General features: G+C 42.0%; 1 protein-coding gene and 1 long non-coding RNA gene across 7 annotated transcripts in view; one reads left to right on the top strand and one right to left on the bottom strand.

Moving 5' to 3' along the window:
* NFIB (nuclear factor I B) overlaps positions 1-11,325 on the bottom strand; it is a 234,680-nt gene extending 223,355 nt beyond the window's left edge. For all 6 annotated transcript variants that reach the window (XM_053572425.1, XM_053572446.1, XM_053572436.1 and 3 more), the window contains exons 1-2: positions 10,664-11,325; positions 4,125-4,656 (exon numbers count right to left, since the gene is read on the bottom strand). In XM_053572425.1, the coding sequence (XP_053428400.1) occupies positions 4,125-4,656; positions 10,664-10,693 (562 nt within the window). In that variant the 5' untranslated portion in view covers positions 10,694-11,325. The remainder of the gene's footprint in view (positions 1-4,124; positions 4,657-10,663) is intronic.
* A 2,617-nt stretch (positions 11,326-13,942) lies between these two features.
* On the top strand, positions 13,943-54,743 carry LOC128572435 (uncharacterized). Its single transcript, XR_008376211.1, has 3 exons — positions 13,943-14,499; positions 52,678-53,032; positions 53,522-54,743. It is a non-coding gene; the product is annotated as an uncharacterized LOC128572435 (long non-coding RNA).
* The last annotated feature ends 17,346 nt before the right edge of the window (positions 54,744-72,089 follow it).

Below are 72,089 nucleotides of genomic sequence, written 5' to 3'. Positions count from 1 at the left end.
TCCTTCTTATTAATTAACGAGATAACGGTGGTTAACTGGAAAGCAATCTTAATGCTAACTATCTAGGAAAACTTCAACCAAAATTATTTTAGCCTTTTGGTTGGTTTTCCCAGTGCACACCATTGTGTGCTGAGAATTTGGCAACATTTCCAGAATTGAGAAATTCTGAAATGACTGATTTATATCACACCTCAGCACATAGGTTTCCTCTTTAAGGGTTTCTCTCTCTCTTTAACATTTACCCTGTTACACATTACTAACGAGAGAGAAAAGTGAGGTCCCCTCAACTTGTTACTATAAAATGTGGAAGTGTGGAAACTGAAGAAACTAGAAATTGCATGAGAAATCAGCAGTGACATACTGAATGCAACAGTCATAATGAACGCTGACATAGCACTGTATTCCGTTTGTCTCCTACACAGTTGTCACAGTACACCCTGCAGCCTATAGGACACTTGAGTCTCAGGAAGGTGTGTTGTGCAAAGCTTGCCTGGTTGTTGTTTTGCTTTGTTTTGTTTTGCTTTCATAAATGCAATAACAAAGACAATATGGGGAATAGGTACCACCTGCCCAAGAATCACTGGGCATCTTTAATATCTTTGGGGAAATGGAGACCACTTTGGAGCTAATTTTTTCCTTATCTGTCACAATCTTTTCGTTTAAAACAACCCTAAAAAAAAAGAAAAGGTTTTATATTAACTAAGGTTTGCTGCAGCAAACAAGCAAGCAGCTTTCATTCAGGGCTTGTCAAAAACTTTCCAGTGTGCCCACTGCAATGCGGATGCCAACCAACGAATCAAAGGCATTCAGCAACTAGACAAAGAGGGTCTGATGCCAACCTCGGTGCCACTGGCAACCATTATTGGCATCAAACAGTGTCTGCCTTTTTTTTCCCCCTCGCCTGGCACTTCACAAACAAAATGGCGGTTCTTGTAGCAACGAAACAGCCGAAGCGCAGCCCTCTGAATCAATAACGTCAAATGATTTTATGGATTTAAACTCAGTCACAAATGATGTGTACATTTTAGGAAGAGTGGAGGAGAGCAGATAATTTTATAAACAACTGTGTTGAACATGACCTTTTGCTAATGTAAAGAAATATTAAAATACATTAAATTGCGGTCAACCAGACTATATGCATAAAAGGAGCTGACTAACAAAGAGATTTACCTTTAAAGAAAATACTGCCTGGTGGCCATGGGATACAAAAGTCTCATGAACTATATATCAAAAATGATTTCAAAATGCATAAATGTTTCCCAAAACCATATCGGATGCATGTGTGGCACTACAGTTTGTGTCAAAGCTCTAGCAACTCTTCCCACATTTCAGAAAAGATGAGGCTGCTTGGCATGAGAAGGAAAAAAAAAAAAGTGTGGGTTGAACCAAAAGAGAAAGAGGGAAAAAGAAAAGCATAGAAAGTTGGTCAACAATGGACCTTTATTATTTGTTGGTCTTTATTGCATCCTCCAGAAGAGATGCAGTCTGTGATCTTGTATAAATAACCAAGAGGACTATTGACATTTCTAGATCTGGAAATTGTCAATATATTGTAACATCACTCCACACTGCAATGCGGATGCCAACTAACAAATCACAGGCATCCTGAGCTAAACAAAGAGGGTCTGATGCCAATCCTGATGCCAGTGGCAACCATCTTTGGCATTCTCCCTGTTCTTTTTCATGTTTTTTTCTCCTTGTCATTTAGAAGTGGAGAGAAAGGGAAGAAAAGGGAGAAAAGGTAAATTTGTTGCTCGTTCTGTTGCAAATATTACATTTCTTTTTTCTGATTTTTCTTTCATGTCTTTCTTTACCTGAGAAATAAAATAGACTTCCGTGGATTATCATGTACTTAGAGGAGAAATGAAAGTCGTGATGTGAGATAGGCAGCCCTCATTGACCACAGACTTATCTTTTAAAACTGCCTTCTTTGATCAATCGCACTGCAAAATGTCATAATGAACCTACACTAGACAAAGAAAACTATATAAATTTCAAAAAAGAGAAAACACAAAAGTATCTTGATTTGACTTTTTAAAAGAAAGAATCAACAGATGTTAGGAGAAGATGAAACACTGGCAGGTATCAAAGGATACAAATTAGACGGGCGGGTTAAAATGATGATAGGTGCTTACAATAGAAACTGTACAAACAACAACAAAGTCAATGTTTTATCTGAAAATACGGTCTCTGAGAGTTGCCTAAAACTTTATAATTATCATGACCGATAGGGCAACGCAGAAGGCATTTAAGCTTTTCACAATCTATCTTCACAAATCCAAAGGACACATTCTGTTTTTTATTGTCAGTTCACCAAAACTAAGCGACTTGGCGGCCTGCCGCAGGAGTGAATGTGTCTGCATGCACACCTCAAAAACTAGCCTTCAAGGGAGTTAAAATGTGAGCGGCAGAAAGGTGGCTGCAAATCTTCCCTCTCTGCACTTGAAAAGTTACATGACTCACTCTTAAAAACTTTACTTCCAGCCTTGACTTTCACAACACAGTTACAACACATTTACAGTCAACGCTACACATGTATAGAGCCCACCTTAAAATGTCACCTCCTGGACAGCTGTCGATCAAATTAAGTGTCATGTGTTAATGAGCTTTCATTTTAGGACACACAGGATGAAAATATATTTTTCTTAAACTCTCATTATTTGGATACTAATTCTTAAATGTGTGGAAATAGTAAATGCAATGTCTCATTTTTTAAAAGAAAATGTAATATTTCCAAGCATGTGATGTCCAACATCATTATTTAAAATCAGGCTGGAAATTATAAAATGACATTTAAGCATATCTCTAAAACTACATCCAAAAGATACCAAGACAAAAAAAGCACATGATAAGTACCCAGATTTCTGAGTTGAAAGACTAATTTTGATTTTTTCTTTGAATGGTAAAGTTCATTACAATTTATTAAATCCTACATTTATATAACGAACATCAAATAACCGTCTGCCACCTGGCTATCTGCAGGACATTTTCCCTCCTACCAGGCCAAGTCCGGAAATGACCCACCATCTGCGGCAGCTCAAACTTCAGCCCAGTTTTGGTATGTTGCTTTTTGAAATGATGTTTTACTATGGACTGTTGCTAATATAAGGACATCTATATCCTGACACATTTATTTGAAGAAAAGAAATTCTCACCTACTTAAGGAAAATACATTAAGAAAAATAAAAATAATAAACACATTTCATTTACTCAAATACTCAGCAATATTGCCTATTTTCAATTATTCATACAACATTTATACCACTCTATTTATCACCTTTTTAAAATAATAGGCATAGTATGTGGTTTCTGCATTCTTTTTGAGATTTATTTTAAACCAGTATAACCAGTCTACTTTCTGTTTTTGTTCTGTAAGGAGAGCTGCAACTTTCCTCCTCGGTAAGTTTTATGAATTTACATTCAAGCAAACTAACAATATTAAGTGTTCCCGAGTCACTCGGGAAAATATTATAAATAATTAAACAAGAACTAAATTCCATTTAATCTGCATGTAATATTGCACAATCAAAAGGAGGTACCAGTAGAAATATCAAAATTAAATAAATCTAAGTCTATGTAAGAGATACTTTTTGACCTTGGCTATCTCCAGCATTTTGTAGTAGCAAATGTTAATTCTATGTTCAGGGCACCAGCACCAGAGTCATGAGCAAAGTCCTTCTACCTCATCAGTTCAGAGGCTAATACAAACATTATTAAAGAGCGATTTGACTGCTCATAAATAAAGTTACACCTTCAAATCTGAAAGAGGTGACTAAATGCAAGAATTGTAGCCTAGGACAGAAAGTGAAGTGTAATAAACTATAGTTTTAGACTCTACTCTGTCTTTGAACAAGTATATTATTTCAAAGACACTGGAAAACGCAGCTCTTCGTGGTTTTCCTATAAATACCCAAGCCTATTCAGGTATAAAAGCTGTATCTATTTACATGGCTCACACATGGCAGCGGACATGTGAGTGAAAATGGGCACAGCACTGCTCAGAGAGGGTGAAGAGGATCTAGGGGCCTCCAGGACCATCTAACCCAAGTCAAGCCAGATATCCCCCACACAGAGGTTTGTGGGCAGTGTTTGCCGTGCTAGAAGAAAGAACAATCTGCTCCTACCTTGCTCCTGCACGTAGTATGCCAAAAACAAATCAAGCTCCTTAACTGATACTGTGATATGATGTGGCTGGACACAAAGTGCTGGGTTTGTGCAATGTGGGGATTTCATGAGCCGCTCTCCATCGGTACTTTCCAAGGGGATGCCTTTGAACAGGATCACCATGACTAGATCCAGACGCCAGACTTTGTCTGCCTGTCGCAGGCAGTCGATTCTCCTAATCTTACCCTTCTGGTCGGGATTGGATAAGACACAGCACGGGTGCTTCTTGCCAGTCACGGTGAGCACAAAGTCCTCTCGATACTCCTGGCGAATATCTTTGCGTAGTTTGGCCAGGAGCCTGGATGCCCATTTCTGTTTGATTTCAGGCTTTTCGCTGAGAAGCTCATCTTTGACTGCTCTTTCTTCGTCCTTTGACATTCGCTTCTCGTGCTTTTTAAAGTACTTGCGTTTTCGAGCTTGCAGGTTGAACCAAGTGTAGGCGATTGCACGGACATGTGGAAGAAGTGCCTCGATGAATGGGTGAAATTCATCCTGCGGAAGATAGGGGGGAGGGAGAAGATGTGCATAGTCAGTTTAATTTTTAAAAGCTCAAAAAATAAGACCATGATCCATTTCCAATTCACAACAACAACAAAAAAGTTATATATAGAAACAGCATTCTTATTTAAAATTATCAAAAGAGCAGGACAAGAAAATAAAGTATGCCAAGCTGCCCCCTTTCCACCAAAATTGACAGGTCAATTCTCTCTCCTGCAAAGAAAATAAGGTTTATGTTCTGTATGTATACTCCGGCCCCATCCGCCCTCAGTGCCGCCCCAACCCCTTGCATTCTACATTCTTTAAAACATATGCAACCAAGGTGCTTGGCACCTAATACTTAAATATTTAATTGACCAACTAACACTATGCAGTACCATTTTACAAAGAACACAGTGAGGTTTTTTTTTTTGTTTTTTTTTTTTTTTAACCGAAGCAGAGCTGTTCAGAAGGCAGGAGCGATGCCACAGTTCATTTCTCTTCTCTGTGGCACAGAAACACAAAGCATATAGATGCTCAGTGCAATGCCACACAGTTCCCGCTTTTGGAGCATGCTCTCAGCAAGAGGCTGCTGGTGGCACAAAGAGCATGCGCCACTAAACTTGATCCATTTTCTTATCAAACGCCTAACATTCCAACACTGAGACAGCACCATTCCAAGAGTGGTAACTAGAGAAACCGGTGTACAGTGAGGGAAAGTGGGCAAAGGACACAGCTTGTTGTATCAGTGTCCTGAGCAGAAGGTTTACAGACTTTGAACGCCGCGCTCTCCCTCTGCACCACCAACACCAGCTCCCAGTTCTCTCTCTCTCTTGCTCTCTCACAAACAGACACTCTTGCATTTTTAAATAAAAGTTTTCAAAGTTGAAAATTAAAAATTATGTGAACGTTCTTTCAGCAGCTTCCCTACAGAATATGAAGCCCCACGGAGTCAGTTAATTTATTAACTGATCACATGAGTGTGGCAATTATTCTAAACCCCTTAAAAATCAATCTGAGGTGAACAATGAAAAATGGCAACTTGGCACCAACTTTACATTCTTTGTGTCTCTGCTTGCTGTGGCAGGGTGACACCAGGAGTGTACTGGTGGTCAGTTACTGCTTTTGTGGAATCCCATACAATTGGTTTCCCATGTAGATGAGTTCTCGGACAGAGGTGTGAGTGCACACTTGCATGTGCTTACGAATCCACACATGTGAGGATTATACAGTGCCCGTCTTTTGAATTAAGTGGTTTACCGTTAGGCTTCTGTATTTTTCCTGCCTGTTTCATCCCAAGCCTCTTTTAAAGGGAGGGGCAATGAGAAAGGGCAGATAATCTTTACCTACAGACATTTCAAGTCACTTCCAAATGCAGTCAATGTTTCATTACTTCCTGACTTAGGTAAATGCTGCCTTACAAGCTTAGGCCTATTACCGTTCAGAGACGGGACTAAAGTCCTGGGCACGCATACTGTGTGTATGCAATAAACCAAGTTCTCAGTCGAATGAAAACTTCTGCTGGACCGCTTTAATAACCACATCAACTATACTGTCATCCCAACCACAAAATAACTTTCTCTAACAGATTGTATCACAAGTTAGTATTTACATACTCAGTGTTAGTTACCCTGAACTATGTGGAATAAATTCTATTTAAGTACCAGACTGATTAATTCCATTAGGTAGAGATGATGAAAGTACAACTAATGACTCTCTGCAAAGTGTTCAAAATATTCCATAGAGCTCTGAATGCATTTTTAAGATGAAATTCCAAGTTTTCATGCTAAAAGCTATGACATGTTAGCAGTATGCATTTCAGATACAGAAAAGGTGCATGTCCCATCCAATCAATAACATAGTTATCAAGTGTTCTAATATATCACTATAAAATGTTCCTGCAGCAGAATAAGTATGAATCAAAATTTTATAACAAACCAGAATGCAGATGATTACATCACAGCATGAGGCATAACCAAATGCCATAGAGGAAATCATTAAACCGATCAGTAGTTTCCAGCAGAGATTTGAACAATTCAGTTACTATGCGAGCACATTAAACTAGGCCATGGAAAGAGTTAAACCACAATCTGTTCTTTGTGTGGGAAGGCAGCCCTGCTCACAGCAACCACAGCCCATGATAAGACCTCCCTATCTCCATACACTTTCTGATGCCATGCTTTTAGCTTCCACTGTAACTACAAAAACTTTGGTTACCCCCTTTAGAAATATATGCAAAAGGAAAGCCTACTCAAGGAAATGTGGACTTAAATGTGCTTGAGGAACTCACTTCCTATAATCTGACTTTTGCTATGATTTATTGATGACATTCACATATGCAGTCATAAACTAAAAACTTGAGAATGTAAAGAGTACATAGGGTGAGGATGGGATGGACTCCGTCTCATTTTACCCTTGCCATCCTCTTAAAAATACAGTATTATTTTAACAGATATTGAGCAATGGGGAAACACTTAAGTATTTATGTCCTTAAGTACTATGTTCAGTGACATTTCATTTTCTTATAAAGACATCAAACATCAAACATTTGTTTGACTCCTAATATTTGAACATAAACATCATCTATTGTGCAAAAAAATCCCAAAATTGTAAAAAATAATTTTAAACAATTGAAATGCAAATTTGAAGGATGGATTTGGAAATTTTTAGCAAATGCACACAAAACACAGATTTCAAAGGTTGCCTTGAGGTCACTGGCAATGCTGCCAAATATTGTCTTAAAACATATATTTTTTAAATTGATAAATAAAAGTATCAAACTTTCCCAGGCACCAATTTGTCTTATTACTATCTTTTAGGTCCCCACTATTATGTAAATTCCTTTAAGTGAAAAATTTGCTTGACCAGGAGACATATGCCCCCAATATAATTATAAGTTGCGATCTGCTGTAAGTCACACACATTTCTGCATTAACATGCCTAAATGCCATTTATTTCCCAAGTATGACTGTTTTCGAATGCTATGGAATAATACATTCTTAAAGACTATGGGTAACATGAATATGGAGGACAAGTGTCCTCATCCAAACGAACAAAAAAGTATTCAAATGTTCTAACTAGTGGATTACCGTGATCACAGTAAACAACTGTGAGAACTATGTTTTTTTTAAGAAAGCAAAATAGATAAGTGATTTAAAATCGAACAGATCTATACTACAGTAATATGCAAACTTGCTCTTTCACAATTTTTATTAAAATGCTCTGCTGTTCAGTAATTCTTTCTCTTTTTAAACTTCCTTAGTTGAACTAAATTGACAAAGTACATAGCCAACTTACAAATATATTTGAATATACTTATATATTTCAAATATAAAAGTAATGAATCTTAATTCCACTAGGCATATTTATTTTTTCTTCATGAAACAATGGTTTCCATTAAAGGGATAGATAAGCAGACCAACATAGAGATGGAAGAGTAAATACCAGGTGTTCTTGGAGCATTGCTATATAATAATAAACTAAGGGAGGAATGTACCTAAAGAACTTAAAAGACAACATAAGAAAAAAAAATTCCATGCCATCACGCCAGTTGAAAGTTCTGTTACTAAGAATTTACATTATTTTTAAATAAATTTAAAACCATATAGGATAGTTTTTAACTTACTTTTTACATTTGTTATATACTGATGTATAAATACTGATTTATGTAATTTTGTACTGATATCGTAGCATACCATTTTGGTAAATATCAACCTTAAGGGTAGCTTCCTTCTACAACATAGGTACCTTATTACAACAACTGACATACTTCTATTAAGTTTTCAACCAATTAAAAATGTTACTCTGTTTTGTATTTACCAGTCCCGAAGATGTTTTGCTATAGCTATTTGTTTCTTATGATACAAAACTTAACAACTGATCTGATACAAAAGTAACACTGTGAGTGTGTCTTTACTGGCTCAACACCCACAATACCTATAAAGTCACACAGAGATTAGTGAAGTGAAAATTCTTTTCTAGCATAGGCCTTAAAGCCCCAAACAGTTTTAATGCATGAACCTAGATTTATATTATTAACATAGTGGAGAAGGCTAGTCATCATGAATTAGCGTTGCTAAATATGCACCCTAGAACATTAATGTGATAACTGAATGATTATGCTGTGTATGCGCCTAACATTCCATATGTCTCAATGCTGCAATATTATTTCTAATTTATACAAATTAAGATAAAACTAGTTACTTTTAAGTCCACATGTAGAGGAGACTAAAAATGCAATGTAATCGATCACTAGCAATGTTTCTGAAAAGTTGAAGCTAGAAATATCAATACTGAAAAATGCACAATGCTTCAGTTCTTTACAGGTAAAAATAAGTACTTTGTAAGTGAAAATCTCACTTCAATTTGTTTTATTTGATCCCAGTGTAAAAACAATATCAAATAGATATGGTTTACCAGAAAGAGAGAAAAATATATCTAGCTGATTAATAACATTAAAGTTAACTTTTACAACTAAAGGCAATTCTTTATACCTGAAACAGTGTCACCATGTTTATTGGATATTACCAGTCATGGCTTTTAAAATACAAATAGCTCAGCAACTCATTTTCCCAGTTTTGTTAAATTAAAGTGCATGTTTACTTGCTGAAAATAGCCATATCTAAGTTAATCATACTCAGATGCCAAACAAAATATAAACAATAAAAAATGTGTCAGCCAAAAAGCTACAGGACTGTATCCAATCACTGAATAAGCCTTATCATTGTTTTCATCTTCATTCACAATTTATGAATGCCTGAGTCCTTTTGAATCACAATGGCTTCTAATTGTCATACAATTGAAATCTTAATTATTTGTCTATTAGAAAAATGCATCATCGTGATATTAGATTTAAAAATCTTTTTAACACGCCCAAGAGTAGCGGACACTTCTTTAAATGATTAGTTTTTATGTCAATGTCACAGAAAATGGTTATCAATTACCAATCATGACACCACCTCTTAAAAGCCCGAAGTAAACTGTTCCACACCTTTAGAGGTTTAAAATACTGCTTCACATAACAATTGTGAGCTAAGATATTTAGTTAGTTCCTAAATTGGTTCGTTAGCTAGCAAGAGATGAAAACTGACCACAGGTAAGTCCGCTCGATCTCACCACTTTTCCATTTAATTGTTTGGTATAAATGATACAGACTTTTTTTTTTAAAAAAAAAAGTATAAAGCCAGTGTTTTATTTCATAACATTGTTCCTGTGATCTTAGGGCAATTTTTAAAGTGTAAAAAAAAAACGACCTTACTTTTCCAGCATTGCTTAACGCCTTACGAGCTACGCCCAAATATCGTCAAATGAACAGGTCTCCACAAAATGAACATGTCCTGAAACTCCTTAACATTCACCGCGACCAACTAACTCGCGTCAACGTAAAGACCGCCTTTGTGGTACCAGTCACTGGGAACCCCAAAGTGCGGCAGGTTGCTGTGGACCAGGGTTTCAGATCCCCAAATAATGCAAAGGAATGGGCTCCGGACCACAACCTCCGACTCACTCTGTCGCCCGCCCACAGCCTGCAGCGGAGTCCAGAGGCGCCCACACAGACCCCTGCTGCAGTCCTCTAGTCCAAGTTCGCCGGCTGTTTTTAAGAGCTCAATCCCCCTAAAGTCCAGAAAAGCCCCAGTCCGCCTCAGCACACGAGCTGCGGAGACGGGTGGCAGGCACCCCGGATAGGGGTGCCACACCGCAGCGGCAACTAGGGGGCCGCACAGGGTCTCGCACTTTTGGGCCCCAGCCCTGCCCACCCCCAGCGGCCTTGCCAGGCCAGGCGCCCGCTCTCAGTGCCCAGGGCACGGGGCCGGGCGCGCGCGGTGTCTGTGGGCGAAGGGCTGCGCTCTGGCTCCCGGGCCGCCCAGAAAAGCCCGCCGCAACTTCGGGCCACTTTTCCGAGGGACTGGGGTGTGCAGAGGTTAACTAAAGCCGTTAATTGTCCGCAAGATGAGAGAAACAAAACAAAACAAAGGCACTTGGAGCCAGAGAGAAAGCTCGCGAAAGTGACCGAGACATGTACCTGAGTGAGACAGATGGGAGAATACATCATGACTTCTCCTTAAAACGCACTTTCCCGGAGATGCCCAAGAAAATCTTCAAGAAGCAAGAATTTCATCTATTCATTTTACAGTCATCTGAGCCCCGCGATGCGATCAATCAGGTCGGGGCTCTGGGCTGGATCACCGCAACTTCACAACAAACCCGGTCCTCCTTAAATAGCCAAAGATTCAAGTTCACTCGGCGTGCTAGATTTCCCGGGGTGAAATCCAATCTACACTTTTAACCCTCTTGCAGTCCGAGCGCGCTGGCCGTGCTTGCCGAGGCCGCCGCCGCCGCCGCCGCTGCCGCCGGTGTTGGCTGCTTTTCGCCTAGGTTTGGGGATTTGTTTTCTGTTTTGCAGTTGTTGTTGTTGTTGTTAGGGGATAGGGGGTGCGCAAAGGTTCGGTGTGGGTTGGATTGGGGTGGTGGTTGGTGGTGAAATGCTTTTTTAAAAAAGGCGGGGAGGGGGGCGCAGGAGGGCGGGCGGGCGGGAGAGAGAGCGAGGAGAATGTGTCACCGTGCTGGGAAAGTTCAAGGTTACAGCCCCAAGCACTGCGGCAGGATCCTGGAGTGGCGATCGCAGGCGAAACTTTGCTGCGAGCCGACCATGTGTGTGAGCTAGGGGGAGCGTGAGCGAGTGCGCGCGGGTGGCGGGGCGCGCGCGGGAGAGGGCCGGGTGGGGGCGGGGTGGGGTGGGGGAGAAGGGAGAGGCCGGGGTGAGGGAGGGGGCGCGAGCGCTGATCTCCCGGGCGGAAGAGGCTCGCGGCGCGCGGTCCCTGGCTGCAGCAGCCGCCTCCCGCGCCGGCTCCTCCGCGCCCGGCCGCCCGCCCGCCTCGCCCCGCGTCTGACCCGGCCAAGCGAGGAGGCTGGTCTTGCTCCCGCTGCTCAGAGCACAGGGGGATCGAAACGATCTCCTGAAAAATTCCAAACGATAAATCCCGCTCTCCTGCTCTGCTCCAAACTCCTCTCTTTTCTGCTCTGGGCCCTTTTTTTCCCCCTCCCTCTCTCGCTTTCTTTCGTTGCAAAACTTGGAAGTTGAAAAATTCACCGGTTCCACCCTCTAGACCCCGCTGGAGCTCTCTCCAAATCAGACTTAAGGATTGTTTTATTATTTAATTACACAATCATCGCTTTACTCCTCCTCCTGCAAACGCGCATTCCTTTTGCACCAGCCTTTCCACACACCCCGCCCCCCACCTTCCTCCTCCTCCTCCTCCTCTCTCCTCGCTCGCCCTCCCTCCCCTCCCTTCTCTTCTCTCCCTCTCTCTGTCTCTCTCTCCCACCCCTCATTTGTTGAATTTGTTAAAGGTATCCTACCGGTGCAACAGAATCATGACTTTTTTTCTTTTCCAAAATAGCTCTTCTTTCCGCCACCCTCCCCACACCACCACACACACATACACACCCCCGAAAACCCGCCCTGGAAGAGGTATTTCGGTGCTCGCTGCGACTCTTTAAGCCGCGTGAACATCCGAGTGGGAAAGCACTGAACTGGTCTGGGCCCGAGAAAAGAACGAATGGAAAATTCCCTCACACCCAGGCCGCCCCCGGGCCGGGGCTGGGGCGCCGACACTCGCACCCGAGGCGGGCGCGGTCTGCCCAGTCTGAGGCTGAAAGGAGGAGGGGGAGGCGGAGGAGGCGGGGGCCTCAGCGAACTTGGGCTCAAGTAGTTGGGGCGTGCCGGCGCGGACGAGGTGGGCGCCGCGCCCCGCTCGCGGCTGCCCCTCCCGGAGCCCTAACACGCGGGCTGGGAGGGGGCGTCGAGTCCCCCCCACCGCGGCCGGGCGTCCAGGGCACTTGCGGCACTAGGCGCTTCGCCGCGGTTTGCCGCCCTCCCTGGGGGGTGCCCCTTGCACGTGGCCTTGCTCGGAGCTGGAGGACCCGGCGGAGCCGCCACAGCCGCCTCCCGCTCCCTCCTTCTTCTCCTCCTCCTCCTCCTGCGGCCCGGCTGGCTAGCTCCCAATCCCCACCCCCGGGGCCCCGGACGCCGACTGAAAGCGGCTCCCTCCCCGCCGGGGTGCGGACGGGCGGGGCCGCGGCGCGCTCGGGGCTGCGGGGCGGGCGGCCTCGCGCGCGGGGTGCGTGTGCCGTTAGGCCCTCGGAGGCGGCGGCCCGCAGCGGCTCCCGCCTCGCTCCCGCGACGCGCCCCGCCCCCACCCGGGCTGCGAGGGGAGGCCCCAAGTGAATGAACTTGATTCCAGGCAGTTTGAGGGAGGTGGTTTGCCTCGCACCCTTTCTACACACGCACACCCCGCCCCCCAAATCCGGTTTTTTTCTGCTCCGGGTGGGTGGGGAAGAGGTGGAAGCCGAGGCCGCCCAGACAATGGAGAGAGGAGAAGTGAGTGCCTGGGGCTCCGCGGCTCCCTGGCTGGGGGCTGCGGGAGGTGGCTGAAGCCCGGACCCTGCCCGACTGGCTGGTCCCCAGGGCGGGGCAGCCCCGGCTTCCCACGGTGCTGTGTAGTGTCTCCAGGCTGGCCACTGAGTCCTTAGTCTTTCTGCTTCCTCTTAATTTTTCCCCTCAACTTTCTTCTGCCTCTCCCGCTTCTGCCCACTGTCCCCCCTTCCTCCCTGCGGACCTGAAGGAACCAGTGACTTTTTCCTTCCCCAAGTGGGAGTTATCCACATCAAGCATTTCACAACGACACATCAAGAAAAGTAGGCAGGTTCAAGTCAACCATGAAATGGTCACTTTTTAACCCCGTCCTGTCCTCATTAGGGAAATGCTCAAACACAGTCCGTTTTCAAAGAGCGCTCTTAATGAGGAGAGCTTGCCAAGTCTACCAGCTGCAGCCCCCGTAAACCAAGGGCCCAAGGAAAAAAGGCGCTGGGGGGCGGGGAGTTAGGAGGGCCGGGAAGTGGGGGACCGTGGGTCTGGAGAGACAGGTAAAGTCGGGGAAATTGCAGAAACCCCCGCGAGTTAACTAACCCTTTCGGGCACGCGCCGCCAGCAGCAGCCTCTCAGCTCCCCTGTACCCCGCCCAGCAAATCCTCTAGTCAGCGTTCTGACAGCGTTAATTTCCTTTGTGCGGGTCATTTCTTCTTTTTGAAAAGCTGGGATAAAGTTGACAGTCTTTAAAGATGAAAGAAATGAGGTGACAGTAGGGTAAATGCAAATAAATACTCATTCCTCTGTCAGAAATTTTAGGCAATCTCATCTTAGATTTTAAACAAACCAACAACCAAAGCATCACTTTGTATCGCACTTTACACTACATCCCTTTTCTCACCCTCACCAGATCCTGAAGGGAGGGGGGCGGGGAAGCTCTACTGATAATACCAGCTTTAACTACTGGAGTTTCCCTTTGAACAAATATTCAATTTAACTGGAGTTAATTTACCATAAAAGACATTCCCCTTGGCAGGAATGCACTCACGTCCTTGAACACACCTCTTTGAATGCCTGGACTCTTACAGAAGCCATTATTTCAGGTCTCTTTAAAAATCCAATGCCCATCTCTCTTGCTCTCCCTCCCTCCCTTCTTCCCTCCCTCCTCACCACACCACCCCCAGTGAAATCCTGGCACCCAGAGAGCTCTCCTTTCAGCCAGAGAGCCCAGAACCAGCCCCGTTGTTGTCCCCTGGCAAAAGAGGCCCAGTGCTGAGCCCTGGGCAGGCCTCTCCAGACATCGCCACCCCTCCTCCCCTTATTGGTTTCCCTTCCCAACAGAAACCATTCCCTTTTGCCACAAAAACTAGGTTGCATCCAAAAGTTTCTCACAAGCTTAAAAAAGAAAAAATGAAAAGTTGACAACCATTATACAGAAGAGCCCACAAAAGCTGCAGCAGCAGGAGGTGAAGAAGCAGCGTCAGACCCAGGTAAGACCTCGGAGAAGTGGACATGGCTGGGGCCTCCCAGGCCCATCACTTAGAGGTTCACGTCTCTTCCAGGTGCCCTATGTTTGCAGGGTGCTTATGGCTGGGTGCACTTTGATGACCACTGAGAATGCTTGATAGTTTGGGGGTTTGATTTGTTTCCAAGAAAAAGGAAAATGAGAAAAGAGTAATGGTGAGGCCAGGAGTACCAGAAAGGAATGGAGAATTAGCAGCAGAGACATCCTGTAAGGGAAGGCTCAAAGGGGTGCTCAGTTTACGTGGCTTTGATGGTCCTCTCGGGCCTGGGAGCCACTGTGGGGAATAGCTGACATCCCCCAGAATACTGTTTCTTGTCCAGCCAAAGCCATTCTTTCAGGCCTTCGCAGAAAGAATGCTAGGGAGTCTTGTAATGCAGGACTGGTTGGATTTGGGTGCATGGGAAGTCAGGCTTCTCTCAACACAACACTCTCAAACCACCACCTTTGGTTTTAGGAAAGTAGATCTTTTAAATCCTGGGTAACAGAATAGAAAGGAAGAACTAAGAAAGTACATGCATTTTATTCACTTTCCCTTTTTCCCAGCACTGTATCCTGGTATTAAGAGCAGTTTTAAAATATCCCTGAAAAGCTTCTGACCCTACCAAAATGGGCCAGGCACTTCTCAGACTTTCGTACTTAACTTCTCCTACACTCTCTTTCATCTCTTCCTCCCATGCTGAAAGAGGTAAAGCAAGGGTAAGACTGGCCACTTTCATTCACCCCCAAACCTGGCTGAGGAGCTGGAAAGAAGTAAATGACTCTCAGCAACAGGAAAAATCTGATATTTCAGTATTCCCAAGGATCTCTCACCTACATCAACTATTCTCTGCCACCTTACAAGGAAAAAAAAGCTTCTTTTCTAACTGCCAGAAAATTTATTGATTTCTAAAATGAGTGTCAGTGCTTCAGGTGACTGGATTTTTCAAAACCCAATCGTATATGTGGAAATAAGCAATGTTACCCAATTTGAGTCTTTCACTATTGACTTGGATAAAGAAGCCTGACATCTCAAATACCTAATCTTGTTTTGCTTTTAACCTTTTCCTTTCTAAAGAAACTGCAGCACCAGGTTACAAATCCTGGGCAGTTTCATGAAAGGTTTCTTGGAGCTTAACAAAGCTGTCATTTTCAGTACACCCAATGACTTTTTTTTTCTTTTTTAGCTCTTGCATGTGATTTGCAAGAAGGGTCAACAATTCCATATACCTAGGCTGCATCACCAATATCGATATTTAAAAACTAAATACAAAAGAGACAGATGACCTCCTGACCTTAGAAAACAGGCCTGCAAAACTGCAAGTATGACCAGGGACCTTTCTTTCTTCCAGATGATCCACAAAAATCATACATGCATAGCCTGGAAAAAACAAATTTATATATGCAAGCAGGAACACCAAAAATCCACTCATAAATGCATATGTAAACAACCAACAAGTACTGAAATTGCCTGCACTTGAAGGGAATTGCAAAATCATGCCCAGCTCTCTTGGCCCTTTAAATACTACTGTAAAATTGGGGAAGCAATTTTTCCATACTAGAATATACACAAGCAGTTAGCCGCCACCACCACCACCCCAACTGCCGGCCCTTTGCCTTTCACTGAAATGAATAAATAACCTTGGACTTTTTTCTCCTCCTCTGGGAGCTGTTTGGTGTCCCCGGAGGAAAAAACTAAATGAGAAAAATGACACTCTTAATAATGTTGCTGCTGAAAAGCCTGTACTCAACTCCTGAACTGTTAAAAAGTATATGCTGTCCCACTAAGTGTGTCTTACATTTGAGGCACATTTACAAGCTACAACTCTGAATCTGAACACTGAGTGGGCCAGATTCCTCATTAAGGTTAGCTAGTTTCCACTTCTCTCATTCATCAACAAAGAGTCCCAACTTCAGAAGACATTTGCTCCCTGCATTACCAAGTCAGCTGTTGCCCTGTAATTTTTGCATGAATTATTGTAAACTTGAAAATTGAGGTAATAGTTTATTCACAATACTGCAAAGGTTCTATGTACTCACACACAGTCTTTGCCGACATTGTAAGAATCATAGTTATTACTCCTTTTCAAAATAGCTGACCTATAAAGTAAAACTATACTATCACTTTATTGTATGTGTAAATTGGCTTTTGTTACCCATCTACACATGCCTTTGTGACATATGAAAACAGATGGGTTTTAAAGAAATACATAGAAAGCTCTGTCCAAAATGGCTAAGTAATTTTTACATTCTGTATGAAGTGTAAAGTGCCCTGAAAACCAAATCAAACTTTCTGCACTCCTTTGTCTAATTCTTCTTTTAAAAACTGTTATTTTGCTTCAAAATCAAAACAATGCATGACAACAGAATTGTACATTATGACTTTCAAATTAAAATTTATGAAATAATTACAAAAAGAAAACAATTGTTCCTATACAAAATATGTTCAGCAAACTTTATCTCTAAATACATCTGAAATATTTTAACAGCACAAGATAATAAATTTCAAAGCAATAGCACTGTCAAATTGTGTAATGTCACAAATTCCAAAAACAAAGTTACAGATGTTTGTGACATCACATTTGCTCAAAATTATGCTGCTCAGTCTGATCATATTAAAATTAAGTAGATGCCTATGTCTGCTAAAGAATAAAAGGAATTTATTTTGGACATCAAACAATGAAACTGTCACCATTTATTGTATGAGATACTCAGCTAATCAATTCCCTATTAAAATAGCTTTCAACAATTCTTGGCTTTAAAATTCATCAGGGCCAGTAAATCCTTTTCCCAGTGCACAAGAATGCAGTTCCAACCACCAAAGATAATTACTGTTCTAATACTTTTATTGCCCAAGCACTTTTCCCTGTGCTACCCATCACTTAGGCAGGAATCTGCAGTATATTGTATCAGTGAGTTGGAGTGCTTGACCTTTGCCCACATATGATTTAATAGGGACTTTTCAGCGCTGGAGCTTTCTCCATCTCTCATACCATTAAATGAAAACATCAAACCTCAAATGTAAAACTGGAAACCACAACGTTTTGTGTTTCACAACTCTTTGCAGTTTTTACTTAGGATGATTAAAGGTCAGCTTCTTCATCTCTCGATGCTTTTCCCATAGAGTATATATACTCCAAAGTCACACTAATGCTGATTTTGATTAAATCTTAAACTCCTTAGTCATATATACACATGTAACCCTGCTTATTTACACGTGCATTCTTTTCTAACCACATAAATGTGTGTGTGTGACTTTCTGGACTTATTCCATGTTAGGCTGATTTAAATGTCTGTTTAAGTATAGGTTCAAAAGTTAACTTTTTCCTGCCTGTTGGACATTAAAAGTTACAAGAATGGTGCTATAAGATCTGTTCAAAGAAAGTCAGAGTTAATCTTGTGTATTTTGGCGCCCTTTCCCTGCCAGCTACTGTACTTGGGGGTGGGGGGGAGGACTTAGAGATCTTGTCTGTCCCGTCTCAAGTTCAATGGCAGTTCTTCCAACTCAAGGAGAAGATGGCCATGTTCACAGCCCTAATAATAATTCTGATCACGCCACTTCGGCATCTTGTGTCAAATTCGAAACTGGCTTCCCCGCCCCCTTCAACCTGAAAGCTGCCAAGTCCTCACACACTTTGCATTCAACCACAACTTAATGGATGGGAGGGATATTGTGCATTAAAATGTGTCCCAGACATACTGGCGAAGAGAGGACAAGGGAAAAGACAGACAGACACACACACGCACATACACAGACTTAGAGGGAAAAAAATCCTAGAGCAAAAATAGCAGGATGGAGGAAAAAGTATTAACAAGAGTGGGAGGAAATCCATCATGATCTTTAAAAAAAAATTGGGGGAGGAGAGTACAAGAAAGGGTAACAGTCCATGGGCAGTTTCTGAGAAAAGAAGGTAGGGGGAAAGGAACTAAACTTTAGAGTGGATACCAGTTTTAAAAACTCCAACACACCAATCAGAGCTGAATGGTGTTTCCCTCGCCTTTTAAAAATGTATTTTACATGAGAATATGCAACAAATCTGACCTTAACATGAAGAAAATAATACTCCAAAAAGACAGAATGGGCTACAAAGTAGAACCAAAATATAATTTGCATAGCGATTTTTTTCCCACGTTAAGGGAAGAGGAGGAGATATTAGGGAGCTGAAGCAGGAAAAATGCTAGATTCTGCACTATTTGGACTCAACAGTGTTTTTCACTGAAACCCGCCATAAAAGTGTATCATGTGTACTAAAATTGCCCAAAGCTACACAAATACACGTGTGTGTGTGTGTGTGTGTGTGCATTAGTTCTGGAAATCCAGCACTATAGTTCAACCAGTAAAGCAGAAATGACATTTATGAAAGGGGTAAAACAGTCACTTTACAATGCACAAACAGGAAAAAAAAGTTGTACCTGGGGTAGGAGAGGGTGCAGGGAACAAACAAGAAAATAAAACCCACTATTTCAAAGCCACATACCATCGCACTGTTACTGCATTAAATAAAAGAGATCTTGAGTCTGTAACAGAACCCTGGGTCGCTGATTTCACGTGTCTTGGGTACAGATTTGTGGATTTTCGAAGGGTTGTTTTGGTGTCGCTTTTTGTGTTAAAAAAAGAAAATCCAGGAGTAGTCTTACATTTTTTTAAATTACTATTTCTGCACTGCCACAATTCTTGGCCCTAGAAGAAAAGGCGATCAAAGTCAAGCCTAAAAGCGGGCTGCCCCTCTGGGTGTCCAGTTTTCTTTCCTCTCACTTGAAGAAGATTGTTTCTCGTGGTTGACTTGAACGACGGCCAGGCTGTGTGCGTGCGTGCGTGCGTGCGTGCGTGTGTGTGTGTGTGTGTGTCGGTTTTTATTGTTGGCAGACGCAGCCGGCGCGGCCCCGGGATCGCGCGCCCATCCTCGGATTGTCCCGACCCGCTGCAGGGCTGCGCCGAAGCCGCCACCCAGCCGCGCACCCTTCCGCGCCCGGCCGCCGCGCCTCCCGCCGCCGCCTCGCTCGCTTTCTCTTTCTCCCGCTCGCCTCCAGCCCCGCCCCGCCCCGGGAGGCCCGGCGCGCGGGAAGCGCGGCTCTTCGCTTCCGCCTGGCGGCGGGAAGGAAATCGAAAGGAGGAGCCGGGGGCGGGCGCGCGGCGATGCATATTCATCAGGGCTCCGGGCCCGAGTCGGGTGGCGGCTGCGCGGTGCGGGCGCCCCTCGTGAGCGTGGGTGCTGACGGCTGGGCTAGCTGCCGGGGGGGGGGGCGAGGGGCGGGCTCTGGCCTTTGTGCCGCCGCGTGGGCGCGCCCGTCTCGGGACCGCCCGTCTGCGCGCGCCTTTGTGCTCGCACCGGTGTCTGCGGCGCGCCCGGAGTGAGGGGCCTGTTGGCGAGCGTGCGGGAGAGGGAACCCTGCGGAACAGGTGCGCCGAGGCTCTGAAACAGCACCAATAATGCAGAGTAAAGAATTGCTGTTACTTCCCTGCTTCCCGTCACGCCACGGTGCTGGGGTCAACTTCGACAGGCTACGCTTGTTTCCATGTAAAATTAAGTCCTGAAACGTTACAAAATGAGTAGAAGGAGAGCATTTTGACTTCATGCATCCATGTGAATAGCAAAAAAAAAATACTTCAGTTTTAGGAGTAGGGGAAGAAACAACCAACACCAAGAAAATATTCAACCTCTGTGTTTCCAGAAGTTAACATGCTGGAGATTTTATTGTCAGCTAATGTTCGTAAATAAAGCAGTTTTGATAGCATTTTTGTAAGTTAACAATGTGGGGGGGGGGTTGTTTTTAATCCAATTATGTTCATTTAAAGTATCTGTAGTGCCGCAAAACAATGCTTAACAGTTACAATAAATTGTTAAATAATTTGGATTTAAAATTTAAGCATTAAAAATAAAAATCTAACACTACTCCTAAATTTATTTATTACTAACCCCCATATGTTTAGAAAAGATTTTATTACAGAGATCCTGACTAATTATGTAATTGCACAACAGATAACAATAGCTTCAGATATCCTCTAAAAACCCTGTTCAATTACATGATTACTAGTGGGACCAAATAGCTCCCAATGAATTGTTCTTATTTTTCTACTAAAAGTGAACATGTCAGTGCTTTAATCCCAGTTATGTTTACCCTCAGAGTCCGAGAGAACTTAACATTGTAGTTCCAACAATTCACATAAAACAGAGAGGACATTTGACTTCATTACAAAAATTTAAAAGAAATAGGTTTTTCCCCCTGCATATCTGCATATACCATATACACCATATACGTGTTTAGCTGCACGTGAAGAATATACATACATGTTTTCAATAATAAAACTGAAACTGGAACTGACCCAGTTAGACTTTAGAAAATGCCCAACTTAAAAATGGGTTGTTACTCTGCAAGTTTAACAGTTCCTAATCTCCCCTCTGAAGAAACTAACACAGCATATGTCTAATATAGCTTTGACAAGGAAGATGAATGATTGGCAGGGGCTGGAGGATATACCTGTATCTCCACACTCACTATAAGGAACAATAATTTAACATGTATTTTTAACTTGTTCCAAGTTAGCATAAATAAAGCTGAGTCTACTCAAGGCAATCAATTCAAATGGTAACAAACAGATCTGTTTCCGTTCCAAGATTTCCTAATAGTTTCGTGGTCAAGCAAATCACATTTAGAACTAAGGAACTAAATGTAAAATATAAAAATACAATTCAGGTAAATTAAAAAAATATATATTTAGGATGAGAGGAGGGAATGTTTTATATGGATATTACCAAATACCAAAACTTTTGTAAGTGTGCCACAGCGTCTTCTGTTATTATTTGAAGTCCATAGCAGAATTACCAATCCATCCCAATGTCTATTTCATGCAAAGAATAAATAACATTATAGGAAGAGTCTAGTTTTGTTTAGGAAATATCGTAACATACAATGGGATAGGAATAGGGAAGAGAAAGAAAGATACTTCTTCCATTCTCGTGATGACTTAAAGGAATCTAGAGTTCCCGTCACCTGTCAGAGAATTTCTTCCCAAGCATATTATTTAGTCATAAAATGTACCATTGCATGTCATGCTCAGGCTTTCATAGATTATCTTCTTTATTTGCATGTCATTTGTTTCTTGTGACATATGAGGCATGCAAGAACACTTATTCCTATACTGATCACTCTTCTGTCTGTCAAATATGTACACATATTATCATTAAATGGTACTTACGGTTTATAAAATAAAGAGACTGACTTTCAAGCACTATCTTATAGAAACTGGTCTTGCTAATTTGGAATCATCTCCATGTGTTGTTACTTCTGAATTTTTTAATTGGTAAGTGATCATGGTCTTCATCAACATCGGCTGCTTTCTGGTTTTCATATTTTGCAACGTAAATAAATATGTAAAAATTTGGGAGTGTTTTAAAATAGATGCTTCTTCTTAAATTAAAATGATCTGGGTTGAAAATCTTTCCAAGAGTATAGTTAAGGTCCAATTCCTTTTATATTCATATTTTGTTAGGAATTATAACTATTTATCTTTAAAAATAACCATTGTTTAATATCATTTAAGCATTTTGGATCTCTGGCATATCTAACTGAAATGATTCCAATAAAATAGGTATTTTTTTCTTCCATGAGTTGCAGGCACAATTCATTCTTCATAGAACTTACCAGAAGCTTGAAAGTACACTGACACTTTAGATTTTTCTGTTTTTTTCCTAAAGCCAATTGACTAATAATGCAGTTTCTGTATGTTTTCTTCAAATTAAGATTTTTTTAATGTACCAGCAACATCTGTGTGTTTATCTTTGAGAATAATCACTATATAATTATTTCTAAAAGGCATGCATTATTACAATGCTTTATGTCATAATTGAAGTAATTCCTCTACCCCATCCAAACCAGTAATTTTCAGTCATTACCTCAAAGGTGTTTATTTTGTCTTCTCTATTTCTCAAAAACATAGGAAATGTGTTTTAATTTATATGATTTTTATATTATTAAAGGGTATGTACTAATTTATTAGATTATTATATTTAGTCTATTTTCATACCAGAGTCTGTGCAAATTTAATGTATATAATAAAAGTAGTGGCATATTTAGGACTCAATACTAAATAAAACATAAACCATCTTTTAAAATAATTGAATAATTCTTTTTGGAACTTAAAAATAGATAATATATTTTAAATATGTGTATGTTAATACATTCTTTTAAGACAGAATTATTTTTAGAACTTAAAAAATGCATAGAGTATTTTCAGATAAGAATTTGTAAGCATTCCTATTTCTTGTTGCCTCAGGCAATAGTTTCAATTATTTCACTATTATTAAAAAGTATTTTGAGAAACTTAAATTAGAATACTTACAAATTGCCAACTTTTGGCATTTTGGTGGAGTCTAATAGATAAGAGCTGTCTCCACAACTTGTACTAAGAGGAGGAGACTACATATCCAATGTATTGTCCTATAAAAGGAATATCCGAGCATAAATGACAAATCCTAATAACTTTTTTTTATTTTTCACTGTTTATACCGGTCTTTAGCTCTAATCTATTTTGCTTATTCTTTAGACATTGATTGTAAAAACAAACACAATGTCTTTCCTTCAAGACACAGTTGTGCATCATAGATATGTATCTGTGGGAAAGACTTCAAGAAATTACCAACTTGCAATGGAGTTAAAACTCCGCACTGCCCAGAAGAGACACTCTGGGCATTTTCTAACCATTAAGAGTATGGGTACAAAAATAAATATACACACGCAGTGTTCCTTCTTCTACTAACTGCATGCTGCACCTGTGCATACATGGATCTGATGACATCTGCTAACATAATAATTCTCAAGTGGTTTGTGGTGTCATCAAAAACCTGAGATGGTGGTATGGCTCACAGCCTTACCAACCCCAGGCTATGGCCTTGTTAAATTTCATACGCTAAATAGAGACAGACTCAGACTTACTCTGTGACAGAGGTTTTTCAAGAACAGGTTAAAGTGGTTTACAAAAACTAAAAAGCCTGTAGTTATGACTCAATATGTGAAAAATCTGCTTTCTGATTCAACAGTAGTAAATCCAGAATGTCTCGTAGTCTCAAAAAAATAATTTTTATTGCAGTTGTTATGAATTCTCAATTAGAAGTATCAACCATTTCTTGGCCTACTTATGTTTTTAAGACTTACTTTAAAAAAAACTATGAGTAATTAATCTTCATATCTTGCTTACTCATAGTTTTATATAACTTTAGAATTTCAACCATCAAAATAACCATAAAAAGAAAACAATAAATTTGAATCAATTTCAACTGTAATGATTAAATTGAGCAAAGAAAAACCAAGTGTTTAAAAAAAATTTTTAAGGATATTTGGTGCCATATGTAAAGTTTCTGAAACAAGAATATTACTAAGGTATTTTTTTAAACCATTTTTTAAAAACAGAAGCATCTGGCAATCCAGAAATTACTGAGGCAACAAGATGCAAGAAAGCGCTAGACAGTCTACTGATCCTTCAGAAAAGTGCTGGCAAAAGACCATCTGCCTTTTGCTCCGTGGGCCACTCTCAACAAGAAAGTCAATATCAAGTCCCTTGCATTCAAATCTTGCGGCCAATTAGTTGTCCCCAGTGTCACAGATTCCTGTTGGCATATCTAGAACACGCAGATACCAAGTCGCCCATTACTTAAAGATCAATAACCATATTTTGTGCCTTTATTCCATAACTAAGAAATCCTAGGTATAGACCAGGGAGTAGAGGAAGAATTCATTCATGCCACAAACATGCATTGCATGCTCAGCGTGGATCTGGACCTCGGGCTAGGATAGGATCTACAAATGGATAGGTGTTTGAGGATCTCTATGCTTAGAATACAAAGGCCTCCTATTCCTTTGTGCTAATATTTTCCTCCAAATTTGTTTAGAAAAAAGAAACCTTCCCATGGGGTGTTTTGAAAACTTTCAAATAAACACACCAAATAACAACCCGTGGTTTTCTGCTCACTTTACAGGCAGTTGATGTGGGTTTGTAGAATGAAAACAGTGTTAATAGAAACCAAAGAAAAATGTAATTAGGGATGATAAGTTAGCTGCCCTACTCATCCCACCTCACCCACTAAAAGAAAAGAAAACAAAACCATTTATTCAGAAGCCAAACTAACAAAGTTGGGAAACTTTTGATACCACTGTGCCTCACCGTGTGGGAAATATTTTTATAAACAACAGAACAAAAAAGAGAGAGAAGCAGTGCCAGGTGGGAAATTCAGACATGCAGGGTTTAGCTAGCACGCAAATAGTACTGCCTTTTTTTTTTTTTTTTTTTTACCAACTTTCTGTTCAAGGTCGGTTGCCGAGGAAATACAGAAGTCAGTGTGGTTAACACAACTTTCAAGAACACACCTGAGATCTAAGATCTACCTCTTCTTTATTCTCTTCATATCTGGCACCATCCTAAGCTGTCATCAATATTTCTTTTATAAATATGTTTTTAAAAAATATGAACAAGAATAGAGACATTTTAAATCAACAGTTAACAAAACCAAAAAGGCATCCACCTACAGTCCTATTGACTAAAAAATGTTTCATTTGCATATATTTTGATCCAGTATTTGTATATGTGTCCATAAACTGTTTGCATAGTTATAATTTTAAGGTCGATAGAATTTTGTTTTGTAACTTTTTCAATTAGCTTTCTATTTACAATGTTGACAATAGTGAACACTCACAAAATTTTGAAATTGGTCACAAATGGTCACAAAATTGTAAAATGATTAAAGCTAGAAGAGAGTTTTGAGACCGCCAGATAAGAGAGATTAAGAAACAAAGTTGGTAAAATCTTTTGGTTCTCTCTCCTAAATTTGTAGTGTTGGGATTTGCAGTTCACATTTTAAAATTGACATATTTTGCTTAAAACATCTGCTTCTCTTGGAAAAACGGAAGGTGAGACTTTGGGGTCAGGAGTTGCACGTAACTCCAATCACTTGGAGAGGAGTGGCTACTGTCCCCTCTAGATGGGGCTTCTTCTCCACAGCCCCATCCCTCCCCGTTGTGCTGCCCTGGTCCACTTTCCTCGTTTAGTTACTGACTTGCCTCCTATTACCCACTCTCTCCCCCACTGAGTTTACCATCCTCAATCTAGAACAAACACTCTTCTTATATATGAAAAATAAACACAGGGTTCAGAGAGGTAAAGCAACCTACTTATGGCTGCTAAACTATTTAGTAGCAGTGCCAGCATTATAAAAAAGGCTTCCTGACTCATAAACAAGTACTCTTTGTGTTGACGTTTCTTTCAGATCATGTGGGAAAAGGGGGATTTGTGTGTCAGTATGAGCAGCCACAACAGAATTATGGTGATAGCCAGGATAGCCACTGACCACCTCCTATGCCTAAGGTCATAATTAACATTTCATTTTGGCAGGCCAAACACTTTACCCTCCCTATCTCCAAATTCTAGGCCCTTTCACGTGACTCTCTTCTTTTTCTTACTAGAAACCAAATAACCAAATGCAAGTGAGGGAGAATGATCCCTTCATGGAGATAACATCAAACCTACTTTACTTGATAAAGGAAGTGCCTAATTTAAAAGTTAAATTCTTTATAATACTCCTATCAGACATGTCTCATAGAGGCGATGTGCTAATACCCTAGCAGACAATCACCATCCTAGAAATTCTAAAACTCTCATTTCTGTATAGAGACCTTATTTTCTGATCCCACTAAATCAGGCTATATGGTACAGCCAAGAACATCTTTTTTTTTTTTATGATTTTAAGATTTTGAAAAGTTTTACAGAAATTTTTTTAAAAGAATCATTTTTAGCTATGGTTTAATAAATGGAATTAATGGGGGAAAAAAGAAAGCCATACAATTTTAGAATGACTGATCCATAGACCCATGCGGTACAAGTCTTAGAATTTGCCTGGAAAATGGGATTTGGTGACAATTACTGCCATTTTATCATCAGCAAGTGTCCTACGTGGTTTGTACTTGCTTGTAGGGCCTCCTTCTTTAGGCAGGACATCCATTCTCTAAATTTTGCTCCCAAATGAAGGTGGACTTGAGGACACCCATACAGCATCGTGGAGTCAACAAGAGTAAATAATTGAGAAGCTCGTACATTATGCACACATCGAGTCTACAGTTACTCTCTTGGCAGATGAAGAAGAGGTCCGTATTCCAACAGGCTCCAAGCTCTTTCACAATAGTGGCCTTAATGGTCCTGATTCTGACCCAGGTACCATCTTACTGGGTAGTGCAGGCCTTCCACTTCATAGATAGGCATCATGACCGTCCGTACCAAGTTTCCCTCTGGTCCAGATATGCAGGCTTCTTGGGGAGCATTTTAAATAACTGACTACAAGCTGGATCTTTTCCTTTGCTACAACCAGTTTAGGCCAATGAAAGGCCCTTCATTAAGTAAGGCCTTCCTGGGGCAGCAGTGGTTTCTCCCAACCTTAGGTGAAAAGTAGCATCATGAAAAGTGATAATGACTACTATTCAGTGGGGTCCGACTACGCCTGTGGTCTGTGCTGTGTATATTAACTAAGCTCTTTTAAAGATGAGGAACCTGAGGCTCAGAAAGATTAAGTAACTGACTGAAGGTCACAGCACTCATAATGCCAGTCTTTCTAATTCCAAAGCCCATGGCCACAGCTTAACAGTCCACCCAGCAAGGACACGTAACTACCAGGTGAATACGGCCCTTTCACAGGACTTGCCTTGGAGGCTTTAATGCCTCAAAGCTATTTTATCACCCTTCTTTTGAAATTGCCTTTAGAACCCCAGGCGCACTTTTTAAAAATATTATCAGTGGGGTAGATCTCTCCCTTTTGACTGTGGATTTGAGTTTTGGGTACAGCCATAATTCAGTCATACCCTGCGGTGGTTAAAGAACTTATCGAGCTGGGTAAACCAGTTTGGGTCAGAAAATGAAGCATGACAATGTAACATGATCATTTTCGTTCTCTTCTGAAAGTAATGGATACAGGAGTTCAGCGGGGACTGACAGACACTGTGTTTTGTGTTCAAATCATGACTTTGTCACCCAAAACCTATGTGACTTTGGGCAAGGCGTGTAATGATTCTTAGCCACGATTCCCTTACCTCCAAAAAGAACATAAGATAACACCTGCTTCAGTGTGGTTCTTTGGGGATCCAAAATTTTCATTTGTCAAAAATGTAGGACTATTTCTGAAACACATTCTTCTCAATAAATATTTCCTGAATTTGACTATCAGGTTATTGTTTGTCTCTATCCTTATCCTTCTCATGTGATAAGAGATGATGAACAAAAGTTGATGTGGTCTGTGACAATGACCAGACCCCAGGGCCTGGTGCCACTAGGCCTATGACAGCATTTATAATGTACATTTGTGATTCCAATTATTGTTTCAAGACCAAGAAAGATCTTCCTAGCCTGCTGATACTAAGGAAGACAAATGTAAAGGTTGCAATGTGATGTTTCTGAGGGTAGCTTCTATCTCAAGTTTACTCCTACGTTCTTCCTAGAAAGGCAGGAAATTTTATAGTATCTCCATCAAGCATACCTTCACAAACATTATGGAGCAACTGCCCTCCATCCAGCTCTGTGCTGAAGATGAAACAAGAGCAGTGAGGATAGCAGCAAATCCTGAGGACAGAAGTGTCCAAATTGTTGGTTTGGTGACAGGCACGGAATAATGCTACCCAATTGCTAAGAATTGAGAACATCTCAGACGCCACTAGCAGGAGCAGCATTAGCCATCCATTGAAGAAAACATTGGCACTTCTCAGATGACAAATGGGTGTGTATTACATCCAGGAGAAACAGTATGAATAAAACTAATGATATTCTAAATTAGAAGAAAGAGACTTGGGCTGGGGAGAGGAGAGCAAGGGACAGCTGAGAGAAACACAGAGGGTGTGCTGCTCTTCTGCAGCCTTGAACTTGCCAGGTTGCTCCTTGAAGTTGGAAGGATGGTCTGAGAATTCTAGAAGCCTCACAGGAATGTTTTATTAACAGAAAAGAAAAAAGGGCATACAAACCTTTTTATATAGCATAGAGTCAATCAGGGGTATTGGGAGAGACCAGGGGATGGAATGGCCTCAGAGGGGAGCTGTTGTAGAACTTTGGTAACTTTTCTACAACCACCTTAGCCTCTCCTTGGAAGCACCCCATAAGCCCGAATGCTTTGAGTAATGTTTTCCCTTTCGAGTTAGCTCATGTTCACTTTTACAGTATAACACTTATTAAGCACCTTAACTCATTTAATCCTCCTTAAAATCCTATAATACAGGTACACTATTGTCTCTATTTTACAAATGAGAAAACTGGGATAAATAAGTCACCCAAGTCAATAGCCTACAAATGGCAGAGGCAGGATTTGAACGTAGGCAAGTGGGTTATAGAGTCTTGGCTTTTCATCATGACCATGAATTATATGCAAACTTTTTCTTCCCTCCTGCATGCCTTCCCTTTCCCTTAACACGATAGATCGGCTTTGCACATCATTGAAATCTTTCCTGCTTCCTTTAGGGTTCATTATAGTTCCTGCAACTTCCTGATCAGGAGGCATAATGATGGGCAACTTTCTAGCCCAACTAACAACTATGCAACACTAAAATCTGGTCAAGAGTTGGGCACTAAGGAGAAATACCTCAGCAGCCTTGGCCTACATCTTTGGATCACTAAAGAATGATACTCAAGTGACTGCCCCATATCTCTTTTCTTGCACTTAAAAAAAATAAATTGTAGACTGGGCACGGTGGCTCACTCCTGTAATCTTAGCACTCTGGGAGGCCAAGGCAGGTGAATTGCTTGAGCTCAGGAGTTCAAGACCAGCCTGAACAAGCACAATACCCTGTCTGTAAAAATAGCTGGTGTTGTGGCTGGTGCTTATAAGCCCAGCTACTAGGAAGCCTGAAGCAAGTGGATCACTTGAGCCAGAGAGTTTGAGGTTGCTGTGAGCTATGAAGACACAGCACTCTACCAAGGGTGACAAAGTGAGACTGTCTCAAAAAAATTAAAAAAATCGTTGTACAGTCATACAATGGAATATTAGGTAATGATGAAAAGAAAAATCTTCCATGTAACGTGCCTGTACAAAAGGGCACATCATAATTGTATAGCCAGGTGTATTATCCATGTCACTACCATCCATATTAAGAAATGGACAATTACTGTTAATCCAGAAACCATCTCCCACTCTGCAAATTACTAACTCCCCTTCTTTCCCAAAGATAACCAATATTCTGATTTCTAACAATACAAATGTATACTGCCTGTTTTTGAACTTTATATAAGAAAAAGAATATAATATCTACTCTTCCATGTCTGAATCATTTTGTTTATCATTTCATGTGAGATGCTGTTGCAGATAACAGTGGGTTGTTTTTCTCACATGGCAGTATGGAATTCTATTGTTTGCATATAATACAATTTATGTATTCTACACTTGACAACTCCTGAGTTGTTTCCAGTTGGGGGCCAATATAAATAGTTGAGATAGGAACATTCTTATTTGTGTTTCCTGGTGTACATATATATTCATTACCTTGGGGCATAAACTTATGAGTAGAATTTCTGGGTTATAAAATATACCTATGATGAATTTTAGCAGATAATGCCAAGTGGGTTTGCAAAGTGGTGGTGCTAATGTATGCTCCCGCCAGCAGTTGTTCCCGTTCTAGTTGTTACACATCTTCATCAAGTCTGTGTAACTCTTTTTTTTAATTTCCAAGGTATAGTAGTATCTCAATGGTTTTAATTTACGCTTGCAGAGTGACTAATGAGGGTAAGCTCCATTTCATCTGTTTATTGTCCATTTGGATATCCTCTTCTGTGAAATGTCTGTTCATATATTTTGCCTGTTTCTAGCTGGGCTCTTCTTTCTTTCCCTTATTGATTTGTAGGGGTTTTTAGCATATTCTACATATGAGCCCTTTGCCAGTTATATCTGTTACAGATTTATCTTCCCACTGTGGGGCTTGCAATTTTGCTCTTTTAATATAATATCTGCATAGTTTTTAACATATGTATTTATTGGCATATAATTGCCATACAATAAACTGCACATTTTTAAAGTTTACAATTTGATAAGTTTTGACACACATATGTATGCACCCATGAAACCATCCCTACAATCAACATAGGCAAAATTTCTACTACCTTCAAAAGTTTTTATGAGCCTCTTGGTGATCTTTCCCTTCCTCTCCCCCTCTCCTTCAATCACTGATCTGTTATTGATTGACTGATTGATTGAAAGAGTCTCTGTTGCCCAGGCTAGAATGCCATGATGTCAGCCTAGCTCACAGCAACCTCAAATTCCTGGGTTCAAGCAATCCTCTTGTCTCAGCCTCAAGAGTAGCTGGGACTGTGGGCACCCGCAACAACATCTGGCTAATTTTTTCTATTTTTAGTAGAGATGGGGTCTCGCTCTTGCTCAGCCTGGTCTCAAACTCGTGAGCTCAAGGGATCCTCCCATTATGGCCTCCCAGAGTGACAGGATTACAGGCATGAGCCATCATGCCCTTCTGATCTGCTTTTTATCATTGTAGCTTGGTTTGCAATTTCCAAAAATTTATGTCAATAGAATCACACCATGTACTTTTTCCCCCAGCTTTCATTCAGCATAATGATTTTGATATTCCTCCATGTTGTTGTGTGTATCAATAGTTCATTTTTTTATTACTGAGCACTGTTGTATTGCATGATATAACATAATTTATCCATCACCTATTGATGGGCAATTAGGTTGTTTCCATTTTGGGACTATTATGAACAAGGCTGCTATGAACATTTATGTCAAAGTCTTTGTATGGACATATGCTTTCAATTCTCTTAGGTAAATACCTAGGAATGGGATTTCTGGGCACATGGCAGGTATTTGTTTAACATTTGAAAAAATGTATCAAAACTGTTTTCCAAGTGTCTGTACCATTTGATAATTCTACCAAAAGTGAATGAGGGGATTCCCCTTCCTCCATATTCTCAACAACACTTAGTAGGATCAAGTCCTTTTATTTTTAGCCATTCCAGTAGGTATGTAGTGTGTCCCATTACATTTTAATATGTCTTCCTAATAACTAATGGTATTTAAACACTTTTATGTCTTTATGTGCCCTTCTTACAGCTTCTTTGGTGAAATGTCTGTTCAAATCTTTTGTCAAAGATTAGTTGTTTTCTTATTGTTGAGATTTTAGAGTTGTTTTGTATACTGTGGCTATAAAGCCTTTATAAGATATTTGATTTGCAATATCTTCTCCCAGACTATTTTTTTTTTTTTCATTTTAGTCTCTCAGTAGTGTCTTCTAGGCCAGGTGCAATGGTTCACACCCGTAATTCCAGCACTTGGGAGGCTGAGGCAGGTGGATTGCCTGAGCTCACAAGTTTAAGACCAACCTGAGCCAGAGCCAGACCTCACCTCTAAAAATAGCAGGGCATCGTGGCTGGCACCTGTAGTCCCAGCTACTCGGGAGGCTGAGGCAAGAGAATTGTTTAAGCCCAGGAGTTTGAGGTTAGTGTGAGCTATGACACCACAGCACTCTACCAAGGGTAACAAAATGAGACTCTGTCTCAAAGAAAAAAGAAAAAATAGTATAGAATTTTGAAATTTTGATGAAGTCAAAATTATGAACTGTGACTGTGATTTTATATCTAAGACATTTTATTTAATCCAATATCAGAAAGGTTTTTCTTTTTTGAATTTTTATAGTTATATGTTTTATATTGAGATCTATAATCCATTTTGAGTTGATGAATTGAATTAAAAGTTGTTATTTTTTTTACATGGACATCCAGTTGTTCTGGTATCATTTATTGAAAAAAATTCTTTTCCACTGGAATACTTTATACCTTTGTCTGAAGTCAGTTGTGCATGTAGGTGGGTTTATATCTGTATTCTCTGTTCTGTTTAATTGATCTATTTGTCTATTTTGATTCCAGTACCACAGCTGGTTTCTATATTGTCATTATATTAAGTTTTGAAATCAGGTAATGTTAGTTCTCTAAATTTGTTCTTTTTCATATTTTCTTCTGATGAACACTTCTGGTGTTATGTTTGGTTTTAATAAGTTTTTTCCAAGAAAATTTGAATCTCATCAGACAGATATTCTTACAACTTGAAGTTGGAAATAGTATATTTTGTAAAGTTCCTGGACTCTGAAGAGTAGGCTAGTGGTGGTATTAAGCAAATTATCATCCAGTTATTATGGTAACTAACCCCTAGCTGAGAATCTGACCTCTCTGGGAGAGTCTCTACAGACTGACCCCAGGAGGGGTAAGGAATACGGGTGGAAGGTGAGAGAGAGAGGAGCTTCCTACATACAATACCTGTAAGTTACCAGGCATACTGCTGGGTGTTTTGCATATAGCAACTTATTTTATCTAAGATGCTTGTGGTTTCACTTCTAGGGATATACTTTAGAACAGGGGTCCACAAATACCCTGTAAAGGACTAGATTATTTTAGGCAAGGCCAGCTTCATGGGCATGGACCCGTGTAGTTCCATAGAGCCCATCCTTCGATGATAAGCTTGGTTTAGTGCTCCTCTGTCACCAGATTGAAACTCTTGATAGTTTAGGTTTTGGTGTTTTGTTTTGTTTTGTTTTCCTTCCATAAGAGGCTCTGCTGAATATTTCATTTTAAAGTGGGCATTATGTAGCCCGTCCAGATTTCAGGCTTTGCAGGCCATACAGACTCTGTCGCAACTACTCAACGCTGCCAATGTTACACAAAAGGAACCACAGACAATATGTAAATAATGAGCCTGGCTGTACTTCAATAAAACTTTATTTATGGACACTGAAATTTGAATTTCACATAATTTTTACATGTCATAAGATATTATTCTTCTTTTGTTTTTGTTTTCCCAGCCATCTAAGAACGTAAAAACCAATCCTAGCTCTCAAGCCATACAAAAACACTTAAGTGTATGATTTTTGGCTTGTGGGGGATAGTTTTCTGGCCCCTACCCTACAGAAACTCCTGCACGTGTGCAGCAGGTGACACACACAAGAAGTTCACGGCAGAATTGTTCATAAATGCTCCAAACAGGAAACGACCGAAAGTTCCTTCGACAGTAGAATGGATAAATACATTTTTAGTTTATTTATATACAACATATGGTTGAAAGAAGGAAGCAAGTCATAAAAGAATACATGCAGTGTGATTTTATTTATGTAAAGCTCAAAAACAGGCACACAAAAGTGTTGAAACAAAAATAAAAAAATAAAAGCAGGGAATGATCATAAGAAAAAGCATGATAATAGCACCCTCAGGAGTGGGAGGTAATAAGGCAGCGGCTTCTGGGTCCAGGCAAGGTTGTATTTTTTGACCTGACTTATGATCACATTAGTATTTGCTCTACATTTACTCTTTGAATTACACATTTTATGTGTATACTCAGAAGTACACATCTTATCATTTTCAAATTTCAGTTCCCAATTTTGAAACCCAAGTTGGCATTTGGAGCCCCACCGGGGTAGAGGCCCAGGCCACCTGCTTCCCACTTCCTCAAGCTCTTCTGATGTCATTTTGAAGACCTTTGGCATCCATCTGGCCCTGGGCTTCACATTTCCCTAAAAGAGTCTTGGCTTTTATATATTCAAATGTTTTTCTTTTCAGTTTGCTTTCCTTTCAGTCACTGATGCTCTTTGCCAAATTCCCTCAAGGTCAAATCCACATAATTATGGGTCCCATTGTCTTAAAGCCTTTCTTGTCTGCAAATTCTATTTTTTCCTAATTTCAAAATATAGTTATAAATAATTTAGTCACATTGAACCAGGCAGTGGCCGTGTGCACTTTCCCTTCATCCCTCCGCTCATCGGTGTTTATCCTCTTCTTCATATTTCTACCTTCTAGCTCTCTATGTTGCCATTGGCTTGGGCAGGGCTAATTTAAAAGAAAAGAAAACATGTATTTGTGGGTGGAAAGAACATGAGTTTGGAGTAGAACAACTGGAGTTTGATCCTCTATTCACCTCATCAGTTGTGTGTTCATAGCCAATGACCTAACCTCTCCAAGCTTTCTTTCCTTTCTTTTATAGAAATGAGGGTTAAGAAGGACTACTAGAGAGAGTCATTGTGGGAATTACGTACATTAAGATTAAACAAGAAAGTCTGTGACATATACCTAGTTAACACCTTGTGCTACTGTGTGACTTTTTGGTAGCTACACAATAAATTTGAATTTGGCTTCCTTCCTTCTTTCCTTCCCTCCTTCTTTCCTCCTTCTCTCTCTCTTTCTCTCTTTTCTTCACTTCTCTCTCTCTTTCTTTTGACAGAGATTCACGCTGTCACCCTAGCTAGAGTGCAGTGGCACAATAACAGCTCAGTGCAACCTTGAACTCCTGGGCTCAAGAGATCCTGTCACATCAGCCTCCCAAGTAGCTGAGACTATAGATACATGCTACCACCCCTAGCTGATTTTTCCTATTTTTTGTAAAGACAAGGTCTTGCTATGTTCCCCAGGCTGGCCTCGAACTCTTGGCCTCAACCAATCCTCCCACCTCAGCTTCCAAAAGTGCTGGGATTTCAGTTATGAGCCATCATGCCTGGCCTTCTTTCATTTTTTACTTATTTCTTTCATCTACCTCTCTCTCTTCTTCCCCTCCTTCCTTCCTTTTTCTTTCTTTAAGAACATTTGCAAGATTTTTCTGTCTACCCTCACCAATCATGTTAATCCAGCAAAGAACAGTAGGGAGGTTGGGGATAGCAAAAATCAAAGGTGGAAAGATTCTGCTCATGATCCTGGACACAGAAGACACACGACAGTCTCCACATCACTTGGCTATCACGTTTTAAACTTCTCATTTCCCCTAAGACTCATAGGTTTGTTAACATCTAGAGATTCAAAATGCATAGCAAAGCTCCTGTCAGAATCTGTAGAGAGCCTATGAGAACTGCATCAGGATTTTTGGATAAAAATCACTTCTGTGCAAATCACTTGAAGCCCAACTCAAAAAAAAAAAAATTGGATTTTTTTATTGCTATCATTGTGGCTATTATTACTGTTGTTTACAACTACTTTCCAGTATGTGAAACCAAAGTTGTAAGGCTTTTAGCTGCCTCCTTTGCCAAATGTACACACACCAGTCACAACGGATAGTGGTGGCTGTTTCTTTTATCATTTCCCAGTTTTCCCTGTCATTTCTCCCTGTAAACATTTCATTCTGCCTTTTCCAGAACAAACATCATAATCACTTCTTGTTTGAATCTCTGATATCCCCATGGCTCTTGCTGCCTCACTAGTAGCACCAACACCTCTGAATGTACTACCATCTGCAAATATCATTAGCTATTGTTTATTCCCTCTCCCACACTATTAATGAAGATGTTAATTAAGACCAGAACTAACACTGACCCCAGCAGCAATCCACTAGACATTTATCCAACTGGATAAACTTCTGTTAGTCATTACCCACTGCTTGTAGACATTACCACTACTCCAGTCTCTTCATCTGCTAATTTGTAAGAGACTAGGGGAGAGATTAAGGGAGCCCAGGATTATTTAAAAATTAACACTCTGATGCTTAGGGGTTTTGAAAAGGGATTTGGTAGAACATCAGAAGGATGGTTGTCAGTGGTATGCATGAGTGAGCCAGCCTTCAAAAGTATTTGGTAATTGCCTGGCTATACTTATTGGGTTGGGAGAATTTAGCAACGCGTTGTAAGGTTGGAACACACCAACACAAACTGCAGAGTTTCCAGTCCAGACACTTTTTTAATACTGATGATCAGACTGAGACCCAAAGCAGGTAAGTGACTTGTCCAAGACCATCTTCCAACTTAGTGATAGAACCAAAACTGGAACCTGGGGCTGTAACTTTCAGTCCCATGCTCTTTGTAAGAATTTAGAAGCAAAATCAATTTAACTTCACAGAGAGTCTGTTCTGACATTGCCACCTCAGCCTGTGCCTACTACATGCTAAACTCATAGAACACAGTATCCACCAACCTCATCTTTTTGTCTCCAGAAAACTGTCTCCCATAATAGGGGTTCATAACAGATTTAGTAAAAGAGTGAACGTTATTCACTCTGATGTACTATTCTCTTGACCTGTAAATTCCATGGTTCTCAACCCTAGCAAAACATTAGAATCACCCAGGGGAACTTTTAAAAAATACCAATGCCCATACCACACCCCTAGAGATTCTGATTTAATTGGCTTGAGGAGAGGCCCAGGCACTGGTGATTTTTTAAAGCTCCCCAGGTGATTCTAATGTGCAGTCAAGGCTGAGAGCCACCTCAGAGGATAAAGTGTTTTTCCAAAGACTCCTAAATTGAGTGATTTCTTGTTCTCTAGAACAAGAGGTTCCATGCAGAACCTCTACAATTTAGTAAGCAGAAGCAAATCTTTCTCTTGAACAGGAAACTGACTGCCCTTCAAACTTCTTCCTTGTGCAGAATGCAAATTGCATTGCCAGGTCAGAATGAAGTGCTTTGCAAAATATTAATCTGGCAGTGGTATTTCTGCCTGGCATTTTTTTTTTTTTCCAAACTTAGCTTTAGCTCTGTAGGCAGTATTGTCAACCTAAGAGCAGCGCCACCTCTCAGGTGGTCCGGAAGTGAGTTACTGGTTTAATATAAAAGCTGGCCCACTAGAAGCAGAGTCAAGCAAAGAACAGAGTGTGTAAAGAGTGCTTACCAGTGTTTCAGGGGTTTTCTTAGACATTAATATCTACTCTACCCATTGCAATAACAAATGTCTTCCTGGCACTGGTAAGGCAATGAATCCTTAATAGATGAAGAACATAGGTCAAAGACAAAGTAAAGAAACATAATCTTAGGCTTATTCCTGGACAAGAGCCCAAGAATAATAAAAAGACACGGTTTCAATAGGCTTTAGAAACTACTAGTCTTCTGGCATCGCACTTTGTGATGGTTTCCATTTGAGGGGGACATCTTTAAATGACTGCATGCCCACCAGCACTCAGAAGGGTCAGAACTGGGGAATTCAGAATGCCCATGCATGGTTGTGCAGGCTGTTCACTGCCCAAGCCTCGTTGGTGCATGGGCACTGAGATCCGCTCTGAGAAGAGGTGCTTCTTAGAGGGACAGGCAGATCTATTTATAGTTTACAAAAGGTGCCACATCGAAATCAGAATGTCTGAAGAGGAGAAAGATGAAACAGGTTTTCATAAGTAACAGAGGCCTTCAATGAAAATTGGGAGGCAGGACCAGGCGTGGTGGCTCGCCCCTGTGATCCTAGCACTCTGGGAGGCCAAGGCCGGTGGATTACTTCAACTCAGGAGTTTGAGACCAGCCTGAGCAACAGTGAGACCCTGTCTCTACTAAAAATAGAAAAACAGAGGCAAGAGAACCACTTGAGGCCAAGAGCTTGAGGTTGCTGTGAGCTATGATGCCATGGCACTCTACTCAGGACACCAGAGTGACCCTGTCGAAAAATGAAAAGAGCGAGAGAGAAAACAGGGAGGCAGCGAGAAGAGCAGGACGATAATCAGCAGTGCTGGGAAGGGACCAGGAGGGAGTGCCCACCTTCTCAGCACATGCTCCAATGTCAGTGTCGCTTAGCAGTTGCTAAGGCTTTGATAAAACAGGAAAATAGTACAGGAAGCCAGGAAAATGTGCAAGTGGAGTATCTGTCAAACAGACAATAAGACCCATGGAAAAAGGAAGTCTGAGGTGGGAACGTTTTGTATGTATTCACTCTCCTACCAACTGAGGTGGGGGCCCCATCCCTGGCTCTCACAGGCTTGCCGTTGCTGTTGAAATGTGGTTTTACTTCTGGGGAAGACAAAGAAAGAGAAGGAACCTCAGCAACAGTTGGGCCAGGACAGGCGCCTCCAGCAGTGAGTGCTTCCAGATGCACTGATGTGTCCTCCCAAAATCCCGCTCAGGAAACATTGCTCAGCTAGAGAGTGACTCCTCAGGAGGGAGAAAAAAAATCAGTCATTTTGACAAGGTCAGAATACCAAGAAAACAGCATTCCCAATTGGGAAGTTATGGGTCAGGACCAGAGTTCATTAGAGTATATTCTTTTCTGCTGCTCCCTTCTTAAGCAGTTTGGCAATGGAGTGATTTTCAATATGCCCCCGTGAATAGAAGCTGTCTGGGAATGTAAAAACACGTAAACGCTTGATTATTGAGAGAGGGTCTCTCTCCCTTAACTTCTGCAAAGACAGAACCTAGAGGAAGGAGTGGAATAATAGAGCCAAATAATTCCATCCCCAGAGAAATTATTCCAGGTAGTATTTGGACATAGAACGAGTGGACTACTACATGGTGTACAATGTTCCAATAATGGGACTCAAAAATCCACCGGAGTGCCCCTTAGGATCTGAAAATTGGAGCAATTTGGATGAATTTTCTTTAGAAAGCTCAGGGAGGATGCTCGTGAAGTGTGAAGGAAGGAAGAAAGGATGGGACAGAGGTAAAGAGGGAAGGAACTCATTTACCAAAGACAGGCTGCATGTCAGACACTGTTGTTGTTTTTGTTGTTGTTTGTTTGTTTTTTATGCTAAGCCCTTTAATCTTTAGAACCTCACTGCACTGTAGATGTAGTGGTCTGCCTAGCTAATAAGTGGCAATAGTACTCACCTAGCTAATAAGTGGCAAATAATATTCAAAATATGTGTGTCTGATTTCAAAAGTCCTTCCTTTCCCTCTTGACAAGTTGTCATCACCAACTGAACAGCACATGCATGTACACACGTCTATGCGTGTGCGTACGCGTGTTTTGTAACACCAATTCTTCTTCACACTGCCCTTATCACCAAGCAGCCAAACAATGAGGGTAAATTTCCCATTTCTGTTTTTTTTATACTCTTCTCAGACTAAATGGTTTTTCTCCCTTCAGCATTGCCCCTTCTGTTATTTTCTTATTTCTTTTTCACTTCTTTTCTTTCTTTCTTTCTTTGTCTTTCTTTTCTTTTGTCTGTATAGATTGTGGAGGAAGAGAGAAAAAGAAGGGATGAGGCCAAAAGAAATCATTGATCCTGGTTCTATTGCCTACTGAGCATGGGGTGGGGGTGGCACCACCATTTTGTCAACCTTGTACCACGCGACTCTGGGACTTCTCAGATCTGCCTTAGACAAACACGTTAGTCCTATTTCCCCCACAATCTCTTGACAGTTAAAATTTTCCTCTTTGCTATAAGTCAACCATCCTTGGAGAAGCTTCTTTTCACATAGCCATTCTATACTTCTCTTAAGAGGAAATAAAGGACTCTCTCCATTGCCAGGCCCCACCTTCTCATTTTTCTCTGAGAGGTCATGGAGAGGGGTTGGTGGCGAGAATCCTTGTGACTGAAGCTGCAACCACCCTCCTCTTTGGACACCCAGCCTCACCCTCACTGCCTAGGAGAGGAGAGATGTGACCAGGTTTTCCCTGGAGCAGACACAGATGCTACAGAAGGAGATTCTATCACAAAAGGGTTTATTAAAAAAAAAAAAAAAGTGTGAAAGGGATGAGGCTGTTGGCAGGGATGCTGGTTACATGCCACAGCCTCTGCTGACTACAGCTTTCTCCACTTCCCACTTCGAAGGGTTTATATTCAGTTCATAAAGAAATGCAATTCCCGAGCAAAGACGTTTACAGTACTTTATTAAAGTTTGGTGGAGAGGAGGGGAGAGGGAGAAAAAGGCTGAATTGGGGGCAGGGGGAGGAGACTGGCTGCTGGGGAGAGAGGGAGAAGGAGAGCGGAAGAGAAAGAGAAGGCAGGCAAGCATGAGAGTCCTAAGCAGTGCCAAGAACAGAGAAAGGGCTGCTTGGGGATAGGGCTGGGGGTGGGGGGGGGGTGCCAGAAACCTTACAGAAAAGGAGCAAAGAACTGAAGGAGAGGAATGGTTAAAAACTAAAGTGCAAATGGACTTCAGAATCCTCCTGGCAAAGAGTACTGCAAACAAAATACAAAATAGGCCACCGTGACAACTGGGAGAAACAGAAGTTCTGAGGAGGCAGTCAGGAGACACTACAGAAACGGCCTAGCAAACAAATAAAGAAAGAAATGCTCGAGTAGGCTAGGGATCTTTAGACAGAGGGAGAGAAAGAGAGAGATAGGAAATGAAGGTGCCTCAGACAGAAATCGGCATCAAATGAAAGCAAAAACAGAGACAAACACACACAGAGAGCCAGACCCCAAGAGAGGCGCACACAGAGAGAAAGACAGAACGGGCTGGGGGGTGGGGGGTGGGAGTGGGGTGAGAGAAAGTCTCCAGCCAAATGCGGGAGACTTGGCAGGTGGACAGGAGCAGCAGGGCCAGGCAGTAACTGCACTTGCTGCGTCTAGTCTATTGTTGTCTCAGAGGGGGGGCAGGGGGAGTTGTTTGTTTGTTTTGTTGTTTGGCCTCTTTGTCTCTTTTGTTCCAAGCAGTTAGTTTGCTTCTTTCCCAGACACTGGGCTGATGGAAGAGCTTTATGGATTTTCCTTAAAGGGACAGGATTAGCTAGTTCACCAGTATTATCAATTCCTCAGTCCCAACCAGTTCCTATCTAAATTAGTATTTTGTTTCATTTTTTTAAAGAGAAGGATCCTACTAAAAATCAAGAGTTAATGTTTACACTGTTTTTGTGCCTGATTAACAATAAACCGGTCAATTTCACCTCCCCACTGAACCTCTTCCTCCAGGGTTGCCAAGATAGCAGGGCAAAGAAAAACAAAAAGGAGGAGAAAACCCAAAGCTTGTGAAGAAACGCACATACATAAAGAACTACGACCACGCATTGCTAGTTTTCTTTTCAACCCAGGCATCAAGATTAGAAATACAAACTTGAGGCTTTAGTAACCCCAGCGGAAGAGCGGCTTTGAAGGAAAAGGGGTAGTGGAGCTTTTCTCCCACATACCCAACCTAGGCATTGCACCCGGTGCCAAGGAAGCTGGTTGTCCTGTCCCAGGCCCTTCCCAGGGTACACAGAGGACAAACAGCCCAGCTGCAGGGGTTCTGGGGAGCCTGGGGTCATGCTGCTGGACTTGGCCTCCCTGGGGGAACAGCTGCTTAACACACTCACCATTCAGGCTTCCAGTGTTGAAGGGTACGGAGTCACTAAACTGAAGGAAAGCTGCTTTTATTTATTTAAGGAGAGGTAGGGGAAGGGGCATCTCCCAAGCCTTTGACTGTTTTATTGCCACAGAAACTTCCAGCTTCCTGTCATCCCAGTAATTTAAATAGGTTTCCACCTCACGAAGGTAGCTCCTGAAGGAAATGAAATTGTAACCTCCTCCCCAATGTCATCTGCCCTTGATGTTCAATTCCTCTTTAGCCCTCCCCCTGGAAAAGCATAGGTATCTCTTTCTCTTAATTCTATCTTTCTCCCTTCCTGCCCTAAAATCTCCCAGTGAAATCCAGGGTGCTGGAGTTCAAAAATAAATACAATTAAAGGCTATACCAAGGGCACTGAGGGTGGAGATGGGAGAGGAAAGTATGGGCGCCTTGTGAACCAAATTCTTGATATTGGAAGCAAACACAAGTTAGAGCCTCTTCTGCCCTGGGAAGTATGGTGGCCACAGTTGGAGAGTCCAGAGTAAGGGTGGTGCTGGCTCTGGGACCTAGGGTGCTTCTTTGCCCCACCCCAGTGGTGTTTGGGACATAAAAGACAATTCTGTCAATCGCTCAGACTTAGGGGTAGTGAGGCAGAGTTAAGAAGAGAGTCTACTTACACCCACAACTTCATCCTCCCCCCTTCACCTTTATTTCTCCCCTCACGACCCTCCCTGCAAAGGGTCCTTTTCAAAGCTGACTTAGTGGTCCCGCGGATACCGCTACACGATTTGGCTTCTGCCTGGGTGCCATTTGGAGGGGCCCAGAAACCGCCTGCCTTTCCAGTGGACCCTCGGTGGGGCTGTCTGACACCACGATGGTGGCCACATATATCCCAAGTTGTGCAGAGACCGGGAGTGGGAGGCCTCCCCACTGGGGCGAGGAGGTGCCATTCTGGTTCCCGGCTGTTCGCAGCCCGAGAAGGGCCTATGGAGCTCCCCCGAAGGGGGCGGGACTGGAGCACGAGCACGTGGGGCGCGTGTAGGTCCTGTCGGTGCTGCGGGAGCCTGTATACGATCTCCCGATGTTCACGGTTCGAACGTGGTGGAGGGCATTTGCAGCTGTCTTTGCTTTAGGTAGAAGTTTCATATTCACGGTCACACGAGGTGGCTGACCTCTTGCTAACCTTAGGCTAAAAGGCAAAATTATTCTGATTCAAAGGACATTGGCTCAACCTGAACCCAGTTGCCACTTAGGACTTTGGGGCAAGAGTCATCCGGAACCAAGGAAGAGAACTCTCCAGCCACGTGGAAGTCAAGGCTAAGTGCTGGCCACAACCCTGGCGGGGTCAAGTCCTATTTCAAGCCCAACCCATAGGGACTCAGAAAAGCCCACCGGGCGTCCTGGGGCCCACGCGTCTGCGCCTTCCGGTCAGGGGTTGATTTCGTTTCTATCCCCCCAGCACACGTCCTAGTAGCGTGAGAGGGATCCAGTTTCGCCGGAATGTTTCGTTGGCTTGGTTTGAAAGTTGAAGCCCCAGGGTAGTAAATTTGACCGCAAAAAATATCCAAACCTCTCTAATCCTTGACAAAATAAAAACATAATAGGTCGCAAATTAATTAATTTGGGACACTTTAGGGGCTGGTTGCCTGGCTGGCTCATGGAGTTACGGAACCTTGAGGGGGTGAACTTATCTCAAATTCTCAGCGTGACAGAACTCAGGAAGGTGCTAGAATGCAGTCTCCTTTTTGCTGCCTTCTACCCCTGTCTCCCAAACATACCCTCAAACCCACCTCATCCACAGCTCCCAGCCAGGGTGGGGGCAAAGGCAGGAGAGGCTTGCCTTAGACCGAGCGCTGGGGTGACTGAGCCTCACTCCAGGACGCAGGATCTCCCAGGGAGACGAAACCAGGCGGGACAAATCACGATCTGGGAGCCCCGACCCCCACTCGGGAGACAACCCGCCCGGCGCGAAAGGCGCATCTCCCGAGCCCCACGCAGAGGAGTTGGAAGACCGACGGATGCGTGAGGCTCTGGCAAGATGGAATCTTTTTAAATATCTAAAAGAAAAAATTGAACAAAACTAAATTGCAAGCCCGCAGGTCCCCGCCGAAAGAGAGGTGGGGGAGGAGGGGGCGGGAACGGCCCAGGCACTGAGAGTGAGGGATGCGAAACGAACTCTGTCCCCTGCACGGTCGGTGCCTTCGGGGGCTCCACTGCAGCGCCAGCTCCCACGCTCAAGGTTTGGACTCACAAGGGAGGGCCAGGATGGGGGGAGAGGAGAGGAGGCTAGGTGGAGGGGGAACAGGGACTCCTTTTCTCCTCCTGCCAGCGCCAGCTTGGGCGAACTTGAGAAGGCAAAGTAGGAGAAAAACTTTCCTTTAGAAAGTTTACGTAGCGTGATTAGTAGCGGAGGCGCAGGGCAAGCAAGCTGTCCTGGGTGTGTGAATGGTGGGGGGAGGGGGGGCGCGAGCTGGGTGCGATTGGGAGAGGGGAGAGGGCGGCCAGGTCCCGGAGGCTGTTAAAGTTCTAAGTTTTCTGGGTCAGTTTCCCCACGGCCCCAAAGGCTTTGGGCTGGAGGGCGAGTGACTATAGGGAGTCTGAAAGACATTTCTTTAGGAAACAGACAACGTAAGGCCAAGAGTTTGGCGGGTTTGGTCGGTGCTGATGCATATTCGGTGATGGCGATGGCTGGGAGCGAGAGTGGAGAAGTCTCATCTGCCAAGGCAGGATCAGATCTAACCACCGAGGGGCCTCCCTCCCAATGAGGGCTGAGCGCGCCCCGGGTCCTTGGAGCTACGCGCGCAATTTCGCGTTGCACACCAGGTCTCTTGCACAACACGTGTGCCCACGGCCCCTGGCGGGGACTTTCGAGCAAACAAGCCCTCAGGACAGGGGGCCACGAAGCCAGGACTGGGTGTTTGCGATGCTCTCACCTGAGCATCCGTGCAGGGAGCGGAACGAAGCAGCCCTACCCACCCAACTTCTCTCCGCGCCCTGGGAAGGAAATGTGCGCCGCCGGAACGTGAGCCTACCGCGGCCCATTCTACACACCACCTGGCACTCTGTTTTTCCTCACAGTGCACGGGCAAGCCATGATTCAATTATATCATCCGAGGGCAGCGCACCCTTTTTCTCTTTTGCTTTGAAACCTAAGGTATTTCAAAGGGGAAATCTTCCGATTCCCAAACCTATACCCATTGCTCTAAAGCCGAATTGGGTTCTGTGGTAAACTTTTGGAATAAAAAAAAAAAAAAAAGACTTCGAAACGGCTGTGAGTTTACAGTCTGAAGAGGCTTATTTAGACTCTCGGTGCGCCGTTCCAAACAGCGCTGCTCGCGTTATTTCGGGAAAGGTTGGAGGGTATGGAGAGAAAACAAGATTTTTTAAAGTGACTCCCCAAACGCGGGGTTTTGTTCCTTGAAACCTTTGGTGTCTACTCTTGCAGCTCCAGTTTAGCGGGGCTCAGGCGGCCCAGTCTTTTGATATTTAAGCCAGGCCAGCTCCTGGGTGAAACTACCTGTTGGAGGATTCTGCTGCCTAGGCATCAGCCTTGATTTCCCCTGCGCAATGCTGGCAGCTGTGTGATGGCTCTGGAGGTGGTGGGAGAAGGAAGAGGGCAGGAGAGCCAGGAGCAGCAAAGTCAGCTGCGCGTGGCACTGCCCAGCATGCTGCGTCCCGGCCTGTAATCGCTCATTAGCTCATTAGGAACTCGAAGCTGCCTCCACCCACCCCAAACGCTGTGCCCGGCCGCTGGCGGCAGGGATGGGCCCAACTCCGCGCCGTTCTCTAAGTTCGGAAACCACGAAGCCGTGTCATTGATGCTAGTGCCTTACTGCGTAAAAATCAGGAAAAGCCTCCTGACAGTTCCTGGGTTGCGGCCCCTACCTTGCGCTCCAACACCCAGCACTTTTCCCTGCACCGAAAGTCACTTCACTAATTCCCAAAATTCGGGAAACTGACCCCAGGGCTCCCCTAAGGGTCTTGCTGGTGTTGCTGGAGGGAAATCACTCTGCTTTTGTGTGCAAATAGATCTCTGTATTTTAAAACAATCCAAATGGATGAGGATGAAAAGCTAGCAAAGACAATTGGAGCAGCCTTAGTAGCCTGTTGGGATAATTTTTGGAAGCAAGTGGGCAGAGAGGTTGGTCTATCCCAGGAACCTGCCGGGAGGACAGTTGAGGCTGGGCCCTGGAGCAAGAAGTCTCGTTTGAGACGAGCACAGTGTGGGTCTGGCGAGCATTTAACGATGTTCTTTCCGGCAAACTCTCTGGCAGAGCCCACCAGACAATAAATTTGGGGTGTGGACGAGTGGAGGCGCGTGCTGGGCTAAACCCAGGAATTGCCCTCCAGACGCCAGCCAGAGGCGCCCGCTGCTGTGTCTCTGACGCGGGTTTCTGCTAGCCAAGCCGCCCCAGATTTGGGAACACCAGAATTTGGAAGAGTCCGTACGCGGGGAGGGATTGTTTGGGGTCTGAAAGGGACAGATAGACTCGGCTTGTGGCCGGGGAACAGCGGCACATTATTTCTTAGGGCATGCGCTCACAACCCATGGCCACAAAACATCGGATTGAAAACGAAATGGGGACCAACATTGGGTAACTACAGAGAAGGAGGGGAGGAAGCCTCGTCCTGTTTAGGATATTCGTTCTGAGAGCGAAGACCGTGGCGCTACGAGGAAGAACGAGGATTTACGAGTGAAAATTTCTTGCTCAGGGATGTGAGTTGAGACTTCGAGCTAAAAGGAGGCGCAGAACGCTTCCCGTGCCGCCCGCCGCAGTCCCTTTTTATCCTCCTGGCACTAGTAGCCTGTTGGGGCCCTAAAGTCATACCGACAACTATTCCCAGTTCTCGGTGGCATTTCCCTGCCCTGGGTGTCTCTTTCCTGCCCCCACTCATCTGGGCTGTGGGTCGCCCGGGATCTCTTCGTGCCTGGAAAACTCATGCAAACTTGTCCTTTGCCAGGCGCGCGCCAGCGGTGGGTTCTCCCCGGGTGGGTCGTTCGGCGGCCCCGAGGTCCCTCCCGAGCCTGGGAAACCTCGCGTATTTCCCAGTGCTCAAGCTTCGGAACTCCTGTTTTATTTCAATTCAATCCCAGGGGCACCGACCCAAGGATAATAAACAATGCTGCTTATTAGAGATACAAACGGGCACAAAAAAGAACCACACGGAAAAGCAAGCACAGGGGCATTTTAACAAGTGGCCGGACCTTCAGGACTGCCTACGAAAGTGACTTGTACAATGAAGGGCATTCCTCTTAAAAAACAAAAACAAAAACAAAAAAACCCGGAAGAAACACAACCCAGACTTGCACAGAATGCAGGTTTTGTGTGTAGAATGGTTGGAGATGTTTTTGTTTCTTTGGTTTATGCCGATGGAGCCCATTCCGAGTTGTTGCTACCTGTCCGTGCCCCCACCACCTAGGATAGCAAGGCCTCCTTTAAAAAGGAGGGGTCTTCCAAGTGTCAGCACAGTCTGATACCGTTAGTTCAGATCCCTTTAGAAAAGAAAACACTGCCTCCTTTTTAGGGAGTGACAAAATGGGCTTTAGTGGGAAATGTAATTGTAAAAGACTATAAGATAATTCAGAAAAACAATCAAAAAAAAATTCCCCCCTTTTAAAATGTAAATGCAGATACCTGCTGGGTGCTGACCTGGAGGGTGTGGGCTAGGGATTCCTCCCCGGGTGAGGGTGTAACCAATTTCTGCTCTGCCCGATGGCCTGGGGAAAGGGCCTCCCATCTGCTCCCAATGCCCCACTTACAATGTCAGAAAATCTTCCTGCCTGCAAACATTGGCAGGAGCTGCTATGCCAGGCGGTGCCGCTTTAAATAGAAAGGAGACCGCAGGGCTAAAAGAAAGTTACAACCTTCCTACCCACCCGACTACCTGCCTCCAGTCTTCCAAACAAGCTGAGCACTAGCAAAGGAGACTGAGGAAAACCTCCCAGTCCCAGGAGGATGAAATGGATCAGCTGTGTGTTGCCGGAACATATCTCTGATTTTCAAGGGCTGAGTGCACCAAAACAGGTAGCCCCAAACCAGGTGCTAAGGGGGAAGAGCTTAGTGCCTGAGCTTCTGCACCAGTCTCCTTGCTTTTGGCAGTTGTTCTTTATAAGACGTTTATGCTGGAAGAAACTCTGGAGGTGCTTTAGCCCAATCCTTATGGGTTCACTTTGCCTTTGTCCAAATTTATGTATTCAAAGGGCAGCTCTGCTCCCAGATCTGCTAAGGGAGGGCCTGGTCTTAACAGTGCCAGCCTCATGCCCCATACTGAACTTTCATCCTAGGGAACTAGGCTGGGGCTGGCGCAGGCTGGGCAGGAATGTCTGGACCTTGAACGACACACCTTCTCCCCACCAAGGACATCTCTCTTGTCAGGAAATGATTCTGATGCCCCCAAGGAACAGCTCAAACCTTCTTTTCCTACTTCCCACCCTAAGCTGATGACCTTACACACATTGTCTCCTGATTTAATTCTATACTTGCTTTGGAATTTTTGTTTTTGAAGTTTTTTGGCTGGGGCCAAGTTTGAACCCACCACCTCTGGTATATGGGGCCAGCACCCTATTCCTTTGAGCCACAGGTGCCACCCTTTGCTTTGGAATTTGTTTGGCTGTCTCCAGCCCTTTCTGCCTACCCTAGATGGCAATTTCTCTTAGAAAGGGTTTCCACCTGATGAGCTCAAGCTCAAGGGGCTTCCTCCTGCAAACACCTTGATTGAATTTTAGAAGGTGGCTCAGGCATATTTTGTGGTAAGCATGCTGGCCTGTCTGTCCCACAATTTTCTAAATAAATTGACATGTTTTGTCACTTTACAGATGAAAAACTGATGCACAGAGAAGGGATCTGGCTTACCTGTGGGCAAAGAACTGAGAACAGAGTCTATAGCAGAGCCTGATCTCTTGATTTAAAGCCCACTTGCTCAATTTTTTTTTTTTTTAAGAGACAGAGTCTCACTTTGTCGCCCTCAGTAGAATGCCTTGGTGTCACAGCTCACAGCAACCTCCAACTCCTGGGCTTAGGCGATTCTCTTGCCTCAGTCTCCCAAGCAGCTGGGACTACAGGCGCCTGCCACAACACCTGGCTATTTTTTTGTTGCTGTTTGGCCGGGGCCGGGTTTGAACCCACCACCCTCAGAATATGGGGCTGGAGCCCTACCCACTGAGCCACAGGTACTGCCCCCACTCGCTCAATTTTAAGGGAGGTAGACTAGCTAACAATAAACTAGTGTTTTGTGAGCATCAGCTGAGTGCCAGACCATGTGCTCTGCCAGACTTTTTACACACGGCATCACTGCAGCAATGCTAAGGAACATCATTAGCCCCAATAAAATTAAAAAAATAAAGTTTTAAAATGAATTCATGCATAAGTCAAAATGCTGAAAATAGTACAGGAGACCATAAAATGAAAGTAAAAGTCTCCCACTCCACTCTCCCTCCCAGAACAACATTTATAGTTCCATTCCTTTGGTGGCTCTCTCTGTATCTAATAGATGTTACTGTTTTATGAGTGAGAGGAAGGAGGCTTTCCATCAAGATAACAAGCCATGGCTAACCATCTCTAGGCAAAGCACTTCTCATTATTCTATCTTAGCCAAGGTGGACAGGGAGAAAAAAGTGAGTAAGGCTACAGAAAAAAAGAAGGGTCAGGTCACTTTTGAGATCTCCCCCTCTTTTCTTCTGCTCCTCCTGCCTCTGCCAGGCTCCTGAGACCACAGGCTCCCTCTGTGCATATCATCTGATGACCATCTGTGGCAGCTGCAATCCTGTAGGCCTTGGTGCAACTGGACAGGCACCTTTCTGTAGGTCCTGTCGCCCAGCACCCTGGTGCCACCTCCACTCTGTACCAGGTCTGGCGTTAAAGGCAAGTCTCTTGAGCTTTAGATTCCCCTGCCTAGTTCTATAATGAGAGACAGGTAAAGGACTGTGTGTACTTGAAATCTCTCTAAGTACACAAAGAAGCTGTTTTTCAAAGACTGGCATAGGAAGGAGCATGGGGGCCTTCAATTTGGAGCAGGGAGTTTTAGGGTTCTTTGCAAAAGGGTGTGATTTCGGCATTTGAGAATTTGCATTGTGTGTATATGTGTGATGATAAGGGCAGGGTTAGGAGTATATCTTAAAATGGAAGAGGATGCTCATTTATCTGCCAAAGCTGGGAGCACTGAGTCTTTGAACCGGGAGACTTTGGCCAGTGTGGCATGGCTTTCTTTCTGCTAGAAATCCAAGTTGGTAAGGATGTAGGAATCAGTTATCCTGGTGCACGCTGGGTGGGTGAGAGGAGCAGACGTGTGGGTGACAGGAGACTGCAGCCTGTCCTTTTGGGTAGCCACCATCAAAGACTGTCCTTAGACTGTTCAGGGGCAGAAAGAAGTGGGGGATGGATGTGTGCTGGATGGCGTGAGCTTCCCAGAGCTGGTTATTTGATTTGTTTGTTATTATCTTTGTGAGAGGAAAGGGGAGGGATGTTAGAAGATGAATGTGACAATCTTTCCAAGAAGCCTGTTCTGTTCTCTGGGGTTCTTTATTCTGGAAGAATCACTAGAAACTTAAATTTAGGGGCTTCCAAGTGAGAGCAAATGATAGGCCAGAGCCTCCTGGCCTTTGCAGAGGAGCCGCAGCTGCAGAGGGGCTGGTGCTTCTGAACCGCCTACAACCTGAACCATTGCCTCCAGCCAGTCAGCGATGGTGGGGAAGGGGAGTCTGAGCACCAGGGCGGACGTGGAATGAGGCTTTAAGGTGGTGAAGGGGGCTTGGGAGTGGGCTGGTTCCAATGAAAAACTGTGAAAAGAGGAAAGTCAGATTTTTCTTGAAGGCCCAGCAAGCTTCAGAGCCTGCCTCCGATGCCGGCCAGGACAAAGGCTGTTGCGCCCCCTGGTGTCCGACTGGCCGCCGGTGCCAGCAAGCTGCTGTGGAGAAAAGGCAGGCCGCCAGACGCCGGGACCAGCTGAAGGAGGATACGGGTCAGATTCCTTTTCTCATGTTTACTAAGGGAGCTGAAGTTGAACTAGCCTTTGCTTTCTCAGCTCTGGAGTCTAAATAGAGACTCTGGTGTCAGGACAGTGGGATTTTGTCTTGTTTGCATGCAATGTACACAGACAGGATAATGCATGTTTAGAAGTTGTTTGGTGGGGTGAGAAGTACCCTGGCCTGAAGGAAAAGACCTGCATTTTAGGTGGAGTGCTGGTCTGGGGTAAGTCATTTAAAACTCCCTTTCTTCTCAAAACTTAAGAGGTTAGAGTAAGGTGTTTTAGTCTTTTTCAAACTCTTTTGCTGTTGTTGTTGCAGTTTGGCCAGGTTGGGTTTGAACCTGCCACCCTCTGTATATGGGGGTTGGTGCCCCACTCACTGAGCCACAGGCACTGCCCCTTTTCCAAACTCTTAGTATTGATTGACATTTGCAAATCTGACATTATTTTTTCTATTTATATGCTGCTGCAAATGTTACAGGTTTCAGCATCATGAGTGCCCTAATTCTGAGTGGAGATTTTAGTGCTTTCTTTTCTTTTAAAAACGCAAAATGTCTGTCTTTTCAGTACATAAATCTCCCCCAGTCCCCCACCAACCTGTAGAAGAGCTGCAGAGTGAGCAGGAATTCATCTCTCTGCTCTGTTTCTTTTAAAAATGTACTAAAGTATTGTGCTGGAAATTCTGCTACTAAGTGTTACATGTGGTAGGTGTGAATGTGTGCTTCAATAGTTCCAGGCACAGGACCAAAAACTTCTCCAGAATTAGCGGAATTTTCAGCTATAAACTGGCTAACATTTTTCTACAAATAGGTACAAAGGCCAATTTGGGAGTACATTCTCTCTAAAGGACTGTATAGTCAGATTTCCATTGAAATTTGGGGGCTGTCCCTTGTATGAGCAGGTGATTTTTAAGTAGGATCAGCCCTGATAGTTTTTCTCTCCTAAAACCTGCAAGCCTAGTCTCTGAGGTAAGTAGTCAGGTACACATGGCAATTTCTCCCTTCTGCATTGCACTTAACCTGTTACCTCTATGGAATGGATACTGGTTTTTTGTTTGCTTGTTTTAGGAAATGACTGTCTTGTATAGAGTCACTTGAGCAGCAACTGTAGCTTTGCAGGTATGGAGGGAGTATGTAGCTGTAGTAGACAGTGTCACAATAGTGACACTGCGTCACTATTGTGACGTCAGGGAGGAGCAGGTCCCTCCCATATGCGTCAGGGAGGAGCAGGTCCCTCTCTAAATGAGAGAAGTGAGCCAGGAGGAAAAACAGCAGCACAAATGAGATGACCTATGGCAATGGACCCCTGCCCCAGGAGGTGGAGATGCATGTCCGTGTGTTAGGGAGAAAAGCTAGTGCAGTGATTTGGAGCACTACATCCCCCCGCCCCCACAGGACATAGCTATATTTCGGGCTAAACTGCATCCCTCCAAAATTCATGCATTGAAGCTCTAACTCCCAGCACCTCAGAATAAGACTGTATTTGGAGATGGGGTTACTTATGTTGTCACATGGTGGGCCCTAATCTAATATGACTGGTGGAGTCCTTATACATGAGAGGTTAGGATACAGACATGGAAGAAAGGGTAGACCACATGAAGACCCAGAGGGAAGGCAGCTATCTCCAAGCCAAGGAAAGAGGCCCCACAAGAAACCATCCCTACCGACACTGGATCCCAGACTTGCCCCTCCTGAATTGTGAGAAAATAAATTTCTGTTGTTTTAGCCACCCAATCTGTGGTATTTTGTTATGGCAACCCCAGAAAACTAATGCAAGCACCGATTAGTTAAATGCTGCCATTTAGACATGTAGACCCAGGGTTGCCAAATCTTCTAGTTCAAGAGTCTTTTGCTTTTCAAATATTAGCAGCAGAGCTGGCTTCATGGGTGTGCTGCCTATGCGGTCACACAGGACCTGCACCGAAGAAAGCCCCACATTTATTCTAAGACCCCACTGTCACCATCTTGAAGTGCTTACATTTTCAACAAGAGGCCCACATTTCCATGTTACAACAGCCCATCACAAACTATGTAGCCAGGCCCAGTTGACAACTGATACAAATTATAAATAATGTACATTGTAAGATTATGGGGCCCCAAACAAAATAGGTCTGAGGCTGGAGGCAGCATGAGATACTGGTACAAACATTTTGTTGCTAACAGATTAAGACTTCTTATTCCCTTTACCACTGGGCAGGAACTTGGGGATCCCAGAGGTTTTCCAGGGGACAGGAAGAAAAGCACAGATATCCCCCAGATGTGCTTCTCTGAGATGTTACATGAGCTAGTGTGGCCCTGATCAAGGTTTTCTTTTTTTCAGAGATGGGCATTGAGAACTTCATAACAAGAATACCTTGAGGAAAAGCCCAGCATAAGGAACTACTTTGTTGAGAGCTGGGTTCAGCCCTGCATGTGGCTGATGCTGGAAGCTCTCTCAGGCTCATCCACCCAGGCCCTGAGTTGGACTTTGGGAAACCGGAGCTGAGCACGCTACCCAGTGTGACCCCAGAGGCCCCCAGGGGCAGTGCAGGCCCATGTGAAAACAACACAGAGATACAGCAAGAAAGAACAGTGAGGGGGACTGACTGCAACTGACTAGTTTTCTGTCTGGAGTTCATGAACAGGACTCCTTCTCCTTTGCACTGAGCCGGTCCTAGGAGTCTGAAGGTCCTCGGGTGAGATGAGTTAGGAGGGCTTAGCTGGAGAGTAAAACTGGACAGTCTGGCTGAGGGTCTGGGCAGTCCCAAACACTTAATTTTAAATAAGTGATATACTTCAATTTTATGGTGCATGCCATACCAGTTGATTCTAATTTTGAAGGGAAACTTTTGCTCTTGGTAAAAAGAATGTCAGTCATCAGTGAGTAGTCATGGTGATATTTTTTTTTTTGGTGGGGGGGATCCTGTTTTTAAGGATATGCAATGATTTATAGAAGCTCACTGAAAATATTATAGTGGAATGTTTGGCCAGGAGGTCTGGTTTTCTAGTTCTATTTCTGCCCAGTATTGGCTAACTGGAGAGTGTAAATTTTAAAAGAAGTAACTTCTTACACATATTATACAAAGTCCCTTAGGGGAATGAGTGAAAGACTGTTTGAGACACTCTGAATTTCTTGGAAGAAAGTTGCTATATAAATTAATATAGGGCCCTCTTTTTCATTGCAGGTCTGCAAGACACACCAAAGAACTCCCCCGAGTCACACAGGGGAGAAAATGAACTTCTCCACTGACCTCTATCAGGGACCTAATTTTTCCCCCTTCTTTCTCAAAAGTTTCCCAAATCCCGTGACTCTGATTTCCAGGTCAGAAACTAGAGTTTTATTTTTATTTTTCTGTATATTTTGCATATGGAGAGTCTCTGAAGGAACTCTGTGATGGGCTGATTACTGTAAGGCTTTTGTGACCGAGGTGCTGGAGAGGGAATTCAGCCACCTGTGGGCAGTGATCTGGCAGCCCTCAATCAGCTTCCGCTTTCTCCCGGCAGGCAGCACCAAGAAATGGCAGAGTTGTAAAGTCTGAAATTCCACACGAGACATTTCTGAGTTATATCATAAATTACAATTTCTTTAATCATGTGGAAAATAAGAAGGCTTGCTAAAAATTTTAACTCGAACGCCATTGCTTTAAGAGAAATGGAAACTTAAGCCCACACAGAACTTGCACATGAGTGTTCTCAACAGCCTTTTCATAATAGCCAAAAAAAAAAAAAAAAGCAATCCCAGTATCTATCAGCTAAAGAATGGATAAACATAACATGGTGTATCCATATAACGGAATGCTATATAATGCTATAAACATATATAGCATCTAACATATAATGCATATAACAGCATGGATGAATCTTAAAACATCATGCTAAGTAAAAGCCATCACAAAGAAGCACACAGGCTCTGATTCCATTTATATGAACTTCAAATCTATAGGGACAGAAATTCAATTAGGGGATGGCTAGGGCTTGGAGACAGGGTGGGAAGATTGGGGGATGACAGCAAAATTATGCAGAGTTTCTTTTTGGGGTGATGAAAATGTTCTAAAATTAACTGTGGTGATCATTACACAACTTGGTGATTGTATTACAAATAGGTAAATTGCATGGTGTGCAAATTATATTGCAATAAAGCTATTAAAACTTCTTAAAATTAAATATTTTTAAAAAAGACCAATGGTTTATCTCTCTTTTTCTGTACTTGGACACTTGGGGATAAGTGTGTCTAGGCTGAAAAACAGATTTCATGAGCTCACTGAAATGAGACTGTAAAAGACAGGGATTCTTCCCTAGGTGAGAGAATCTGAGGTACAGGCTCCTGCATATCTACAATACTCCCACCTGTAACTCTTTTGAACTTTGCTGAAATTTGTTTTCCTTAGCCTGAAATCATTAAAAAACGTTTAAATGATACTGAGGTGGATTTGCTGTTTTTATTTTCCTAATATTCCTTTCCCCTTCATTGGGTAATAGTACCCCAATTTTCTCTTCAGAAACCACACACCCCGTTTTCAGTTCATGTTGTTTAGATATTATCGACTTTACCCACAAGGCTCTATGACTCAGGCTCTTCAATTGGCACATTCTGTCCATGGTGTGTCAGGGCTAGCTCATACAAGCTCATCCAAACCACTGGAAAAGGTTCAGAAATTTTGTGAGTCAGTGGTTAAACTCATCGCTATTAAAATTGAAGGCATAGAAACTTTATAATAAATATATTAAAAATGAAGGAAACAATACTCAAACCATATCACTTCCCACTCATGTGCCTACATTTTACCATTATCTGTACTGTTGAGGTTACTTCCATCAGTTGTATCTGTTTCGTGGAAATACCATGTAACGGTCTGCCGCTGTTCATCTCTTCCCAGTTCCATAGTCAATGACTTCTTTTTGATAGTTTGAAATTGGCCATGGTAGAAGTATTTACAGAATCAGGCAAATGCTATATCTACCCTTTCCTGCTAAGGAAATTGTTCAATAATTGCTAGCTACCGGGGGTTGAGTGGTAGCCCCCACAAAAGATAGGTATGTCTGTGTCCTAAGCCCTGGAACTCATGGATGTAACCTTACTTGGAAAAAGATTACAGCAGCTGTCATTAGGTTAAGGATCTTTAGATGAGATCTTCCTGGATTATTCCCACAGGCCCTGAACATAATCTTTTTTTTTTTTTTATTAAATCATAGCTGTGTACTTCAATGCAATCATGGGGCGCCATTTGTGTGTCCTTATAAAATAGAGGCTGAGAGCAACTAGACATGGCATACAAAGGAGATAGGAACACGGGTGAGCACAGAGGCAGACAGAGATTTGAGTGTTGTGCTCACCAACTAAGAAATGCCTGTAGGCACCATAACCCGGAAAAGACAAGAAACAGAATCTCCCCTAGAGCTTTTGGGGGTATTGCGGCCCTGTTGACACCTTGATTTTGGACCTGCGTCCTCCAGCAATGTGAGAGAATAAATTTCTGTTGTTTAAATGCATTTAGTTTTTGGGTAATTTGTTACCACAGTGACAGGGAGCTAATCCACCAGCATACCACTGGACCACTATTGTAAGGCTCAGGCCCTGGCCTGGAACCTGAGCTGGGACAACAGGAAGTCAGAGACTATGGTGACAGAAACAATCTCCTTGGGCCTGGGATTTCTGAGTGGGTCCACGTTTGCCACTCTGCCTAAGAATGAAAAGAGCACAGAAAGTGGTAAAGTTGGGATCTAAAGAAAGGCATTCCAGTGAACAGTTATTTGGGGACCACATTTATTCTACCACTGGAATATTTTCATTACTGAACAAATTAAATTCTTTTCTTTTTAAACCAAGTTCCTAACCATAGACATGTTAATTTTCAGAGAACACTCGGAAGTGCTCATTAGCACCGAGGATGTCAGTACATACAATTGCTATCACTGGGCCAGTTACTATTTACGTGAGGCGTAAGTAATAAAGACAATCAGGAAAGTACATATCAAGCAGTGAACAGTCTGAGCTCTACCTGGATTCAATCATGTTCATTTGTTCCACAAACACTTACATAGCTCAACCCTATCTGAAGCATTCTGTTCAGGACAAATATCCATCCATCTGAGAGCTTACAGTTTATTTGCTGGTAAGGAGTTTAGTATAACCCACATTATGGAGGTCACTTGCAGTATCAACTTTTCAATGTATAGTCCATAATTTTCTGGACAGTTCTAAATTCACATAATTTTATTATGTTTGCTAAAGAGAATTTGTTTAATGCATAATTAAAATAATTTAGATTCTTTATAAGATTATGTTTAAGTACATCTACAAATCACTTGGCAAATTGAATGTTTTGGATTGGAAAAATATTCTTGATTTTCAATGACATTGTACCTTTGGTAATTTTGTACCTTTCAGTAATTTTTATTTGTTAGTATAGGTGAGCACATTTCTGAAAAGAGCATGTCACAGAAAATCCCCAGGATAGACATAATGTATTGAACTATTTTTATTTTATTTTTATTTTTTGTTTTTTGAGATAGGGTCTTGCTTTGTCACCTAGGCTAGAGTGCAGTGGTATCATCATAGCTCACTGCAACCTCAAAATTCATGGGCTTATCGTTCCAAGTAGCTAAAACTACTACTGGTACATGCCACCATGCCTGGCTAACTTTTCTCGCTTTCTTTTTTCTTTTTGTTTTTTTTTTAGAGACAGAGTCTCACTAGATCACCCTCAGTAGAGTGCTGTAGTATCACAGCTCACAGCAACCTAAAACTCTTGGGCTTAAGTGATTCTCTAGCCTCAGCCTCCTGAGTATAGGTGCCCACCACAATTCCCAGCTATTTTTCAGAGATGGGGTCTCCCTGTTGCCCAGACTGGTCTCCAACCTGTGGGCTCAGGAAATCTGCCCACGTCAGCCTCCCAAGTGCTGGGACTACAGGCATGAGCCACTGCACCCAGCCCCAGTCAACTTTTTAATCTAATTAAATTCAGATAACTTTAACTCAGGTAACATTTATTGTCAGTTTTTTGATAATTGATTAGCTATGATTCTATTTTTCAGAATTAAAAAAAAAATGGCTTTTGAGGACTGCTTGGTGCAAAAGAGCCCATCACTAATTCTGATGTCACTGGCATCAGTAAGCTAACACCTAGTTGTCTTGATTTAAAATGGAAACTGACTTAAAGTGTTAAGTATTCCAATGTTGTATTATTCTTTAGCATGTTTATATTTGCTAGTAGCATTACTTATCAAAAAGAAAATTATTTTGAATACTTGCAAGAACAGCAAGCAAACCTCACACACAGGACACATACGGTAGGCACATAATTATTTCACTAATGAATTAATTTTGCTAATGACACAGCATATGTTAATCAAACAACAGTATTAATTCAAGTGAATCTTTTGTAGACTAGAAAAATCCTCCTCTACAAAATAGTAGCCACCAAAATCTGTTGGTGATTAGGATTATTAAGTATAAAGTTAAAGGAAAACAGGAGAAAATAAAAGCTTAGTTATTATTATTATTAGTGTTGGGGATTCATTGAGGGTACAAAGAACCAGGTTATATTAATTGCCATTGTTGGGCCAACTCCCTCTTATCATTGTGCTCCACCCCCAAGAGGTACAAAAGCTTAGTTTTAAGATTTTCTATAGCCACACAATAACCTAAGATAAAAATTGGGAGCACATCAGTTTTACCAATGGTAGAGGTAAACAGACTTAAAGTCTTTACAGGAAAGGCAAGAAAGCTATTTTCTTTCTATTTTATGGGGGCAAGACATGATTGCAAGAGGGACTTTACCTAACAATTGCAATCAGTGTAACCTGGCTTATTGTACCTCAATGAATCCCCAACAATAAAAAAAATAAAAAATAAACGCAGCTTTCACTGTTACTCATTCTTGATAATGCTGGCTAAGGAGAACTCCTGCAAGCTTGCTTTTTTCCTACAGCTAAAAAGACACTCATCACTACAGTTGAAACAGAAGGAACTGGAAACAAAAGCAGTGGTTTGTTCTCAGATGACAACATTATGGTAGAGATACAAGGGTTTCTTTAAGCTAACTTGTTTTCTTCATGTGGAAATCACAGATAGATACCTAAGTCGTTATGTGGCTCCAGCTCTACAATGCCTTAAAAAACAAACAAACAAACAAACAAAAAACAAAAAAACCTCAAACACCTCAACATTTTCCCAGGAACTAGATGAAAAGAATAGCCTTCTAAGACTTAGGCCCTCCAGACATTTCAAAGCTAGACAAAGGTTTGGAATGACTACATTGGTGAACCATCCTTCCTTGGATTCCAATTGAGATTGATTACCTAATTTATCTTTCCCAACTCTTGACTGCCATAGTTTTATGAGCATCAAGAACTGGGTGTCTGCCATTGTCAACAAATAGAGCTTCCCCAGAGCATTTCCATCTGCAGAAACTCAAGTATCCCCAAACTAGCTTAGATCACAGTCTCCCAAGGCTCAGGATGCCACCTCTAGCTTTCACAGTGGCACGGAAACTCTCCTTTGGCACAATCATTCTAACAGAAAAGGAAGTGTACTTATTATATCCCATGTTGTCTCGGTTTAAGAACTGTGCATCAGAGCAAGGAGGATTTGCTGAGATGCTAATGAAGACTAGCATAAGAGCTTCTCCTTCTTAGCAGACTCCTTCCAAAATCCTATACCTAATACTATATTTGTAATTTTGCATTATTTTTTATTAAGTGTCCACTTAATTATAAAAGCTAGAGACTCCCCGAAGTGGTAATCTCCTATAGAAATTTTAGCTTAATATAAGTATAAAAATTAAACACAAATTCTTCATGTTTTATGGACACCCATCTATTCTTAACAAGTCCCCATTAGGGCTGAGACTACTCAGTGTGAGTTTCTGGTTGACAGTTATCCTTTTTTAACTACAGAGTGGTTCAAAATCTGGCTGCAGTGTATTAGTCTTTGCTCCTCCTAGAAAGAACACTCTATTATGGAGTGTTATTATAATTGCTTAGAGACGCTAATGGCCAGAAGAATTTCCCTGCGTGGTCCTCTTTTTAATTAAGTGGCATCACTGTTCCAATGTCAGCGAAGTTTTGTTTTACAATAAAGTTGTTGGATTTGGATTGGGCTTCTACACTTTCCCTAAGAGGGCTCTCAAAGGACTAAATCATAGAAACATTTATTTTTCTGATTACAGAAGTAATGGCATATACCTACACATATATATGCACACACATAAACAACTTGAAACATCATAATATATAGCATAGAAAGTGAAAATCTTCCATAATCCCACCCCGCTGAGAAAAGCAGTTAACATTTTTTTTCAAGGCATATATTAACATTTCATTTATTATTTTACCAAAAAAAAAAAAATGGAGGATTATACTCTCATCTCAAAAGTGTGCTGTTTTCCATCTAGCAATATGTCTTCAACATCTTTCCACGTCAGTCTTTAAAAAGTGATCTTTTAAATCTTCTTTTTAATGGCTCCACGGCATTGTGCTGTTTGACTGAACCATACTTTCCTTAACCAATTGCCTCTTAATGCACTTTTGGGTTCTCTCCAATTTTCCCTGTAACAAATATTCTCGCAAACATCCTTTTACACTTAAACATCTTTGGAGTAGCTGTAGGAGTATTTCTCTATGATGAATTTCCATAAGGTGAATTATTATTTGATCAAAGGTTTTGAGCATTTCATTTTTATAGCTATTGCCAAATTTACCTCACGTAATTTTACACCCATTTTTACTCCCAGATACACTGAAAGAAAGAGCCTATTTTCCTACCTTCTAAACAACATGAACATCATGCAATCTGGGAATGTCTGATGTGAGTTAGGAGTTAAGAGGTTCAACCTGTGGAGACTTTTCTCCTTTGAAAAACAATAACAAAGAGATCAACTGTCTCTCACTTTTCCTGATAAACTCCCTGCTTTGGGTGAACCAACTGCCCAGACAGACATATAATTAATTCACGAAGTAAAAATCCTAATATTACTTGCATCCAGCTAGATTTATTGGAGACAGTTTTCAGTGAATGTGTAAGAAAATGTGTTAGTGATAGAATACTTAATAACTTAATCATTAAAGAAATAAAAATTGGTCCTGACTTTTTAGCCCTGCTGTTTTAATATAAACAACACATTTAAGCTTACTGCATTAGAATGTTTACATCTGTGCAATTCTTTGATTTCATTTCTGCATTTATTATTGGATGAAAGTAGTTTGGAAAATCTATTCTTTACAGGTGTATGAAAAGTGACCCTGAGCCAGCCTTTTAAGGAAGAACAAGATTTGCTAACATCCAGTCTCCAGAATTAGAATTATTGGGCATTAGACTGAAAAGAAATTTTAGAGGTTATCTAGCTGAAAGATTATCAAACTCTGCTCTACAAAGCCTTAGAATTGCTTCAAGGAGATGGGAAGTTGATAGAGAACAGGATAGGAGGGTTGATAAAGGGTTCTTGATATCCCAACCTTAATTCCACCATGGCAGCCCCACTTTGATACATTTCATACAAGGGGTTATATATTGTGTTATCTGGAACAAGTTGATTTCTCATTTTCCTTGTCTATAAAATAGACTTAAAATAGTGCCTCTTTTAGAATAGTGAAGATAAATCAAATAATACCATACATGTAAAGTGCTTAGCCCAGTGCCCTTAGAATATGCTGAGGACTCAGTGAATATTTACAATTTTTTTTTTTTTTTTTTTTTTTTTAGAGACAGTGTCTCACCTTACCACCCTCAGTAGAGTAGTGTGGCATCATAGCTCACAGCAACCTCCAACTCCTGGGCTTAGGCGATTCTCTTGCCTCAGCCTCCCAAGTAGTTGGGACTACAGGCACCTGCCACAATGCCCAGCTATTTTTGTTGCAGTTTGGCCGGGGCTGAGTTCGAACCCGCCACCCTCGGTATATGGGGCCAGAGCCCTATCCACTGAGCCACAGGCACTGCTCAATATTTGCTATTTTGTTTAAGATTTTGCTTTGAAACAGGATTTTGCTGCTTGAAAATAAGTTTCAAAACCACCAATTTATTTTTGTCATCTCTAAAATAAGGTGATTATTTCAGATGGAGTGGGTTTAAGTTTTATCTCCTGCTTCCCAATCCAAGATCATTCTTCTCATCCTCAGACCCCAGTATAATTTTGTAGACACTGCTGACGGCTCTGAGGACAATGTGTCCTCCTACACACCAGGAGGCTCTACTTGCCACCAAGTGTGGCCAGACCTGGCCATTCTCTCTGTGGTCCTATTGATCTGGAGAAGAAATAAGGTAGTACAAAAGTTTTCCCCATTCTGTTGGATAGGCTCTTTTGTAGGTTGACCATGAGAACTGAACACGAAAGTTGGAATATCTTAGGAATATTACCTAGTCTCCATCTTTCCCATGATTATGAGGACAGCGAAGGAGCTCAGAAATGGGCATTTCTACCTTCTAAGATTGGCTGAATTTTTAATTCTTGGCCAGAATTTTTTTTTTTTTTAATAGGAAGAGTTCTAACAAATATACATTCTTCTCTATCCTTTTCTTAGAAAAGCTTGCCTTAGTATAAATGTTTTTAAGTTTTTAAGAATTATAGACACAAGCAGGCAGGGGAGAGCACATTTTCCTTTTTTGATTGTCTAACATGAGTCCAAACCCTGTGGACTAGGACCAAAACCTCCCAAACTGTGTATCTTGTCTACTCAGAAACTCCTTCCATGCCAGTCACTGGTGATGCCTGAGAGCCAGACATGGGTTGAGGGAAGGGCTTCTCTATGTCAGGGCCATTCAGGGTCTGTAGCAGGCTTAGGAACAAGTAGACATAAAAGCTGTAGAATTAAGGGCTGAAAACAGCATTTAATGAAACTCCTCCCTCCAGAGGCTCTTGATCAAAGTCTACCCTTGCACGAAGACAATCGATCTATAGTTGCATACATAAAATTTTGGCAACACTCTGTCCTCATCACTTTCAACAGAGGCTTCATACCCCTGATTCTGGGCATTGTCCCAGAAGTGGGATGCAGTTGCATTACGCATACCAGAAGACACACCACCCCAGCTGAGGCCTATGCAGCCACTTTCTTTTAACCTCACGTCTGTGAAAAATTACTTTCCAAAAAAATAAGTGAAACCTGATGTCTTCTCCGGGTGGTTATTTTTGCGCCTATGAAGTCAATAAAACTCTCCAGATTTATTAGACAGGCCTGCCGCAGAAGACAAGACCACTGCCTATTCCCTAGCGGATATGTGTCTCTTTCCTTTTTGTAACCTTCTGACCACAGATTTTAATTTTATTCATTTATTTTATTTTTCCCAGAAAATTTGTCAGAGTCCTCTAAGACAAAGAACTTGGCCTGCACTAAAATTCCAATCTTTTGCATCCAAGAGTGATAAAACAAACACATTTCAGGCTCCTCCAGCTCTTCTCCTTTAAATCTCATATTTTCTTCACAGCAGATTCAGTAAGGAGTTTTGGCTATCTCAATTTCCATCGCCCTGTACACTAAATGTAACACTTATCAATAAATTATACTCCTGTGAGAGTCCACTGAGCACGGAGTGGTGATCACAATAATGACAGTTGATTCGATTATATTCAACGCTGCAGTATTTTCTGGCCTGTACTCTACGCTGGTGCTTAGAGTCTACCAGGGGGAAGCACATTAACAAATAAAAGTCATTTGGTGTGACAGTTCCATAACGAACATGGAGTCTTGTGGGCTACAAGGACTAGAATATGAAGAGGCCATGGAAGGATTCTCAGAGGCACTGACTTAAGCTGTGGGTTTGAAGATGAACAGGAGTTCATCAGGTGAATTTGGGGAAGGGCATTCAATTAGGCAGACAGGCAAGTGCAGAGGATCAGAGGTGCGAAACAGCCTGGCACATTTGGGCCTAAGAAGTTGAAAACCAGGGATAAAGGTCAAAATGTCTTAAGCAATTAGTTTTCATACATGGTGCACATTTTTTAGATGATGAGGTAAATGCTGAAGGGATATACTCCTTGGAGCATTTGTGGTATCACTGTCAAAGGAAGGAGGACAAGTGGTTGAGTGCAATTCTAGGAGACATGAAGAGAGTTTGACGTAGGCCACTCTGGTGGGAAGGAAGAAGAAGGTTTAAGGTGATAGCCAAGAAACAAACCTAAAAACACAGTACTGTGGTAAAGAGTCCCAACCCAGAATGACTTTTAAGAAGTTGTATTCTATTATTTATGCTTTTTTTTTTTTTTTTTTGAGACAGAATCTCATTATGTTGAGCTTGGCAGAGTACTGTGGTGTCACAGCTCACAGTAACCTCCAACTCGTGGGCTTTAGTGGTTCTCTTGCCTCAGCCTCCCAAGTAGCTGGGACTACAGGTGCCTACCACAATGCCTGGCTATTTTTTGGGCTGCAGTTTCATTGCTGTTGTAGTAGGCCCAGGCTGGGCTCGAGCCCACCAGCTTTGGTGTATGTGGCCGGTGCCCTATTCACTGAGCTACAGGCACCGAGCCTAAGAATTCTTTTAATTCTAAGTTATTGATGTATCGAACTTTTTTCACCATCTACTTCTAAAAGTGTTTGGAAGTAGGAAAGAAATTCTGTAGGAATTACTGTAGGAAAGAAATCCAGAGCCCCCATGCATGGCTGTGCAACTTCTTGCACAACTCCTTGGAATGGTGCTGTGTGTCAACCTTGGCCATCTATGAACTGATAAAGAGCATTTCCAGTTCATTATCCCTGATTCATTCATTGTGAGTATCATTTAAAGAGATTCATGTCAGTGCTATCTTAACCAGCTTCAGTTTTGATTATCTTCATTTTTTTTTTTTTTTGAGACAGAATTTTATTATGTCACCCTCAGTAGAGTGCTATGGCATCACAGCTCACAGCAACCTCAAACTCTTGGGCTTAAGCAATTCTCTTGCCTTGGCCTCCCAAGTAACTAGGACTACAGGCATCTGCACAATGCCCGGCTGCTTTTTGTTGTTGTTGTTGTTGTTGCTGTTGTCATTGTTGTTTAGCTGGCCAGGCCGGGTTCAAACTTGCCAGCCTCGGTGCCTGTGGCTGGTGTCGCAACTACTGTGCTATGGGCACCAAGCCTATCCTCATGCTAATACGCCATATTATGTCAATTGAACTGGTGTCTTTCTTGAATGATCACTTCTATCCATTAAGTCCTTATGCCCATAGTTTATTTGGTTTGGGTGAAGGAAAGGAGATGTAGTACAGCATCTGGGGAGTGAGATAATCCTAAGTTTGTTCCCTACAAACTTGGGCAAGTCACCTAAGCTTAGTTTCTGCTATTGTATAATGGGGCAACATCAATGTCTGCCTCATAGGTTTGGTGTGAGAATTAAATGAAACATTCAGTTTGCTCCTAAGAGTATTCAAATGAGGTGACATACACTTTAGCTGAGAAATTTTATGTAAGGACACAAGTTTTTACTTTTCCTTAAGAAATCAGAAGATCTGGTCACACAGGTCCTACATTCCCACTCGATTTGTCATAGTTGCTCCCTTTAGCAGGGCACTTGTTCCCCAGGACCCCAATGACCCCCTCTATTTCTATGGCTCTTTCATGCACCCTACACAGAGACAAAATATCAGTTGGTATTTGTCAATGTCCTTGTTCAGAGAGATATTAAAAATATGTAAGTACTAAGGCATGGGGACTGCCTCATCGCAATGAACACTGACCTTTGGGCTAGATCTACATCCTGGAGAGGTGCCCTGCTTTGCTCCAGTTGGTCATGGGGAGGCCCAAGAGCTCCTGGAGGACAAGCTGGGGCTGGACATCACTGGTTAGGACTGTGCTGCCCTCAGGCACACACCATCAGAATGTCAGCCCTGCTAGTACCATCATTTGCCCAGAGCAGAGAGACATATTCCTGTACCCATGTCTCTTATTGAAATAAAAAAATGAAAGAAAAATAGAAAGAAATGGCAGAATGATTTTCCTTGTCCTTGGTTGCTTTATGCATTTACCAACTGGCCTCTATAAGCATCTGAGTTTGATTTCCTGGTACTAACCAATTTGAAACTCTTTTCCAGCCTAAGCATAAGGAGCCTCTAATTTTATCCATTTTATAAATGGAGTGAAAATTTTGCAAATCACGTTGAAGCAAGGGCATCGTACTGAATTTATATAAGGTGTAAACCACTGATAGAAATAATAAATCACCAATAAATTATCCCAGTTTCCTTATCTGATTTTTCAATTTTAAAAAGTACTCTGATGTTCTTTTTCTTTTCATTTTTAATTTAGCCATGGCTATTTTTCAAATAGAATTAATGACCAAAAGCTAGCCTCATTCTCTAATTACGGTAAGAGACACTAGGCAGGAGTTGTTCCAGACACTGACCCATCTTGGCTCAGGGAGAAACTCTGGGCAGTTTTACTGTGTGCTGGCTTAGTACCTGGGGCCAGGAAACATCTGTTATAACACGTAGTCCAGCGGGTGCTCTGCTTAATTATAAAATGGCACTGCAGTGTCCCTTTCAGTTGGCTGGCCATAGCTTCTAATGCTACACTATCGAGCAAAATGTAGTTCTTGATGTTCTGTGAACTGAATCTCCAATCCAAATGGTGAATCAGTTTAAGAGTGAAAAAGTGAAACCTTTGCCCTCAGGAAAAAGGCATAGAGCTAAGACGAAACAAAGAAATGCATCCTAACTGCAATTGAGAAGCTTAGATATGAATGGGCCTCCCTAATATAGGGAACAGGGAGCTGATTCAGGGATGACTCATGCTTCCAGAATGAGCTGTTTATATAGTGCTTCCTCCTCTTCATTTCAGGGATCCTGTTTGGAAGGTCAGGGACAATGACAATCCAAAAGCAAAGGGAAAACTGGAGAAGGGGGTGGGGAATGTGCAGAACAGCACAAGGCTTGTTCACCTTGAATAAGAGGACACATTTCTGTAATGAGTTTATTCAGCTATAGCCCGGGACTCAGGAAATATTCTGGAAACACATCCACATGGCAATTTTTTACAGTGGCATGAATCCCTTATTAGCATTTATGAGAACTTACCTTCCTAAATCTTGTTACATCCTGATGGGAGAATACAGCCCACTGCCTGCAGTGTCTGCTTACATATCTCTTGTCTCGTAGCATGTTGTAATCACTTCCAGACCAGCGGTATATTTATGATTTAAATCATGTTACAGAGGAAGAAGTCTTAAGGATTTTTTTCTCTAAATCTATTTGAATTATTACTTTGGATTCATTGCTAGGTTTTTTGTGTTTTTTTTTTTTTAAGGGGTAAGTTGATGAACTTTTAAACGTGTCATTACATGCTCTGAAATGGTAACACTTTGTTCTTTTAAAGTTTCTCATAGAAAGAAATTTAAATGGCATTGTTGTAAACAAACAAGTTAAGGGCAAGATCCTCGCGAAGAGGATTAATGTTCGTATTGAGCATATTAAGCACTCTAAGAGCCGAGATAGCTTTCTGAAACGTGTGAAGGAAAATGATCAGAAAAAGAAGGAAGCCAAAGAGAAAGGTATCTGGGTTCAAATGAAGCGCCAGCCTGCTCCACCCAGAGAAGCCCACTTAGTGAGAACTAACGGAAAGGAGCCTGAGCTCCTGGAACCCATTCCCTATGAATTCATGGCATAATAAGCATATAACATAGCACACAGGAGTACTAGTGGACCCATGGTTTTAGATGCAAGAACCTATTTATTCCCCATGAACTCAGGGCATAATATGTGTACAGCATAGCACACAGGATAACCAATAGCCCCCATGTAACAGTGATACAAGGTGCTGGAACCTATTTTCCATGAATTCAAAAGTCAATCAAGATTTTGTCACATTCAATGGCAAGGTGCCTCCCTGAGCTACTGGAACCTCTTCCCCTAATGAATTCATGACACGTAGATACAAATAATAGCATAAAAATATTTCTTGTTCATTCACTACAAGTATGTTTTTTTCCCCCAAAGAAGTATTAAAGCAAATTTTAATGTGTCCTAAAAAAAAAAAGAAAGAAAGAAAGAAAAAAAGAAAGAAAGAAAGAAAGAAAGAAAGAAAGAAAGAAAGAAAGAAAGAAAGAAAGAAAGAAAGAAAGAAAGAAAGAAAGAAAGAAATTTAAAGGGCTCTGTATGTGTGTGTGTGTGTAGGGGGCGGGGGAGCGGTGTTTAGAAATAGGTAGGAAAAGGAAATAGGTGAAGAGAAACACTTCAAGTTCATAGGTTATGTTTCTGTTAGAATAGAAGTTGGCAGATTTGGGGAAATCTTACCTAACATTTGGGATGGTTTTAGGAAGGGCAATTCTACATTCATTTTTAAACATGTTTCAGTAACTAGGGGCAGCAACTGAAGGGTTAAGCCCCAAAGCAAGGAAATATCTCTAAGTCAGAAAACAAAAGAAAACTTGCATATTTCTGAAGATGACATCGGATCAGCCTGTGGATTTCAAGCAATTATGCGATATTATGAGTCCCACTGAGTATGCATTAGTTGGAATACTGTTCTTTTCATTTATCCATGTCCTGGGGTTGTACACTGAAAGAGCCCTGTTCAACTTCGCATGTCAGGATTTTGAAGGAAAAATTATAGTAAAATATGTTTAAAACAGTGGGGCCTTATGTAAGTGAACACAACATTTTCCAAGGCTTTCAAAAATCCTTTTGTTAAAAATATGGTTTTTATTTTGTTTCTTTTTTCCTTTCTTTCTTTTTTAATTCTTTTCTTTTATTCAAGCTTTTACCTCCCCACCATCCCAGAGAAAAGAAGAGAGAAATTTCAAAGGATATCCATAACATAGCCTACATTTAAGGCCTGGGGACTTATAATGGATTTGTTTTAAATGGGACACCCCACATGGAAAGTAAACAAGTGAAAAAAGTTCATCTGTGTCTATAGCTTCAGTTCAAGCCACCATGTTGACAGTCACAGTGTCTGAGTAAATGTCCCCTAGGGTCATCTTGTGAGCAAAATGATTATTAATTGAAGTTTCTGTGGGTTGAAAGATGGGTTGTTTATAAAGGGGAGAAACTTTCTAGAGTGCAAGGAACTGAAGACCCAGCCATGGATTGTTCTAAAAGAGGAAATGCCTTTTAATAACTGAATTAATTAAAAACTAAACAAGGCAAAAATCAAGCACAGAGAAGGACACAGGTTAGGAATGATGATGAATAAACATTATGTTCATTTTGCTCCATGATATTCTTTCTGTCAACAAAGACAGGTAGTTAGGAAATGCATACAAGTTATTTCCACCATAAAAGATACTCTCTCTCTGGCTTCTCAGGGTTCCTAGTCATCAGAGAGCCAGGCTCTTTCTGTTTCTCTGCTTTTCCATCCTCAGACCACAGTGCCCCTCTGGTCATAATGTGGTCTTGCCAACCATAAAAGAAAAAAGGAGAAAGGCAAAAGAAACATCTTTTTTTTTTTTTTTTTTTTTTTTTTTTTTTATTTATTTTTGTAGAGACAGAGTCTCACTTTATGGCCCTCGGTAGAGTGCCGTGGCCTCACACAGCTCACAGCAACCTCCAACTCCTGGGCTTAAGCGATTCTCTTGCCTCAGCCTCCCGAGTAGCTGGGACTACAGGCGCCCGCCACAACGCCCAGCTATTTTTTGGTTGCAGTTTGGCCGGGGTTGGGTTTGAACCCGCCACCCTCGGTATATGGGGCCAGCGCCTTACCGACTGAGCCACAGGCGCTGCCCAAAAGAAACATCTTTTGAGGAGCTTCTCCTGAAGTACCTGAAACATTTTTACTTACAACTTACAGACCAAACCTTGGTCACATGTCCATGCCTAGTTGCAAGGGAGCCTGGGAGAGGTCATCTTTTAGGAGGAAAAATGATTGCCCTGAATGAAGTAACGTTCTGTTACTAGTAGTAAGGGGGAGAACAAGGGTTGGATGGAAGATTAGAAGTCTCTGTCATTTTCATATATTACATCTTTAAAGCCAACACATCATCCAAGGCTTATGGATTGCTTCTGTTTGAATTATGAAGTATGTAAGAGACCGTCTTGAGAACCCAATTCTGCAGTGCATTGTTGTAAAGTACATGGTCAAAATAAAGAAATACTTTTGCACATCACTGATCCAATGGTCCTTTCCCTGTTTGAGTAGTTTGAGGTATGGAACTTTTTTTCAGAGCTAGGGTCTTGGTATGTTGCCTAGGATGGAGTACAGTGGCTCTTCACAGGCATGGTCATGGTCTTGATCACGTAGTTACTAGTAGTAGTTACTTGAGCTAGTAACTCCTGGGCTCACATGATCCTCTAGGCTCAGCCCTCTGAGTGCCTGACATTACAGGCATGTGCCACCATATTTGGCTTAAGCTATGGAACTTCTTGTGTGTATAACTAGAAAATTCTACACAGTACTGAGGCTCTATTTTAGGCACATACAAAGTTTTTCGCTTACAAATTGTATTTCTACAATATTCCGCAATCTATTTCTTCCCCACATGGTTGTTGGAGCTTAAACATTATATTTTAAAAAGTGAACATTTTAGAAAATTGTGGGCTTATAAGTGAAGAAAAGGAAGACATTGTAAAGGTTATTTGTCATTAAAAACCTGTGCTAATTACTTTAATCGGACAGTGATATAATTGCACTGCAGGGGAAGTATTTATTTGTCTAGTTTTTTTTCTTACTTGAAATAAAACATATTCAAGGCCAAAAATTCTATATGAACAAAAAGATATACTGAAATATAAGTCTCCCTTTCACCCCAGATCCTGGGATTCTTTCCCTCGCTGATGTAATAATAGTAAATATTTTTGTGTGTACTATGCCAGAGATGTACTCTGCATATGTAAGCATACATGGGTATTAACACACACATATACACAACTCAGAAAATATATAAAATCCTTTTGTTTCACCCAAATGAGTGCATACTATATATACTATTTCATGACATTTTAAAGAAATTTAAATTATCACTGGAGAATGCTTTTTATTAGTACATGTGCCTACTACATTAAAAAAAAAAAAGACACCCTGTAAAATAGAAATTTTGGTAGGGGAAGGAAATGCTATATTTTTGGAGAATGGAGTACTTTAATTCAATATTTTATGCTGAAGCCTATAATGGCCTGGGGAAGGAAATGCTAAGAGGTTGGAGAAGGGTGGACTGACCTGGTACTCCAATGGCCAGGTGTTGACTACGCATGTAAATTTCATAGTTTTTTTTTTTTTTTTTCAGTTTTTTTTGGCCGGGGCTGGGCTTGAACCCACTACCTCCGGCATATGGGGTCAGCGCCCAATCCTTTGAGCCACAGGCGCTGCCGAAATTTCATAGTTTTTAATAGTTTTCACTTTCATCCTCCACATTCGTCCCAGTTTGGATGCCTAATATGTGATCATCCTAGTAGTAACTAGTTGACAAATTAACTAGTTATGTTTGGCCGCAAAGATTAAAATGACAGTCTAAACCAGCTGACAGTGGGGGCTTGTCTGGTTGGGACTCTGCCTCACCTTTTTTATGGGCGTATGATCTGAGTAAGCTATTTAACAACTGTTTTCTTCAGTTTCCTCAGCTTTCTATAGGGACGAATAATGACCTCAGAGTGGTATTATAAACATTTAATAAAGTAATGCATGTTTGGGGCTTATCTGGTTCATATTTAAGTTCAATGTCTGGTTCATATTTAGGGCTCAATAAATGCAGCTATTTGTATTACTTATTATTTTTACACCCCTCCTCCCAACTACCTTTATCCTTACACTGCGTAACATTTCATTTGGGTTTGAATTTCATTTGGGTGAATAGGTATCATCCTCAAAAAGGGATTGTGGTATAGCCACTTAAGAAGAAAAATGCGGGGAAGTGTAGGGCAATGATTCCCATCACCCCTGCCCACCCTTCAGCCCTACAGAAGAGAGAAATCAGAGTGTAGTTTGAAGACAAAGCAGCACTTTGTACTGATCTGATTCAATTTGGATTTGATGTTGAAATTTTTAAAAGTTCACTAACATTAGGGAGCATGCAAGTCTGCCATGCGTAACAAGGGGGGAAAGCATTTGAAATGATGGAGAGACACGTGTAGCCATTGTGTATGATACAAGCAGAGTTGTATTCCTAACTCATGAATAATCAAATTGCTTCAAAGAGAGGGCACAGGAGAACTTGTCACCAGTCACCTCTTAGTACATCTTACCTTGTGTGTCACTTTTTGTACATTTATTATTTCCCCCAAATCTTCCTTCATGAATCTCCCTCTGGCAGAAACTACAAACCAAACTATGAATGACAATTGTTTGCTAAGAGAAACTGGAAACTCCTGAGGCTTTTTACAGAAGAATAAAGGAACTTTGACTCAGTAGGAGTAGGAGTGGGAGGACAGGGCTATTGAAGGAGCAGGAACGGGTATTTTATTTCATATTCATTTTCTTAAAATTGAATTATGTTTCTGTGAAAAGCTGTTTTGTAAAATAACCATCTCTTTTTGGTTTTGGCAGCTGACACATAAAAGACTATTTGTGGTGCGTTGTTAAGTTATGAATGCAGGTGAAAATTCCCTACTTACTGGTTATTTCAATAAATAAAAATAGGAATAATATTTTGTAAATAATCTGACTGTTTTAACCAAGGATCTCAAAGTCCTTATGTCACTATGGTATTTTATCATCACTTTGACTATGGGCGAGAAGGTTACCAGAGAGCATGGTTTACTTTCAGATTGCAGAATTTCCTTCTCTTCCTTCTTATGTTGTTAGATGTTTGCTTAATTAAGGAAAACAAGGCACCATTTGACCATTTGGGAGCAGGATATAGGAACACTTTTGCTTTCTGCCATTACTTCTTAATTAAATGATGTATAATTTTCTATTAT

The sequence above is a fragment of the Nycticebus coucang genome, chromosome 2 (genome assembly GCF_027406575.1).
Source record: "Nycticebus coucang isolate mNycCou1 chromosome 2, mNycCou1.pri, whole genome shotgun sequence".
Taxonomy (NCBI): domain Eukaryota; kingdom Metazoa; phylum Chordata; class Mammalia; order Primates; family Lorisidae; genus Nycticebus; species Nycticebus coucang.
This window is presented reverse-complemented; position numbering and strand designations above follow the sequence as displayed.